At 38.0% G+C, this 72,089-nt stretch overlaps 4 protein-coding genes and 1 long non-coding RNA gene across 5 annotated transcripts; 4 read left to right on the top strand and 1 right to left on the bottom strand.

The window, feature by feature from the left end:
• Nucleotides 1-13,074: 13,074 nt before the first annotated feature.
• LOC138896560 (uncharacterized) lies at nucleotides 13,075-15,941 on the top strand. Its single transcript, XR_011409920.1, has 2 exons — nucleotides 13,075-15,206; nucleotides 15,267-15,941. It is a non-coding gene; the product is annotated as an uncharacterized lncRNA (long non-coding RNA).
• A 379-nt stretch (nucleotides 15,942-16,320) lies between these two features.
• Nucleotides 16,321-16,868, top strand: LOC117277962 (uncharacterized). The gene is made up of 2 exons (XM_033657406.1): nucleotides 16,321-16,348; nucleotides 16,450-16,868. Exons 1-2 carry the CDS (start codon nucleotides 16,321-16,323, stop codon nucleotides 16,866-16,868), a joined length of 447 nt encoding a protein of 148 aa, XP_033513297.1.
• A 3,865-nt stretch (nucleotides 16,869-20,733) lies between these two features.
• LOC138896190 (secreted RxLR effector protein 161-like) lies at nucleotides 20,734-21,318 on the top strand. Its single transcript, XM_070180978.1, has one exon. The coding sequence runs from the start codon at nucleotides 20,734-20,736 to the stop codon at nucleotides 21,316-21,318; it is 585 nt and encodes a 194-aa protein (XP_070037079.1).
• A 6,461-nt stretch (nucleotides 21,319-27,779) lies between these two features.
• LOC138896189 (S-protein homolog 2-like) lies at nucleotides 27,780-28,217 on the top strand. The gene has a single exon (XM_070180977.1). The coding sequence runs from the start codon at nucleotides 27,780-27,782 to the stop codon at nucleotides 28,215-28,217; it is 438 nt and encodes a 145-aa protein (XP_070037078.1).
• Nucleotides 28,218-50,175: 21,958 nt separating this feature from the next.
• On the bottom strand, nucleotides 50,176-50,637 carry LOC138896188 (transcriptional regulator TAC1-like). Its single transcript, XM_070180976.1, has one exon. The coding sequence runs from the start codon at nucleotides 50,635-50,637 to the stop codon at nucleotides 50,176-50,178; it is 462 nt and encodes a 153-aa protein (XP_070037077.1).
• Between the last annotated feature and the right edge of the window lie 21,452 nt (nucleotides 50,638-72,089).

Here is a 72,089-nt window from a genome sequence, read left to right as displayed (position 1 = left end):
ATAGCGTAGTTACACTTGTATGAATTGTTAATTGGAGGATACCGATGAGTTGTTGAAGTTGAGACATACGAAATGTTAGAGATTCTTTGAGTATTATGTGATTTTTCATTTGCCTCGTACATTTACTCTCTTGATGTAGAAATTCTTGTAAATTTGGGTTGTTGAATTGGTATTATTGATTTAAATTGTTTGGAGAGCGGGTTGCACGCCGCAATTGAAAATGAACAGAAATGGGTTGAAATGGCAGAATAAGGACGAATTATGATATTGACAGACGATGATATGATGGGCTCTAGTTGCGCGTCGCAACAGATTGTTTAAAGTTGATATAGTGGGATCGGGCTGCACGCCGCAACTAATTACTTAAAATTACATTGTTTGTGACTGATGGATTGGCCTTGGTAATCTATAAGAGCTTATATTACTAATTATTCTTGACTCTCTGTTAGTTGGATTTGAGTTCGTATTTATGAATTATCTGCTTTACTTCCATTCCTATTTTTTATGTTATTATTATTATTATTATTATTATTATTATTATAGTTATTATTGCATACAAGTTAATTTAATTGACCCGCCTTAGCCTCGTCACTATTCCGTGGAGGTTAGGCTCGACACTTATAGAGTAAATGGGGACGATTGTACTCATACTACACTCTGCACTTCTTGTGCAGATACTAGAGTTGGTCCCAATGGCGTTCAGTAGACTTGCTCGAATCCAGCTATTTAGAGGAAACTTGAGGTATAGCTGCACGGCGTCTGTAGCCCTGAAGTCCCCTTCTACTTCTTTTAGTTGTTTATTTTTATTCAAATAATTATGTTTATTTCAGATGATTATATATAGTATCCTAGACGCTCATGTATTCGTGACACCAGTTCCGGAATTTGTATTTGGATTTCGTCACTTATTAGCTTATTTCATTATTGCAGACTATTTAGTTTCATTCTTATCATTTAATTATAGAAAATTATTTAAAATGGTTAATAGATATAGCTAGTGTTGGCTTACCTTGCAAGTGAAATGTTAGGCGACATCACGGCCCGAGGGTGGGAATTCCCTGTCATGACTAGTTGGTATCAAAGCACTAGGTTGCCTAGGTCTCAAGAATCATGAGCAAGCTTAGTAGAGTCTGGAGGATTGGTACGGAGACGTTTGTACTTATCTTCCAGAGGCTATGGAGTTTAGGAAAATAATTTAATTCTTTCTTTCTCTATCAAGCGATTTCATTCTATCATTGATGATTGAACCATTCTATTCGTGTTATCTCGCATATGGCGAGAACACACACAGCATCAGCAGCCGGAGCCCCCTGTGGCAGCTACTACCAGGGGAAGAGGTTGAGCTAGAGGCCGAGATAGAGGTAGAGCTCAGCCTAGAGCTCGAGCATCAGCATCTGCAGTGGAGCCTTAGATTTATCATGAGGAGGAGGTCCCACCTCAGACCGTACCCGTCGGACCAACTCAGGTCCCCGAGGGGTTCATAGCCACTCTAGTGCTTCAGGACACTCTAGTCCGCTTGGTGGGCCTTATAGAGAGTGTGGCCCAGACCGGTGCATATCTGGTGGCACCGACCATTTATCGAGTTGGAGGAGGAGAACAAACTCCCGCTACTCACACTCCGGAGCAGGTGGCTCCCCTATATCAGACTCCAGCAGCCCAGCCAGTTGGGGTGATTCAGCCGGTTATTGTGGCACAGGACGATGATAGGCCCGCTATGTCTTCTGAGGCCTTGTTGAGGTTGGATAAGTTCACCAAGCTCTTTTATGTACATCTCAGTGGTGCACCTTCTGAGGACCCACAAGATTACTTAGACCGTTGCCACGAGGTATTGCGCAACACGGTTATAGTGGAGATCACACTAGAGAAGTTCATTCCTTTCACTCTGAGAGAGGATTACCATAGGCAGTTTGAGCTTCTTCAGCAGGGCAGCATGACTATCACCCAGTATGAGACTCGATTTGTGGACCTAGCTCGCCATTCCATTGTTTTACTCCCTACTGAGAGGGAGATAATGAGGATATTCATTGATGAACTCACCTTCAGTATCAGGCTAGAGATATCCAAGGAGACTGGGGATGATATTTCTTTCCAAAGGGCCGTAGATATTGCTAAACAAATCAAAATTGTTGGTTGTCAGGAGAGAGGTCCGATATCTGATAAGAGGCCTCGTCATTTAGGTGGTTTCAGTGGTGCCTCATCTGGAGAAAGGGTTCTTTTGGTAGAGGATATCGTCTTAGGCCGATTCTATTAGCTCTCTAGGTAGCCCACAATACTTTGGGCGATCGTGGTTCTTATGGGTCTCGTCCTGAGCAGCCAACATTCAATGCACATTCAGCTCATATCAGTGTGCCACCACTTCAGAGTTACTACAATGGCTATTCAGACCATCAGGGTCAATCTTCGTTCCAGCAGCCTCAATAGCCGAGCGAGTGCTTTGAGTGTGGGGGGCATAGGTCACATCGGGAGGTAGTGCCCTAGATTGTCGAGCGCCAAAACACAGTAGGGTTCTCGTGCCGTGATAACGGCACCGGTTGCTCCACAGCCCGCTCAGACAGCTAGAGGCGGGGATCGGATCGTTAGAGGTGGAGGTCATGCCATTAGAGGTGCAATTAGAGGTAGAGGCCAGCCAACTAGGGGTCGCCCGAGGGACAGAGGTCAGAGTGATAGGGCCCAACCCCGTTTCTATGCATTCCCAGCTAGACCCGAGGTCGAGTCATCTGACGCCGTCATCATAGGTATTGTTCCAGTTTGCCATAGAGATGCTTCTGTTCTATTTGATCCTGACTCTACTTATTCCTACGTGTCATCCTATTTTGCTTCATAGCCGGTTATGCCCATGATTCTTTGACTACTCTTCTGTATGTGTCCATGCTTGTAGGATATTCTATTGTTGTAGATCGTGTCTATCGCTCGTGTGTAGTTTCTATCGGGAGCCTTGAGACTAGTATAGATCTCATTCTTCTTGAGATGGTGAATTTTGATGTTATTTTGGGTATGGATTGGCTATCACCTTATCATGCTATATTGGACTATCACGCCAAGACGGTGACCTTAGCCATGTTGGGATTGCCTCAATTAGAGTGGAGGGGGACTCCTGGCTATTCTTCTTGTAAGATTATCTCTTATATGAAGGCTCGACATATGGTCGAGAAGGAGTGTCTAGCATATTTGGCCTATTTTCATGATTCGAGTGCGGAGGTTCCTTTCATGTATTCAATACCTGTTGTGTGTGAGTTTCCATAGGTGTTTCCCGCAGACTTGCTGGGGATGCCACCCGACAGGTATATTGACTTCTGTATTGATTTGGCTCCAGGCACTCAACCCATTTCTATTCCACCATGCCATATGGCGCCACCTGAGTTGAAGGAATTGAAGGAGCAATTGCAGGATTTGGTTGATAAGTGATTCATTAGACCTAGTGTCTCGCCTTGGGGTACGCCCGTGTTGTTCGTAAAGAAGAAGGATTTGTCCGATGAGGATGTGCATACACTATTGATAGTTAAGGAAGGTCACTATCAAGAATAAGTATCCGTTGTCGAGGATTGATGACTTATTTGATCCGTTTCAGGGTGCCAAAGTGTTTTCAAAGATTGATTTGCGATATGGCTACCATCAGTTGAAGATTAGGGTATCGGATGTCCCTAAGACAACTTTTTGGACTTGGTATGGGCATTATGAGTTCCTAGTGATGTCATTTGGCTTGACAAATGCCCCAGCAACATTTATGGATTTGATGAACCGGGTATTCAAGCCCTATTTGGATTCTTTTGTGATTGTATTCATTGATGATATCTTGATCTACTCCCGCAATCGAGAGGAGCATGAGCAACATCTTAGATTTCTACTTCAGACTCTAAGAGATAGTCAATTGTATGCCAAGTTTTCAAAGAGTGAGTTTTGGTTGCACTCGGTCACCTTTTGGGGCATATTGTATCTACATAGGGCATTAAGGTGGATCCTAAGAAGATTGAGGCAATTGAGAACTGGCCTAGACCTACTTCAACTACAGAGATTCAGAGCTTCCTGGGTTTGGCAGGTTATTATCGCCGGTTTGTGGAGGAGTTTTCATCCATAGCAGCCCCATTGATGGATTGACCCAGAAGGGTGCTCCATTCAGGTGGTCGGATGAGTATAAGTTGAGTTTTTAGAAGCTCAAGAATGCCTTGACTACAACTCCAGTGTTGGTATTACACATAGGTTTAGGATCCTATACGGTGTATTATGATGTATCACGTGTTGGGCTAGGTGCAGTGTTGATGCAGGATGGTTGGGTGATTGCATACGTGTCGCGGCAATTAAAGGCTCACGAGAAGAATTTCCCTGTTCATGACTTAGAGTTGGTAGCCATTGTTCATACATTGAAGATTTGGGGGTATTACCTCTACGGAGTGTCATGTGAGGTGTTCACGGATCATCAGATTCTTCAATATCTGTTCAGGAAAAGATCTCAACTTGAGTCAGAGGAGGTGGTTGGAGCTGTTAAAAGACTATGATATCACCATTTTGTATCATCTCGGGAAAGCCAATGTAATGCCCGATGCCTTATGTAGAAAGTCTGTGAGGATAGGTAGCCTTGCGTATATTCCAGTTGGTGAGAGACCACTTGCATCATATGTTCAGGCCTTGGCCAATCAGCTCATGAGGGTAGATATTTCGGAGCCCAGTCGTGTTCTAGCTTGCACGGTCTCTCGGTATTCTTTGTATGAGTGCATCAGAGAGCGTCAGTATAACGACCCCTATTTTCTTGTCCTTAAGGACACGATACAACACGGTGGTACCAAGCAGGTTACTATGGGAGATGATGAGGTGTTGCAGATGCAGGGTCATATTTGTGTGCCTAGTGTGGATGGGATTAGTGTGTTGATTCTTGAGGGGCACTACAGTTCCCGATATTCCATTTATCTGGGTGCCGTCATGATGTATCGAGACTTGCGGCAGCACTAATTGTGGAGGAGGATGAAGAAAGATATAGTTGTATATGTAGCTCAGTGTTTGAACTATCAGCAGGTAAAGTACGAGCATCAGAGGCCGGAGATTCCTGAGTGGAAGTGGGAGCATATTACAATGGATTTTGTTGTTGGGCTCCCACGGACTCATAAGAAGTTCGACACGGTATGGGTCATTGTGGACAGATTGACCAAGTCGGCACATTTCAATTCAGTGGAAGTTACCTATTCTTCAGAGTGGTTAGTTGAGATCTATATCCGCAAGATTGTCTGTCTTCACGGCGTGGCCGTGTCTATCATTTTTGATTGAGGTACGTAGTTTATCTCACACTTTTAGAGGGATGTACAATGTGAGTTAGGCACACGGGTTGAGTTGAATACAATATTTCACCCATAGACAGGCGGCCACTCCGAGCGCACTATTCAGATATTGGAGGATATGCTTCGCGCTTGCGTTATGGATTTCTGGGGTTCTTGGGATCAGTTCTTGTCACTTGTGGAGTTTGCCTATAACAATAGCTACCAGTCGAGTATTAAGATGGCTCCCTATTAGGCATTGTATGTGAGGCGATGTCGTTCGCCAGTTGGTTGGTTCGAGCCGAGAGAGGCACGGTTGTTGGGTACCGATTTGGTTCAGGATGCCTTGGAAAAGATCAAGATTTTTTAGGATCAACTTTTCACAGCCCAGTCTAGGCAGAAGAGTTATGTCGATCAAAGAGTTCGTGATGTTGTATTCATGGTTGGAGAGAGGGTATTGCTTTGGGGTTTCACCCATGGAGGGTGTGATGAGGTTTGGAAAGAAGGGTAAGTTGAGCCCTAGGTATATCAGACCCATTGAGATTCTTGAGAGAGTGGGTGAGGTGGCCTACAGGCTTGCCCTGCCACCTAGCTTATGAGTAGGTCATCCGGTGTTCCATGTCTCCATACTCCAGAAGTATCATGGTGATCAGACCAGTTGGTTCGCTTGTACTTACCTGGGATCCGTTTTTACAGCTAGAGAAGTTCATTCCTTTCACTCTAAGAGAGGATTACTGCAGGCAGTTTGAGCGTCTTCAGCAGGGTAGCATGACTATCACCCAATATGAGACTCAATTTGTGGACCTACTCGCCATGCCATTATTTTACTCCTTACTAGGAGAGAGGGAGAAGATTCATTGATGGACGCACCTTCAGCATCAGGCTATAGATGGCCAAGGAGACCGGGAACGATATTTATTTCTAGAGAGCCATAGATATTTCTAGACGGATTGAGATGGTTTGTGGTTAGGAGAGGAGGCCGGTGTCTGATAAGAAGCATCATCATTTTGGTGGTTTCAGTGGTGACTTATCTGGAGGCAGGGGTTTCTTTGGTAGAGGCCATCCTCCTAGGCCGATTCAGTTAGCTCTCAAGGTAGCCCACTGTACTTATGGTGGTCGTGGTTATTATGGGTCTTGTCTTGAGAAGCCAACATTTAGTGCACATTCAGCTCCTATCAGTGTGCCACCGCTTCAGAGTTACTACATTGGCTATTCAGATCGTCAGGGTTAATCTTCATTCCAGTAGTCTTAGCAGCCGAGAGAGTGCTTTGAGTTTTGGGGGCATAGGTCACATCAGGAGGTATTGCTCTAGATTGTCGAGCAATAAATCTCAGCATGGTTCTCGTGCCATCTCGCCGGCACCAGTTGCTCCACCGCTCACATAGCCAGCTATAGGCGAGGGTCAGATTGTTAGAGGTGGAGGTCATGCCATTAGAGGTGGAGTCCAGCCAGGTAGGGGTTGCCTGAGGGGAGGAGGTCAGAGTGGTAGGGCCCAGCCCCATTTAGGGCGAGTCATCTGACGTCGTCATCACATGTATTATTCCAGTTTGCCATAGATATGCTTCAGTTCTATTTGATCTTGGCTCTACTTATTCCTATGTGTCATTCTATTTTGCTTCATATCTGGTTGTGCCTCGTGATTCTTTGAGTGATCATGTGTATGTGTCCACGCCTGTGAGAGATTCAATTGTTGTAGATCGTGTCTATCGCTCGTGTGTAGTTTCTATCCGGAGCCTTGAGACTAGTGCAAATCTCCTACTTCTTGATATTGTGGATTTTGATGTCATTTTGGGTATGGATTAGTTGTCACCTTATCATGCTATATTGGATTGTCACGCCAAGATGCTGACCTTAGCCATGCCGGTATTGCCTAGATTAGAGTGGAGGGGACTCATGGATATTCTTCTTGCAAGGTTATTTCTTATGTGAAGGCTTGACATATAGTCGAGAAGGGGTGTCTTGCATATTTGACCTATGTTCGTGATTCGAGTGCGGAGGTTCCTTCCATGGATTCAGTACCTGTTTTGCGTGAGTTTCCAGAGGTGTTTCCCGTAGACCTGTCGGGGCTTCCAGGCTCTGGGCACTCAGCCCATTTATATTCCACCATACCGTATGGCGCCACCTAAGTTGAAGGAACTGAAGAAGCAGTTGCAGGATTTGCATGATAATAGATTCATTAGACCTAGTGTCTCGCCTTGGGGTGCGCCCGTGTTGTTCATAAAGAATAAGGATGGTTCGATGAGAATGTGCATAGACTATTGATAGTTGAACAAAGCCACTATCAAGAATAAGTATCCATTGTCGTGGATTGATGACTTATTTGATCAGCTTCAAAGTGCCAAAGTATTTTCGAAGATTGATTTGCAATTTGGCTACCATCAATTGAAGATTAGGGTAACGTATGTCCCTAAGACACCTTTTCGGACTCGGTATGGGCATTATGAGTTCCTAGTAACGTCATTTGGGTTGACAAATTCCCAGAAGCATTTATGGATTCTATGAACCGGGTATTCAATCCCTATTTGGATTATTTTGTAATTGTATTCATTGATGATAGATTGATCTACTCCCGCAGTCGAGAGGAGCATGAGCAGCATCATAGAGTTGTACTTCAGAGTGCATTAAGGTGGATCCTAAGAAGATTGAGGTAGTTCAGAACTGGCCTAGACCTACTTCAGCTAAAGAGATTCGGAGCTTCCTGGGTTTGGTGGGTTATTATCATCCGTTTGTGGAAGGGTTTTCATCCATAACAGCCCCCTTGATTAGATTGACCCAGAAGGGTGTTCCATTCAGGTGGTCAGATGAGTGTGAGTTGAGCTTTCAGAAGATCAAGACTGCCTCGACTACAACTCCGGTGTTGGTATTACCCATAGGTTCAGGATCCTATATGGTGTATTGTGATGCATCACATGTTGGGCTCGGTGCAGTGTTGATACAGGATGGTAGGGTGATTGCATACGCTTCGCGACAATTAAAGGTTCACGAGAAGAATTGCCATATTCATGACTTAGAGTTGGTAGCCATTGTTCATACATTGAAGATTTGGGGGCATTACCTCTACGGAGTGTCATGTGAGGTGTTCACGGATCATCAGAGTCTTCAATATCTGTTCAAGCAAAAGGATCTCAACTTGAGGCGGAAGGGGTGGTTGGAGCTGTTAAAAGACTATGATATCACCATTTTGTATCATCCCGGGAAGGCCAATGTAGTGGCTAATGCCTTGAGTATAAAGGCTATGAGTATGGGTAGCCTTGCGTATATTCCAGCTGGTGAGAGACCCCTTGCATCATATGTTCAGGCCTTGGCCAATCAGCTCGTGAGGTTAGATGTTTCGGAGCCGAGACGTGTTCTAGCTTGCATAGTCTTTTGGACTTCTTTGTATGAGCGCATCAGAGAGCGTCAGTATGACGACCCCCATTTTCATGGTGCGGTACGGTGGTGCCAAGCAGGTTACTATAGGAGATGATGGGATCTTGCGGATGTAGGGTCGTATTTGTGTGCCCAATGTGTATGGGCTTCATGAGTTGATTCTTGAGGAGGCCCACAGTTCTCGGTATTCCATTCATCTGGATGCTGCCAAGATATATCAGGACCTGCGGCAGCACATTGGTGGAGGAGGATGAAGAAAGATATAGTTGCATATGTAGCTCGGTGTTTGAACTGTCAGCAGGTAAAGTACGAGCATTAGAGGCCTGGTGGTTTGCTTCAGAGGCTGGAGATTCCTGAGTGGAAGTGGTAGCGTATTACCAAGGATTTTCTTGTTGGGATCCCATGGACTCAGAAGAAGTTCGACGCGGTATGGGTCATTGTGGACAGGTTGACCAAGTCGGCACATTTTATTCCAGTGGCAGTTACCTATTCTTCAAAGTGGTTAGCTGAGATCTATATCCGTGAGATCGCCTGTCTTCATGGCGTGCCTGTGTCCATAATTTCTAATCGAGGTACGTAGTTCACCTTGCATTTCTGGAGAGTCGTACAACGTGAGTTAGGCACACGGGTTAAGTTGAGTACAACATTTTATCCCTAGACGGATAGACACTCCGAGCGCACCATTCAGATATTGAAGGATATGCTTTACGCTTGCGTTATGGATTTCAGGGGTTCTTGGGATCAGTTCTTGCCGCTTGAGGAGATTTCCTATAACAACATATACCAGTCAAGTATTCAGATGGCTCCCTGTGAGGCATTGTACAGGAGGCAGTGTCGTTCGCAAGTTGGGTACTTTTCTATGTCCGTTCGAGGACGAACGTTTGTTTTAGAGGTGGAGAATATGATGACCTGATAGGTCATTTTGATATTTAGCCTCTATTTCCGTGTACAGACACCTCGAATAGCTCCATTTAGCATCCACGATTCGCGTGCGCAGTCCAAGTCTTTTTTCGAAAAAACTTTTATGTGAAAAATTTAAGAAAATATGAATTTTTGTCTTTAAATTGACTCGAGTTGACTACAGTCAATATTTTTGTTAACGGACCCGGATCAGTATTTTGACGGTCCCGGTGGGTCCGTCTCATGATTTGGGACTTGGGTGTATACCCGAAATTGAATTCGAAAGTCCCTAACTTGTATTGACTCATTTTGCCGAAACCTAGCATTTTTAAAAGTTGAAGAATTACTAAGTTTGACCGTAAGTTGACTTCTTATCGAACACATTCGGATTTTGATGTTAAAATTTGGAATAGTTCCGTATTGCTATTTGAAACTTGTCTACAAAATGTGATTCAATTCGGAATTGATTTGACATGATTCGGATGCTTAAACGTGATTCTAGTGTTCTTCAGTTTCACTTTGATAGTTCATTCGTTTTGAAGATTGATTCGTAGATTTAGATGTTTTTGGTGATTTGATTGCGCAAGTAAGTTTGTATGATGTTATTACACTTATGTGCATATTTAGTTTGGAGTCTGAGGGGCTCGGGTGAGTTTCAGACGTGTTTTGGATGAGTTTGGTTAAGATTGAAATAGCTGGTGCTGGTGCTATGTTGCAGATCTCGCATTTGCGAGATCCGGCTAGTATTTGCAAGCCTCGCTTTTGCGAATAAATATTCGCATTTGCGAGCTTGGGCTGGATTTGGTGAACCTCGCAATTGCGAGATTTTTGTACGCATTTGCGAAGAAAATGGTCGCAATTATGATTGTTGACCGTTGTTGACTGCTTCGCATTTGCGAAAGATGGAAGCGTGCATGTGCGAGCGAAAATGTCGCATTTGCGACGACTACTCTTCTGAGACAGGGTTCGCATTTGTGACACCTTTCTCACAATTGCGATGTCTGCAATTGTGAACAAGACATCGCAATTGCAACATCCGCAGCTGGGTAAAAGTGGGGGAAATAGGACTTAGCCCATTTCTCACATTTTTCAACCCTAAACACCCTAGAGGCAATTTTTTCAAGAGATTTTCTTCCTAAATTCATAGGTAAGTGACTTTAATTTATTTCTTATCAATTACCCACTGCATTTCATAAGATTTCAACATCAAATTTAGGATTTTCATGGTAGAAATTAGGGATTTGGGTAGAATTAGGAATTTTTGTAAAATTGGGATTTAGACCTCGAATTGATGTCGGATTTCGAAACAAATTACATAACCGGGCTTGGGGGTTAATGGGTAATTAGATTTTGGTATGAATCTCGATTTTGACCAAGTGGGCCCCGAGTTGACTTATGTTGAGTTTTAAAAAATGATCTAATTTGAACCTCTTTCATTTGTGGGTAATTTCTAAAACTTATTTTGAATCGTTTGATCAATAAATTACTAGATTTGATTGGTTTGGAGGCTTGTTCAAAAGGCAAGGTCTTGGTTGAGTGATTGCTTGAGTTGCGGAGCGAGGTAAGTGTTGGGTCTAACCTTGATTTGAGGGAATTAGGAGACCTTGAGTTATATGTTATGTGAATTACGTTTGGAACGACGTATATGCGAGGTGATGAGTGTATATGCACCATTGTGTTACTTGCTTCCATGTTTTCATTACTTCTTAGTATATTTTGCTATTGATATGTGCTCATTTGACTTCCATGCCATAATTGTTACTTGTCATTTAGTTATTCATGTATTGAATTGTCCATCTTTTCCATGATTTCATGCTTAATTGTTAAATTGTCTCTACCTGATTTACTTGCATATTTAGTTGTCTTATGCCTTACTTGTCTTATTGTTTTGTAATATTTGTTGCCTTCCATACATAGTTACGCATGTATGAATTGTTAATTGGAGGATACCAACGAGTTGTTGAAGTTGAGACATACGAAATGTTAGAGATTCTCTGAGTATTATGTGATTTTTCATTTGCCTCGTATATTTACTCTCTTGATGTAAAGATTCTTGTAAAATTAGGTTGTTGAATTTCTATTGTTGATTTAAATTATTTGGGGAGTGGGTTGTATGCCGCAACGGAAATTAAAAAGAAATGAGTTGAAATGGCGGAATAAGGACGGATTATGATATTGACAGATGATGATATGGCGGGATTGGATTTTGCGCCGCAACGGATTATTTAAAATTGATATTGTGGGATCGGGTAGCACGTCGCAACAAATTGGTTAAAATTATATTGTTTGTGACTATTGCATTGGCCTCAGTAATCTAGAAGAGCTTATATGACTGGTTATTCTGGACTCTCTGTTAGTTGGATTTGAGTTTGTTGTGATGAATTAACTGCTTACTTCCATTCATGTCTTTTCTATTATTTTGATTATTATTGTGTACAGGTTAATGTAAGTACCCGCCTTAGTCAAGTCATTAGTTCATCGAGGTTACGCTCGGCACTTACTGAGTACATGGGGTCAGTTGTACTCATACTACACTCTGCACTTCTTGTGCATATACCGGAGTTGGTCCCAGGGACATTCAGTAGACTTTCTCGGATCCAGCTATTCAGAGGAGACTTGAGGGATAACTGCACGACGTCTGTAGCCGTGAAGTCCCCTTCTACTTCCTTTAGCTGTTTATTTTTAATCAGACATTTATGTTATTTCAGACCATTATTTGTAGTATCCTAGAAGCTCATGTATTCATGATACCAGTTTCGAGATTTGTATTTGGATTTCGCCACTTATTAGCTTATTTCTTTATTGTAGACTATTCAGTTTCATTCTTGTCATTTAATTTTGGAAAATTATTTTAAATGGTTAATAGAGATAGCTAATGTTGGCTTGCCTAGTAAGTGAAATATTAGGCGTCATCACAATCCTGAGGGTGAGAATTTCAGGTCGTGATAATTTATATTAAATAAGGATCATAAGAATATGTTCAAATCGTCATATGTGAGATTGGATCTTAAGCATATCAACTATATCCTTAACAGATGAGGCAATAGCTTACCATGTTTTAATAAAATATTTTTTATTGACTAGCTACAACAATTGCACCTACTAAAGCCACTAAGAGGATCATTGAAATCAATTCAAATGGATGAAAATATCGGTTGATAAATAAATTTTAATTTGTGGACTAATAGGATTAGAAAGAACCTTTTTATTAAACTGTATCAACTAGTTATGAAATGATAGCTTCCGCCCGTGTTCTAGTTTCGGAGAGCTCGATGTGCCTCAATTTGTAATCAAGTCTGAATTTGGGTCACTTCCATTATAATTTTTCATTTTTCCTGTAAAGAAAACTAACGCAGCGGAAGCAAATTGTAGGTACAAAGCAACATCAAGGGGAAAAAAATACAGTAGTTGCCCCTCTTATCTGTGACTTTACTAATTACTACAACTCTTAATTATATAAGTAATTGTTTTTAATAATGCATTTTAAGGCTGAATTTAGATGACTAAATAGCGACAATCAGACTTGAAATTAATAGTGCATGTCACGGAACCACACATCAATACCTCTACATATATCTTCTACCGCTTTCTCCTTCAGAAAAAAGCTCCCAAAGAATTTTTTTTAAACAGTGTTTTATATCGTTGTCTCATAAAAAGTGAAATGGTCACTTGTTATGAACTAGCCCCGGCCCAATGTCACACAAGTAGCTATTGGGCTGAGAAGAGCTTTTGGGCCGAAAACAAGTAATAGGGCCAGGTTAATTTGGGATCCAGGTTGAGTATTTGACACAAGGATAGTTCTGTTAAAAGGGGGATTGATCGGTTATTTTGGAATTATGCGTATTGTGATGTTGAATATGTTCTCTCTCATCTCTGCTCTGTATCATTGATTTCCTCATCCCCTTCTATATCGAACTCTTGTTTCTCACCTCTTTCTTCTTATTAGTTCTTCTATGTCATTTCAATTGCTATTTCTTGTAATTCTTTTTAGTAAGGTCTATACTACAAGTGAGTTTACTTGTGTGCGAATTAGTTATTTCAAGTTTGATACATTGGTGCTTTCATCCATCGGACTCCAATGGTAGTATTGGATCGATTCAGCGGCAGCGGCAACCTAAAGAGCTGGCTATTTTGGGCCGAACGGTACTTCACTCACCTTGGCTTTGCCAATAAGGATTGGCTACCTCTTCCTTCCTTTTACCTTGATGGTGAAGCTCTTAATTGGTTCAATTGGTTATTTCGGAAAAATTAATTTTTTGATTGGAATCATTTCAAGGCAAAATTTGCTCAACATTTTCGACAACAACCCACCATAGATCCTGTAGGGAGTTTAGCTTATTCCTCACAGGTCATTCTAACTACGTTAATTTTATTCCTACGGTTTCACAGTTTGTTCTACTGTCTTCCTTTCCTATTCCGAGCCATTTTTCATCTGCGTTTGAATCTGCTGATGAAACCGGAAACTCAAAGGTGGACAATGTCTTCGATGAATTGCCAGAAGTATGAAAATGTGAATTCCTTGTCATTGATTACTGACGATAATACTAAGATTCAAACTCTTGCTGACATAGAAGCACCTCAAGTTAGGCATCTCAATTCAATAAAGGTGGCGGATATGGTACAGGAACCTTCTGCCATTATTGAAGAGCAGGTGTTCAACGAAATTTCACACATTGCAGTGAGGTCTACTATTCACAATCTTAATGGAGGAGGCCATTTTGCAACTACATTAGCCAAGTTGTATGATGATAGCTTATGCGAAAATGCCAACGTCCAGACCAAGGTACATAATGAGGTGTTAGATGATACGACCGGATCTAATACTAGGGAGGACGAAAATTCATGAGATACTACTGTAGCTTGGCTGTTTGATAAATCTCCTCAATGGGACACATCAGATTTTTTATTTTTTACTAGCCAAGGAATTGTGTTGTCGAATGCGATTGTGGCATTGGCTGTAATAGAATTTCCATTTGATGGTACACTATGGTTCGACAGAATTCCCTGTTTGTGTAATTATCTTGAAGAAATTGGTGGGGTTAATTAAAATAAGGTGTCGTTTTACCTTGACTTTGGCTCACACAAATTCAATTGGGTAGATACTGGGCAGGAACACAATCTTCCAGGATTCTTGTTGTCTAAATCCAGAGAGTGTGCTTGGAAGCAGAAAATACATAGAGGGCTCCAGGTATTAGCTAAAAGTTACTTCCACCAGTCATCGCATATTCGGATCGATAAAGCTGTTGGATTCTTGTTTGCTCTGTTTGGTCCAGTTCATAAGGCAAGGTCTGCTTCGCCGTATATTTTCTTTGATCCTAGTCCTTATCTTGATTATGCCAAATTTTCCTTGTTAGCCGTCTTCATAGTAGCAAACACCTATAGTGACTGCATTTGCTCTGGATGCTTGCACTACGTGACTTCATTTCATTTTGTTATATGGATTGTTGTGACTTTTTCTTGTTCCCTTCTTGTCTGTTTAAAGCTCAAGAACTACTTGCAAAGGATAATAATAGAATTTTTGTTCCCTATTATACACTATTTCATTTGGAACCTGATGGTAGCTTGTAGTTTGATTTCCCTATGATGCACCTGAACGAGCTTTTCAATGTATACCACTTTAATATAAGTCAGGAGCATCCGCATGTTGCTTCCTTGCTACAGATCCAAGAGTTGGACAGAGCTTATGGAGGGACGGTTGTAAATGATTGTGTAGATAAATACTTTAGTAATTTTAACGAGACATTTGGTGAGGAGTGCACTACTTATAATGTTCTTGCCTCAAACCTTGAGGACAAGATCCATAAGAGTAAGAGACAACACAAGGTCCTTGTGATAGGCTATATGTATATCCCTGTTATATTTTTATGATCTAACAAACTTACTGTCAAGAACCAGATAAGGAATCTGTTACACATTCTCAAGACCTTAAGATCAAAAGGTTCCAGGTTGGGATATGGCTTAACTCTTCAGAGTCAAAGGAACAATAGAGGGAATAGATAGCTACCGTTTTCAGAGGAAACTGCACAAGTCAACTGCCCCAGCTATAAAGCTGTTGTCTGCATACGCTACAGTGTAGAAACAGTACAGCAGTAAACTTTATGGGGAGTGTCTTTTACCTAGCTTGCTTACATCATCCTAGTGATGTCACAAATGCATTATTAACATCAAGGAAGGTAAAACAAATGACTTCAACACTTAGAGAATTTACTAAAGCACACTCAATGTGATTGATCATCAACAAAACGATTCTGAAGTGCATCAAGAACAAAGAACAACACTACTACGGACCAGTTCCCCATATCAAATTATTGTATGTCCTTGATTGAGTTATAACTTTGTAATAGTTCTTCAATTGTAATTCCTACTTAGCTTGTTTAGAAGCATTGCGTAGGAAACCCTTTGTAAATCATAAATCCTTGTTTTTATGTCTTGGCTAGAGTTAGTCGAGTTGTAAAGTCTTTATAATAAAGTTATTGCAAAGTGGCTTGTAATAGAGTGTTACAAGTTAGTGAGGGATTAAGAGGTTAATTCCTAGGTTACATAGGTTATAATCTGAAAGTTGCTCAGTAGTGAAGTTGAATTCCTACAAGGGTAGGTCGTGATTTTTAATCCCGTTGAGCTGGGAATTTTCCACGTAAAATTCCTCCTGTCATTTACTCACTGCAGTGCGCGTGGTTTCTGTGGGAATTTATATCTGTGGGAACTTATAGAGAACCTGGTTCTATATATAGTTTGGTAGACCCTTAATTTCTATCAATAGTATCAGAGCAGGTTCTTTCTATCAGGCTAACACCTATAAAGGATCCTCATGGCTGCTCCACCAAACTTTAAAGAAGGTCAGTCCACCCACAGGCTACCAAGGTTCAATGGCCAGTACTATGGATGGTGGAAGACAAGGATGCACGATTTTATCATGGCTGAAGATTCCGAACTCTAGGAGATGGACCCTTCGTTCCCACAAAAACCAGTGGTGACGCTGCTGTAACTATTCCCAAAACAAGAAAAGAATTTAATGATGACGACCGGAAAGCCATAGAGAAAAATTTTCATGCAAAGAAAATCCTTGTCTGTGGTATTGATTCTGATGAATACAATAGGATATCGATATGTCAGTTAGCCAAGGAAATCTGGGAAGCTCTCCAGACAGCTCATGAAGGAACAACACAGGTCAAGCAATCCAAGATCGACATGCTCACAACTGAATACAAGCTCTTCGGGATAAAAGATGATGAATCCATCCAAGATATGCATACTCGCTTCACCTCTATCATTAATGAGCTCCACTCTCTTGGTGAAATTATTACAAGTGAACGCTATTATAGAGGCGAAAGACTTGCAGAAGCTGACCATCGATGAACTCGTTGGCAATCTGAGAACATATGGAATGAAAATAAAAGAAAGACAATGAAAGAAAAGAGCCCAAAAGAGAGAAGAACTTGGTCCTCAAGATAAACAGCAATGATTCAAGTGGTGAGGATGGTGATATGGCTTACTTGACAAGAAGATTTCAGAAGATGGTTCGCAGAAATGGAGGCATTCCAAAAAGGGGGAGTTCTAGCAAGCCAAAAAACTATGACCTCTGTCATAAGTATGGCAAGCCAGGACACTTCATCAAGGACTGTCCCCTCCTAAAGCAGGATCAATTCAAGCACAACACAGACAAAGCAGCCAAGAGGAACCCGGTTCCTGATAAACGCTTCAAGAGAAAGAATGCCATTAACAATGTTGTGAAACAACCTCTTGCTACATGGGGAGATTCCTCTAGCGAATCTGAAGAAGAAAATGATCATGGTGATAGTTCAATGATGGCAGTAGAAAGTGAAGCAAATGAGTATGACTCAATCTTTGCCTTGATGGCTCAGTCTGATGATGATGAAGATGACGACGACGATGAGGTAAATTTTCTAGATGTTCAAAGAAATCTGAAATCTTATTCTCCTAAAAAAACTCATGTCTTTGGAAAATATGTTAATTGATGCTTATCACAGTCTTATAAATGATAAAGATGCTTTAACTGTAGAATTAGGAGAAACAGAACAGACCAGAGATGACCTAGTAGTCATTGTAGTTGATTTAAAGGAAACAATTGAGAACCTGAAGAAAGAGAAGGATGCCTTAAATGAAAAAATTGCAAATATGGAACATGAAAGAAATGATCTAATGGTCGTTGTGGTAGACTTAAAAGAGACCATTGAGTGTGTAAGAAAAGAAAAAGAAGTCTTAACTGAGAGGGTTGCTAACATTAAGCATGAGAGAGATGACCTATTAGTGGTGCTAGTGGACTTGAAGGAAACAATTGGGGAACGTAAAATGGAGAGTAGGCCTGAAAATTCTCAAAAGGGAAAGGAAGTTGCAAGTGAGGCACACATTAAGCTTGAAAGTGAGATAAATTCAGTGATGTCTAGTCTGTGTGCTGAGCTTGAGAAAAACAAACAACTTCATGAAGAACTAGGAAGAGTGAAGAGTGACCTTGAAAAATCATTCAAGTGGACCTGGTCCTCAGATGCTATCACTGCCATGTACACCAACAATGGGGAAAAAAGGCAGGAGATTGGGTTCCAAAGGGAAAAAAAATCCTTACAATCCTCATAGCAAGTACGTTAATGTACCTGATAATTGGCTTTGCACCCACTGTGGCAACACTGGGCCCTTTAAAGAAAACTGTAAGGCCAGATTTCAGTCTCAGCAGAAAAACAAAGTTTTCGCTGAAAAGGTAACTACTGGTAGAGAACCTGGTCCTTCATATAAAAAATGCATGATGCCTTCTTGGACCAGAAGATCCCTCATTCACCCATTTCCTCATTACAAGGGACCCAAACTCGTTTGGGTTCCTAAGTCTAACTCCTGATTTTCTTGTGCAAGGAACAGTGAAAGGAAGCAACCGAAAATGGTACATGGATAGAGGCTGCTTAAAGTATATGACTGGAAGTACAAATGATTTTCTTTCACTTAAGGCCCTGCAAGGAGGGAGTGTATCTTTTATGGCAAGAAGGGATACATTCTGGGAGTTGGAAGGATTGGGAAGTCTCTCTCATATTTAATCGAAAATGTGTACTACGTGAACGGGTTGAAGTACGGCTTGCTAAGTGTTTCCCAGATCTGTGATAAGGGAAACAAGGTGGAATTTGTATCAAAAATATGTACAGTCACAAACCTAGTGACTGGTGAGGTGGTGCTAGTAGCAAAAAGATACAAAAATATCTATGTTGCTGATTTTGAGTCTCTGCAGAATGGTGATATCATCTGTCTAAGTGTTGTTGATGATGATGCTGAATTATGGCATAGGAGGCTGGGTCATGCAAGCTTCACGCTGCTGAACAAATTGGTCAGGAAGGACTTGGTTCATGGTCTGCCCAAGTCAAGTTTCAAGGATCAAAAAATGTGTGATACATGTGTAAAAGGCAAGCAAGTCAGATCCTCATTCAAGCCCAAAAATGAAGTCAGTACCTCCAGGCCACTTGATCTTCTTCGCGTGGATCTATGTGGACCCATGAGGGTGGCAAGCAGGGGAGGAAATGAATATATCTTCGTTATAGTTGACGATTACTCCAGATTCACCTGGGCTCAGTTTCTCAGAACCAAGAATGGAACCTTTGAAGTGTTTGTTGCCTTCGTCAAAAAGATTCAAGTGAAGATGGGTACTAATGTAGCTTGCATCAGGTCTGATCATGGGACAAAGTTCGACAATGCCAAATTTGATGAGTTCTGTACTGAAAATGGTATCACTCACAATTTTTTAGCTCCAAGAACACCTCAACAAAATAGTATTGTGGAGAGAAAGAATAGGAACTCTTGAAGACATGGCAAGGACAATGTTGATTGATAGTGGGATTGCAAAGAATATTTGGGCAGATGCTGTCAATACTGCTTGCTACTTGGTGAACAGGTGCATGATCAGGTCCCTTCTGAACAAGACTCCATATGAACTGCTGAATGGAAGGAAGCCCAAGCTGACACATCTAAGGACTTTTGGGTGTAAATGTTTTGTCCTCAACAATGGAAAGGAAACTCTTAGAAAATTCGATGCCAAAAGTGATGAAGGAATCTTTCTGGGATACTTATCTCAAAGCAAAGCTTACAAAGTATACAACAAAAGGACTCAATGTGTTGTGATCTTTGATGTTACTCACCTCTCCTATGAGAAGGACAGACGTGTTGACCAAGATGGAGAACCTTTATCTGTTCCAGGTAAAGTTATTGACATAGCAAATGGAAAGGCAGACATGATGAGTCATGTCAAGGAATCCAGTGAAGATGATGCAAATACATCTCCATCCATTAGAGAGGAACCTGGTCCCACGATCACAACAACTGAAGCTGAAAATAGAGTTGTTGATGCAGTCCAAGGTACTCCACTTGCTGAAGTAAGAAGCGGCTAAGAACCTCAGACAGATATACCTGGCTCCTCTACCAATGAGATTCAGGTACCAAATTGGAAGCACAAAAGTTCACATCCTCTTGACAACATATCACTCCTCTCGACTCAGGAATTCAGACCAGGTCAAAAGCTAGAAACTCACTTGCCTTCTCAGCCTTTCTTTCTCAAATAGAGCCTAAAAACATCAAAGAATCTTTGAAAGATATGGACTGGATCAATGCCATGCAATAAGAGCTGCATCAACTTGAAAGAAACAAAGTATGGCACCTGGTTCCTCGACCTGCAGATCGAACCATTATAGGAACCAAGTGGGTATTCAGGAACAAACTTGATGAGTTTGGAAACACAACAAGAAATAAGGCAAGGCTTGTAGTTCAAGGCTACAATAAGGAAGAATGGATTGACTATGATGAAACTTTTGCTCCAGTTTCTCGAATGGAAGCTATCAGAATCCTTATAGCCTTTGCATCACATATGGAATTCACACTGTTCCAAATAGATGTCAAAAGTGCATTTCTGAAAGGCTTCCTAAAAAAAGAAGTTTATGTCAAGCAACCTTCTGGATTTGAGAGTCACGAGCATCTTGATCATGTGTTCAAACTGGACACGGCACTGTATGGGCTAAAGCAGGCTCCCCGGGCTTGGTATGAAAGGTTGTCAAAGTTCCTTCTAGAAAATGGCTTTACAAGAGGGAAAATTGACAACACTCTTTTTCTGAAGAAATGAAGGAGGAACCTACTCATTGTTCAAGTATACATTGATGATATCATTTTCGGAGCCACAACTGACTCTCTTTGTGAAGAGTTTACAAAACTCATAGGAAGTGAGTTCGAGATGAGTATGATGGGAGAATTAAATTTCTTCCTGGGACTTCAAGTGAGGCAATCTCAAAAGGGGACATTGATAAGTCAGCAGAAGTACATCAAGGAGCTGCTGAAAAGGTTTGACATGGAAGCATCAAAAGTTATTGACACTCCTATTGCCACAGCTACTCGTCTAGACATGGATGAACCTGGTTTCCCTGTAAATCAGACCATGTATAGAGGGATTATAGGGTCACTCTTGTATCTCACTGCAAGCAGACCAGACATTGTGTTTGGCGTGGGTCTTTGTGCAAGATTTCAATCTAATCCAAAGGAATCTCATCTGAAGACTGCCAAGAGAATATTGAGATATCTCAAAGGAATGCAGGACTTGTTTCTCTACTATCCCTCAAGTGACAGCTTTAATATTGTTGGGTATGCTGATGCTAATTATGCAGGATATCTGGTGGACAGGAAAAGCACGTCTAGAATGGAATATTTCCTAGGTTCCTGTATAATCTCATGGGTTACAAGGAAGCAAAACTCTGTGGCACTCTCAACTGCAGAAGCGGAATATGTAGTAGTTGCTTCTTGCTGTGCTCAATTGCTGTGGATCAAACAGTAGTTGGAAGACTTTGGAGTGTTCTCTGACTGTGTGCCCCTCCTGTGTGACAATACAAGTGCACTCAATATGGCCAAAAATCCAGTCCAACATAAGAGAACCAAGCACATTGATGTGCGTCACCACTTCCTCAGAGACAATGTTGAAAAGGGACTCATTTGCATGAAATTCTGCAGCACAAAAAATCAGATTGCAGACATATTTACCAAGGCTTTAAGAAGAGAACATTTTGAAAGAAATCGCCTGGCACTGGGGTTGATAAAACCCAATTGAGAACCTGGTCCCTCGATGATTGGCTATGAAAGAAATGTTCAGGTAAAATTAGTTAAAAAGTATTTCCTGGCAAAGTCTAACTCATCTCTATACCGTTACAGGTAGACACACATGATGATTACAGAGCAAATAGGCAGTGGATGCAGTACACGCTGGTAAAAAGGGCAAAGCTTATAGATGCAAGATTAGTCAGGGAACCTGGTTCTCTTGACACAAGTTAGTAGCTTCTATGTTCTCTCATGCACAATTTTGAACAATTAAAACAAGTGCCACATCATCGGTGCGTCAGTTTCTTTTCATTGCATCTTTTGAACCCAAACGTCTCACCCGTTAATAATCGACCCAAATCCCAAAACTTCCTCCCTTTCTTAATTGGTCCCTCATCCATCTTAAATACATTCGTCATTATCACAACTCTTCACATCAAACTTCAAACTCTCCTTTCTTCTTCCTCTCTTCAAACTACCCATTCCTTTTCTTCAATTCATCACTTCTCACCATGGCTGAAAATTATGAAAATTCAAGTGTTCCAAGTAACACCCCAACTGAGTCCTCACCAGTTAAAACACCAATGTTGGACTACTTCTCCTCACTACTACTAGCCAAAACCCTAGGACAGAGTCACCCCCACTCTTAGTTTCCTCTCCTACCCAATCGAGTTTTGGTTCTCATAGGTGTCGCAAAATCTCAACTCCTAAAAGGTTTTTGGCCATGAGCCCTCCTCCTATCTCACCGAAAAATCTGGGTGAAAAGGGTACAGTTGACGAAGAAGAAAATCAGGAAATCTCCAGTCTTCCTTTGGATGAAGGCTCAAATGTAGACCAAACTGTTGGTTCTGAGAATGCTTCAGTTCCTAATTTCGTGCCCACAAGTACAACTCCTTCTTCTTCTACATTTTCCATGGAGTTACAAGAGAAATAAGAAATAGAAAACATGCTATCTATAGCTAATGAAGGGGTTATTATCGAAGGAAGTGCGGATGGGTCTGAGGCTCAGGGGGAAGAGTCTAAGACTGTGGTAGAGGGTAGAGAACTTGTGCCTGAGATGAGATCTGATTCTGAAGAAGTATTTGGGGAAAGTAAAGAGGATTATAATGATATGCCAATTGCTAGCTTGACTAGGCGTAGACCTATGGTTGCTCAAGAGTCTACTCCTAAGCGACCTACTACAAGGTTGCAAAGGAAGGAGGCTCTTGAGTCTGCGCTTAAGAACAACCAAGCTAAGTCAAGGAGAAGAAAATTAGTGAAAGATGGGAAAGTTGTGAGCGAGAAGACAGTGCCGGTTGTGTATGTGGATGATGAAGTAGCAGAGGAAACTGGTTCCTTGACTAGAAAGCGCTCATAGAAGCATGGTCTCCCCAAGCCTAAAAAGGGATCTTCTGTGTCTGCTGAAAGTCTGAACAAGTTTGATGATGCTGTCCCTAGTAAAAATGTGGTGAAAGAATCTGGTAATAAGTTGGTAGAAGAGTCTGCTGCCAGGGTGATGGAAGAATTGGGTGAAAAGTCTGTGAAGTGTGATGAAAAAGGAAAGAATATTCGCAAGTCTGCTAAGAGAAAGCTGATACTGATGAGGAACCTGGTTCCTCAAAGAAAAGTTGGTGATCCAAGGAGTGCTGGGAAAGAGAAGTTGAGGAATCAAAAGGTGCTATGGGGCCGCACATTTGCCCTTGATATTTGAGAGGAGGCCGGTATGAGACAGCTGGTTGAAATTTGTGAGTTTCAGCAGTGGACACATTTGTTCACAAGTGATGCTCCAAAGGTGTATGAGGAGGAAGTTTAAAGTTTCTATGCCGACCTCTTCAAAGTTGAGGATGATCACATCTGTGTGATGGTGAATGGAGTTGATATGGTAATGGACTCTGCTTTGTTGGGATCTATTCTGGGTGTGCCTGCTGAAGGGCTGTCTAGTGTTCAGGGATCTTGTTCTCAAAAATTTCAGAAATGCCATCCTGAATGACAGAGCAGTTCAGCAAGGGGAACGGGTACAGAAGAAGGCCCTCATTCCAGTGTATCAACTGCTATTTGAGATGGTGAACAAGGTCTTGCTCCCTCGTGCTGAGAGAAGATCTATCACTTCTCGTGCAGACCTGTTCCTCATGGAAGCACTGGACAACTTCACTACCATCAACCTGCCTGGGATCATGATATAGCACATGCAGAAAGTGACAGATTTAAAGATGGTAATCATGGGCTGCCTTGTGGGTTCCTTCTTACCAAGGTCTTTGAGTACTTCAAGGTTCCTCTGGGACAAGCTAAAGTGGGAACTAAGAAGCAAACTTTCTCCAAGTCCACTCTGGAAGAATATGAGTGCATTGATAGGGCTGGAGGAGTTGGAAGCACTTCTATTATCTCAAAGTTGATCAACGCTTAGAATAGTGCTACTACTGAGATATGGCAGTTGAAAGCAAGAAATGCTATTCTTGAGAGTCAGTTGAGTCAGCTTCAGGAGGCACCTGGTTCCAGTATCTCTCAAAGTGAAGAGGTTTCTCGTTTGACCAAGGAGAATTTTGAGCTCATGAAATAGGTGGAGGACCTGAAAGAGAAACTGCTCAATGAGCAAATGTCGGCGAATGCTCGAATGGATCTCGTCCTCCAAACCCTTACCTCTGCTTCTAAGCCCTCTCCTTCCAGTGCTCCCTAAACAGTGTCCCCTCAGTGTCAAGTCTTAAGTATTGGTTTCCTATGATTAGTTATTTTTATGATGTTTGTGGTATTTATTTTTGTTGTTCTGAATTGTGGATGGTTTTCAATAACATTGACTCTGTTCCTTGTTTTCAAATCCAAATTGTTTAATGGAAGCTTTTCCTTTTTTGTTGTATATGCCTTGTCTTTATGCTATGTTTTTAGTCATGTTGTGTGCACACAAGTGGAATGAGTTAACTCAAGCTAGACTTCTTTCTCCTATAAGCCTTTTACTAATCTTTTTATGATGCCAAAAGGGGAAAAAAATTCAGGGGGAACAGGATGGGAAACAGATTCTTTTTATGATGTTACTAATCTTTTTATAAGTTTGTCATCATCAAAAAAGGGGAAATTGATAGGTTATATGTATATCCCTGTTATATTTTCATGATCTAACAAACTTACTGTCAAGAACCAGATAAGGAACCTGTTACACATTCCCAAGACCTTAAGATCAAAAGGTTCCAGCTTGGGATATGGCCCAACTCTTCAGAGTCAAAGAAACAACAGATGGAGCAGATAGCTACCGTTTCCCGAGAAAACTGCACAAGTCAACTGCCCCAGTTGTAAAGCTGCTGCATGCACACGCTACAGTGCAAAAATAGTGCAACAGTCAACTTTATGGGGAGTGTCTTTTACCTACCTTACTTACATCATCTTAGTGATGTCACAAATGCATTATTAACATCAAGGAAGGTAAAACAAATGACTTGAACACTTAGAGAATTTACTCAAGCACACTCAGTGTGATAGATCATCAACAAAACGATTCTCAAGTGCATCAAGAACAAATAACAACACTACTACGGACCAGTTTCCCATATCAAGTTATTGTATGTCCTTAATTGAGTTGTAACTTTGTAATAGTTTTTCAATTGTAATTCCTACTTAGCTTGTTTAGAAGCATTGCGTAGGAAACCCTTTGTAAATCATAAACCCTTGTGTTTATGTCTTGGCTAGAGTTAGTCGAGTTGTAAAGTTTTTGTAATAGAGTTATTACAAAGTGGCTTGTAATAGAGTGTTACAAGTTAGTGAGAGATTAAGAGGTTAATTCCTAGGTTACATAGGTTATAATCTGAAAATTGTTCAGTAGTGAAGTTGAAATCCTACAAGGGTAGGTCGTGGTTTTTAATCCCGTTGAGATGAGAATTTTCCACGTAAAATTCCTCCTGTTATTTACTCACTGCAGTGTGCGTGGTTTCTGTGGGAACTAATATTTGTGGGAACTTATAGAGAACCTGGTTCTCTATATAGTTTGGTGGACCTTTAAACTCTATCGCCTTGAATTCGTGCGCACCGTACAAGGTGTATATGTTATTCTCGGCATGGACTTCTTTAGTACTGTCACTGTAATTCACTCAAGCCTAAATGACTCCACTGGTGTTCAATCACAGAGACCATTCACTAACACATTGTCAAGTTTGGGATTTACATTTATTATGGCTGAGAGTTTTCCAGAGGAATTTCCACATGAGGAGAAGTACTGGTATACTGTGGTTAATCGGCCAAATTTTTACACGCTATGGGGTGACATGGAACAAGTTGAATCTGACTTTGAATCTGCACATTTTAAGGTCAATTGGGAGCATCTTCACTATATTTATTTTTCGATGTTGATTTACTTTGTGGAAAGTTCACCTAGAATTGTCCATTTAGACAAATGGTTTGCCCCTTGTCAGAGACGTAAGGATATTGTGGAAATGCCTAGGCATGTTAATATACCATGGAGGGGAATATCAGTTCTGTTGGATGGCAAGTTTGATGATTCCACTGTGTGTAAATATTTGAAGGGGGGTTATCATAATAAAGGAGTTGCACTACAACTTAACTTTACTCAATCTTTTGTCTGCACTATGTTAGGTTGGAGTGTGATCGAGTATGGTGCAAATTATGAAGCTGTTGTGGAGCTCAATCATGTCAACGATATTATTATAGCAGTCTCTATCCTACTATTTATTCCAGTGTTGTTGTGGCCTATGGAGCTTTCAGAGGAAACACAAGATTCTTATCATCACAGCTACATCCACCGTGAAGTAAACTTTTTCAACACACTGAACAGTTCCGTTTAACATAGTTCATGCTTTTGCGGAGGTTCGTCACTAGAATATTTGCATTGGTTCTCTCATTTAGCTTGCTGCTAATTGACTTTAAAAGATGGCAAGCAAGGTCATATTAATATGTATGGCAGGTCAAGTTAAGATCTCTGTTACTATCTACTAAGAACCACAATGATCAAAGGTTTGATTGGTTCATAACAGGTGCATTAGATCACATATTCTGGTCAAGTCACAAAGCATGCCTCGGTTCTGAGATAATGGGTTGGGAGCTCGCGAGTATCACCGTTCTTGACGCGAACTTTGAGGACAAGGTTCTTATTGAGGACGGGAGTATTGTTATGAACCAGCCCCGACCCAATGTCACACAAGTAGCTATTGGGCTGAGAAGAGTTTTTGGGCCGATAACAAGTAATAGGGCCAGGTTAATTTGGGATCCAGATTGAGTATTTGACACAAGGATAGTTCTGTTAAAAGGGGGATTGATCGGTTATTTTGGGATTATGCGTATTGTGATGTTGAATATGTTCTCTCTCATCTCTGCTCTGTATCACTGATTTCCTCATCCCCTTCTATATCGGACTCTGTTTCTCACCTCTTTCTTCTTATTAGTTCTTCTATGGCATTTCAATTACTATTCCTTGTAATTCTGTTTAGTAAGGGCTAGACTACAAGTGAGTTTACTTGCGCGCGAATTGATTATTTCAAGTTTGATACATCACTCCTCGGACGAAATAAAGTCTTTCTATAGTCTTTTTTCGCAAGTGTCTACAACAGGAAAAAAATCGCACTGTTATGGTTTGTACTTTGTAGTCGACCAGGACATATTACAAGTATAGAACCATCAAATTTACTTTTTAATTTCTTTGGAGTATATATATATATATACACACACACCAATAGGATACTTATTATCTTTTTATTTATTACTAGTACTTCAGCTGTAGTTCAATTCCTACTTATAATATTTTTTTTGGTGGCTAATAACATGCGTTGTTAGTTATTGAAAGCATGAACTATAGTATTATTAGGAGGAAATTAATCGTGATGTTGTGTAGGATCCATTTCTTTTTCAAAACATGCCAAAGCATCCGCAACCGCATTTCCCTCCCTAAATGTGTGTTAAATCTGTCTCTGACAGATGCAATTCATATAAAAAAACAAAGGCTTTTCCTTTTTTGCTTCAAAAAATAAAATAGCAACTAAAAAGTAAAAGGGCATAACAAAAAGAATATTCCTTTATGTTCTCTTAAAACGGCATTAAACTATAATGAGGGTCATATCTTCTTCCAAAAAAGAGTGGAGAAAAATCAGATTATGACTTATCCACATTGACAGAATTCAAGTCAGTCAACACTATCAAATTCTTCTGACCCATATATATGTAGCATGAACCTCTTTAGAGTGTCAAAGAAATCAAAGAACAAAAGTAACCATTTCAAGGGTAGGGTAAAATATGATTAATTTCAATACCAAAACCCTTTTTCTGTCACTAATCTTTCTACTAAACCTCATTCTTGCAAAAAGCTTTGGGATTAGCTCAAGATATGATGTTTACATCACAAGTAACCTACCCAATAATACTCAACCTTTGACTGTTCATTGTCAATCTGGTGATGATGATTTAGGATATAAAGTCCTTCATCCAAATGAGGAGTTTTCTTTTAGCTTTCGTAGAAAGGTCCTTATTGGGAGTACACTTTATTTTTGTCATTTTTGGTGGGAAAACAAAGACAAATCATTTGAAGTTTTCAATAATCATATAGCTGAAAAAGATTGTGGCAATGTAAATGGAGACTTAAATGAATGTTATTGGCGAGTTCAGGCAGATGGCTTCTACTTTGGCGCTCATCGTTATCCTCCACCTCCTTATTGGAAGAAAGAGTCGTGGTAATATATATACTATGTTGTATTGCATCTAGAAATTAAATATTAGTAGTTTGAGAGCGAAATAGATTACTTGTATTTTATCTTTCCTCTTTTTTAAGGAAAAAAGAAGAAATGCAAGGGAATGAAATATATTGGCTATGTTCTATTTCATTATGTTATCACCAATTCATAAACGACCCAAAACTTGATGCGGCCAAACGCACACGCAAGTATACGCGGTCGTCAAGTAACAAAGTGGTTAGATGTCGGACGTCGAACTCACAAGTACTTGTAATTAACTATTAATTAAATTAGACTATCCTAATTATCTAAACGAGGATTAAACTCAAAAGTATTTAAATCTAAACTAACTAAAATAAAGAAAAACAAATAGTGAACTCTCAATAAAGGAAAAACATATTTTATATTATCAATATGATGAAAACGATCTAGGGTTATGAACTATCTAACAATCCTATTGTACTCTTCAAGTGAATTGATTACTTAAATTATCCGATTTATTAGTTGACGGGGTTAATATTGCTCATAAGAATCTATCAAGTTCTTACATGCCTATTCAAGCTAACCTAACGCCTATATGCCTATAGAGTTAGAATCAACAAGAATCCATTTGTAATTCCCGTATAATAACCAAACAAGGCAATTAGCATATGTCTATCCTAACCGCAAATCCATTCCCCGATGCCAGGGTCCAAGAACTTGCTCTACTCAATCATATATGCAATCTAGAATTTTCACTTTCGAGTTCAACTATAGATTCATAGATAGTATTTAATTGGTGATCAAGCAATCAAATAATTAAGCGCAAGATTAAATAATGTGATGACCCGATAGGCCAATTTTGGCTTTAGCCTTCATTTCTCTGATCTGAAACCTTGAATAGCTCCGTTTAGCCTTTTTAAATTTACGTGCACAGTCTGTGTCCTTTTTCCGGAAAGTTTTTATGAGAAAATTGATGAAAATGTGAAATCGTAACTTAAAACTCATTTGAGTTGACTAGGGTCGACGTTTTATGTAAACGGACTCGTATCAGTGTTTTGACGGTCCCGGTGGGTCCGTATCGTAATTTGAGACTTGGGCGTATGTCCGCAATTGAATTCGGAAGTCCCTAACTTGATTTAACATAATTTGTGAAAACTAATAATTTAAAGGTTTAAATAATTCTTAAGTTTAACTGAAGGTTGAATTTGTTGCTACCGGATTCGGATTACGGTTTCGGAACTTGGTATAGGTTCATTTCAGTATTTATGACTTATGTGCAAAGTTTGGTGTAAAACAGGGTTGATTTTACGTGATTCGGATGCCTGGTTGTAAAATTTCATGTTCTTGAGTTTCCTTAAAAATTTCATTTGTTTTGGTGTATGATACATAGTTCTAGGTTTTATTTTGATGTTTTGATCGCGCGAGCAAGTTCGTATGATGTTATTACACTTGTGTGCATATTTGGTTTGGAGTCCCGAGGGAACGGGTGAGTTTCGGACGCGTGGCAGAGTGTTTGAAAGAGTAGGATTTTGCTAGTTTTGAGCACAAGTCTCAGACCTCGCATTTGCGAGGTTAGGATCGCATTTGCGATAGATTCGCATTTGCGAACAAATTCTTTGCATTTGCGATTGGGGGCTGGGGGGGAGTTGGTTCGCAATTTCGATCAAATTGGTCGCATTTGCAGAATGCCCAAGTTCGCATTTGCAAACAAAACCATTGCATTTGCGATGGCAGAAGAGATGCGACTTCTTCGCAATTGTGATAGATTTCTCGTATTTGCGGGATTCGCAATTGCGACATCTGCGCCTGGACAAAAAGTTGTGAAGACGGGATTTAACTTATTTTTCACAAACTCTCAACCCTAAATATCCTAGAGGCGGTTTTTTCAAGAGATTTTCTTTCTAAACACATTGGTAAGTGACTTTAATCTACTTTTTTTCAATTACCCATTATATTTCATAGGATTTCAACATCAAATTTAGGATTTTCATGGTAGAAATTAGGGATTTGGGTAGAATTAGAAATTTTTATAAAATTGAGATTTAGACCTCAAATTGAGGTAGAATTTTGAAACTAATCACATAATCAGTCTTGAGGGTGAATGGTTAATTTGGTTTTGGTCCGAACCTCAGATTTTGACCAAGCGAGCCCGATGTTGACTTTAGTTGACTTTTTGAAAAAAAATGTAAAGATCTTGACTTTATGTATTGTAATTGATTTTTCTAGCATTGCTTGATATTATTGAGTCGATTTTGGTTAGATTCGATTAGTTTGGAGGCGGATTTTTGAGGAAAGGCCCCAGTTGAGCTTTAATTTGCTTGCGGAGCGAGGTAAGTGTTGGGTCTAACCTTGATTTGAGGGAATTAGGAACCCTTGAATTATGTGCTATGTGAATTACATGTGTAGCGGCGTATATGCGAGGTGACGAGTGTATATACGCCGTCAAATAGTTGTTTTCATGCTTTCCTGTATTTTATTAATTATATCATTCTGTATCTTAACTGTTACATGTCCTAATTGCTTCCTATGTCGTAACTTGTTACTTGTCATCTACTTACTCTTGTGTTGAAATGCTCGTTTCTTCCATGATTCCATGATTAATTGCTACTTGCCTTACTTGTCTTACTTGTACACTATAATTATCATATGTTTGGCTTATCTTGTTGTTTTGTATTAATTGTAACATTCCCTGATTTGGTACGAGGTTTCCTTTATGGCTTTGCTTTCATAATCTTTAATCGTAGAGATTCTTGTGATTTGAGTTGTTGAATTGATTACATTTATTAAGTTTTGTTTATGGATCAGGTTGCACGCCACAACGAGTGAAATAAGAGAGAATTGATATTGATATGGTGGGATCGGGTTGCATGCGACAACGGATTTTATATGTGATTTTGATATGGTGAAATAAAGGTGGATTATGATATTAATTCTGATTATATGTTGGGATCGGGTTGCGCTCCACAACGGATTTTACATGTTATTCTTGATACTGATATGGTGAAATAAGAGAGAATTGTGTTTGTACGGTGGGATCGAGTTGCGCGCCACAACGGATTGTGTATTTTGTATTCATTGTTGCATTGTGTTAGCTTTCGGTGTTTTCATATGAGATTATGAGGATTGGTGTTTTTGGTTTTACTAATTTCGAGGATTGATTTTATTTTCATAAGTTAACTGCCTTACTTTTCCTGTTATTACTATTATACAGCGTACATGTTATTGTAAGTGACCCGCGTTAGCCTCGTCACTACTTCGTCGAGGTTAGTCTCGGCACTTACAGAGTACATGGGGTCGGTTGTACTCATACTACACTCTGCACTTCTTGTGCAGATTTTGGAGTCGGTCCTAGCCACGGTCAGTAGATTGCTCGGATTGATTGTCGGTATTGAGACTTGAGGTACAGCTGCACGACATTCGCAGGCCTGAAGTCCCCTTCTACCTTATTCTAACTGTTTATTTCATTTCAACAAGTTATACTTTCATTCGGACTATTTGTATTATTCTAGTCGCTCGTGTACCTGTGACACCAGTTTTGGGATTGTATTTAGATATCGCGGTTGTATGATTTTCTCACTATATTTCAGTTTATTCAGTTCTTGGTTATTATTTATTTTGAATTGTTAAAAATGGCTAAAAACTATTCTATCGTTGGCTTGCCTAGCAAGTGAAATATTAGGCGCCATCATGGTCCGTAGGTAGAAATTTCGGGTCGTGACAAATAAATAAACTAATATGACAAATCAAGAAATCAAAATCAATATTCAACTAATAATATTCATGAAAGAACCACAACCCTAGAACGTGAAATTTAGCTCCACATAGATATGGTAGCCACACAATAAATCATACAAAGAAATATAAAAATTATTAAGGTAAACCGAAGAAAAGATGAAATCTCGCCTCCCCGACGACTTTGTGTTCTCCTTTAGTCAAAAGTTATATATAAATTATGTTTAATGACTATTTATAGGCGTAGAAAAAAGTCTAAATAAAATAATTAAGTCCAAACCAAAAAGAAGACACCGCGCATCGCAACGCGAGACGCGCGTGAAGAACCCGCGTTGGACCTCGCGTCGCGAGACTAAACGCGAGAAGAAATCCTCGCCTCGCCAGCTTGCTTCAACATTTGATTTGCTGCCAAACTTTTGATCCTACTTTTCTATTCTTTTTTGTTTGTCTTCTTTTCTCTTCTTTTGCAAAAAATTTCCTTTTTGTCTTCTTTTTCACGTTTATTTGTCTTCAATGATTGCACAATAATTAAATAATTATAAATTAGGAGCGGCTCAACGAAATTGATGGCTAAAGCCAAATCTTGATTATAGGCTTTAAATTTTTTATTAAACCAAAATTTTGTATATAATTTTATTTTAAGTTTATTTATCTAGCTTTTTAAAATGTAAAGTTAAGTAATAATTTTATTTATAATCAATTTCTTCTAATTGATTTTTTTTTAATTAATAATATGTTTAGATAATTCATTTAATTTATCTTGAGACATTGTTGATCTTAAAGTAAGGTTTTATCAATTTTATTTTTTTAAAAAAATATTTTCATATATGCAACTAGTATAAAAATTATTAATATTATTCTATAAGTAATATATGCATTTGAAAAAGAATCAAATCCTCTTATATGATTAAGTATATCGAATTATCGATTAGAGTATTATCTTCTAATTATACTATTTTGTTAACAATTTTAATTTTAAATTAATAAGTCTAAATCGTCAATATCAATTGACTATTATATTTTAAGGAACTCTCGAGGTTAACACAATATTTTTAACCATTAAATAGAAAATTAAAAATATTTTTATATGCTTCGAATTATTCGAATACATTAAAATTTTCTTTTCATTTTATGATAAAATATACTTTTTAACTTTAAAATGCTTAATTATTTGAAAAACATTAATTCATAAATCTACTACTAGAAAAAAATGAGCCCCCCAAAATTATAGGGCCTAAAGCCTTTGCTTTACTTGCCTTACTCTAAGGCTGGCACTGTCATGAACCCTTTCTTGTAATGTATAAAATATACATAAAATCTCTACTTTGCTCCCAATTTTATCTTCAAAGTACCTGCACATAAAATAAACTCAATTAAGCATAAATATAGTATAATTTAACATTAAAGCACCAAAATGTACGGTAAGTAATGCACTAAAAATATATAATTATAACCAAAAATTAAGAAGTGAGACTTATTTTCAAAATATTCTATCTCTTCTTCTCTAATTAAATTAGTGTGACATTGTTGAGTATTGAGATTTTGATGATTAACAAAGTTTGTTCAGATGAAATGCTCTAAGAACCAGGTCCTCAACATAGCTGCTTAACTGCTCTAAGAACCAGCTCCTCAAAGTTGATGCTTGCACGTCTTTGTAAGACAGTAACTTTATCTCAAAGTTACCCAAGTCCGAGTTTATTGGAAGAGGACTGCTAAACATGATAAGGGTTGTTGTCCAAGAAGATACATTTGTATAAGTGAGAGACAAGAGTCCCAAGACTTGTGGAGTCCTTGGAGCAGTAGGAGTTCAATAAAACGATAAGTTGATTACGCATAGGACTCCTAAAAGATCTCGGAGTCCAAGGAATTTAAATACTATCGTTTTAGATTGCTGAGATCATCCTTTTGCACATCAACTGAAGAACTACATTTCTGTACTCAAGTCGAGTACCAATGTTGTGATCTTCTTGAGTTAGTCTAGTGAATGTATTTTCGAAAATCGAGTTGCCATCAAAGCATCATATACAATCAGTGAGTTTGAGTGAGTATTTGATTTTTCTAGGTCATCGTTTTTACACCTTTTGAGCCAAGTAATTTTTCACGTAAACATTATTGTGTTTACTTTACTTCTTACTTTTTTACGCTTAAGGAGCAAGGTAATGAACCAAGTTCTTTAGTAATCCTTAAAGGCACTCAAACTAACAATTGGTATCAGGGCAGGTTCTCTCACACACGGTTAACACTTAGAGAGATCTTGGAAGGAAAATGAGTGCTTCACCTGGAATTAACGAAGGACAGTCAACTACCAGACCACCCCTGTTTAATGAAAAATACTACAGTTGATGAAAAACAAGAATGAAAGATTTTCTGACGGTTGAGGATTATGAACTATGGACCATAGTGAACCAAAATGAAAAAAATGAGTCCATAGTAGGAGTCCACTAACTCCTACTAAACAAAATGGGAAAAATGAAACTGTTGCCAAAACCCCCTCAGAATTTGTAGCAGCAGATTTCAAAATGATGAAGAAGAATGAAAATGCTAAGAAAATCCTTATATGTGGACTTGATCTTGACGAGTACAACAAGATATCAACTTGCTGTAATGCAAAGGAGATCTGGGATGCACTTTAAACTGCTTATGCAGGAATGACCAAGTGAAGAGATCAAGGATCGAATTGCTTATGAGGAACTATGAGCTCTTCTCCATGAGGAGACTGAGCCCATCCAGGAGATGATGACTAGGTTTACTATAATAACAAATGAACTGAAATAACTTGAAAATGTGTTTACTTCAGAAGAGTTGGTTAGCAAAGTTCTAAGGATTCTTCCAGTTTCATGGGAGTCAAAAGTCACAGCTATTCAGGAAGCAAAGGAGCTGGATAAGATCTCACTTAATGAGTTGGTTGGAAACTTAAAGACTCATGACATGAGAAAGATAGAACTGCACAAGAAAGAACCAAGGAGTGATAAGGCCTTGGTTCTTGAGGCATCTGAAGAAGATGAATTTGACAGTGATGATCCTGACCTAGCAATGTTTGCTAAGTTCAAGAAGTTCATGAGGAATTCCAAAAATACATCTAAGAGATAGAACAATGGTAAGCATAAGCAGATAGATAAAGCCACTTATGATGGGTGCTACAAGTATAACAAGCCAGACCAATGGTCAAAGACTGCCCAATGTGGGAAATTGAGTAGAAAAAAGAAAGAGCTGAAAAAGAGAAACAGGAAACATTGAGAGATAAGGGTCCAAACAAAGGGAAAATCCTAGGGAAAGGATTCACTGAAGTAATGAAACATGCTTTTCTAGTAGCATATGAGAACAGTGGAAGTGATAAAGAGGAATAGAAAGAGGATGATGCCATAAGTCTCTATGCTGTAATTGATGCACATCAGAAAATGGAGACTGAACCTCCAGTACAACTTGGAATACATATTGGAAGACCTCCTCTATTTGATGCATATCACTATGATGAATGAAAGATGCGTATGGAATAGGCCATTGACTTTGATATATGGCTAATTGTCAGTTATGGACTAATCATTCCCACCAAAGTGGATAGTGAAGAAAACAAATGTAACAAGAGAGAAGATGATTATGATGATTAGGATCGTCAAGTAATCAAGAAAAATGCTGAAGCAAAAGACCTGCTCTACAGAAGTTTGCCAAAAAATATTCTCTACAAGGTGTCCTCTTGCATTTTTTCTCATGATATATGGAGGACCTTGGAAGTTAATTTTGGATATGAAAAACTTGAAGTGGCACTGATGGCAATTGAAGAAAGCCAAACAAAAGAAAAAGTGATAGGGATGATGGCCATGAGTGACTCAGAGACTGAAGATGAAATAAATCAAGCGAGTATCTCTAACTTAAATGAAAATATTCATGTTATGTCTAAAAAATAGTTGATGGCTATAATTGTGACTATGATAAGTGAGATAGACAAGATGAGTGTTGGAAATGATCAGTTAATAAGCAACATTTTATGTGTTAAACTTGACCTCAAGTAACTTGAATCTGACAAAGATGATCTTGAAGGACGGGTCAAAGACCTTAAGAACCAAGTGCTTGAGCTCACTTCTAAAAATGAGAAGTCATCTGATATACATAGTAAAGGAAAAATGAGTGATATGCAAGATAAGCTTGAAAAGGAAATAAAAGAGATTAAAGATAATCTTTGTGATGATGGATGTAGGAATAAAATATTGCAAGAAAATCTAGAAAAATCTAAATATGAACTATCTAGACTAAGCAAGTGGCATAGATCCTCAGATGCATTAAATTGGCTGAATGAAAACTACAGCATTAAATAATCAGGAATTGGCTATAGAAAACATGTTCCTAAATTTGTTCCAAAGTATGTAGGAATTTCTGATAACAAAATATGCACTCATTGTAGGAAGGTAGGACACTTTAGAGATACTTGCCATGCCCTAATTCATACTCAGTTTAAGAACACTTTCGATCTTGCTAAAATTGTGGAGAAGGAAGAAGAACCAAAAGTCAAGCCTTTTGTCCAAACTAAGTGGATTAAGGCCAACAAGAAAAGAGAGATCTAATTCATCATTTTTCAAATAAAAAAGGACCCAAGCTTGTCTGGGTTCCCAAGACTAACTTGTGATTTCTGGTGCAGGGAACAATCAAGACTAGTATCTAGACAGTGGATGCTCAAGACATATGACTGGAGAAAAAAAAAACTTTCTCTCACTGACAGCCTTCCAAGGAGTGAGTGTGTAATTTGAAAATGGAAAAAGCGCCAGATAACAGGTATTGGTAAGGTCGGTAAGTTACTCTCCCATGCTATAGAAGATATGTATTATGTAGTAGGTCTTAAACATAATCTTCTTAGCATTTCTCAAATATGTGATAAAGGAAATAAGGTAAAATTCAATTTCAAAATCTGTACTGTCCCTAAGCTTGATACTGATGAAATTATGTTAAAAGGTAAGAGACAAAACAATGTCTACAAGATATCTATTATGTCTCTTCCTTAGTGTGAGCACACATGCTTAAGTGTAGTGAAAGATGACCCACTGTTATGACATAGAAGACTGGGACATGCTAGTCTATCTCAACTCGACAAGTTGGTAGCAAAGGACCTGGTCTTTGGACTACCAAAAGTTGAGTTCACCTTAGACAAGATATGTGATGCTTGTGTCAGGGGAAAACATGTGAGGTCATCTTTCAAATCTAAAAAGGTTGTCAGTTCCACCAAACCCTTGGAACTCCTTCATATGGACCTATGTGGACCAATGAGAGTGAGGAGCAGGGGAGGCAAGAGGTATGTATTTGTCATTGTAGATGACTTTTCTAGGTACACATGGACCCTGTTTCTGGCATCTAAATATGAAACTTTTGATGTTTTCTGTGTGTTTGTCAGAATGATCCAACAGACATAGAACTGAGTTTGAAAATTCTAAATTTCTTGAGTTCTGTAGCACACATGATATTGATCATAACTTCTCTGCACCTATAACTCCACAAAAAAATAGTATTGTGAAAAGAAAGAATAGATCCCTAGAAGACATGGGGAGGACCATGCTGATTGCTAATGGACTGCCTAAGAGTTTCTGGGCTGAGGCAGTGAATACTTCTTGTTATTTGCTAAACGGATGCATGGTCAGACCCATTCTTGAAAAAACTCCCTACTATTTACTTCCAGGGAGAAAGTATAACATCACTCACCTAAGAGCTTTTGGGTGCAAATGTTTTATGCACAATAATGGCAAAGAAGCTTTAGGTAAGTTTGATGACATAAGTGATGAGGAAATTTTCTTGGGATACTCACCACAGAGTAAAGCTTACAAAAATTTTAATAAAAGAACTATGTGCGTAGAAGAAAATATTCATATTATTTTTGATGAATCTAATAACATGGCAGAGAAAGGTCTGCAGGATGAAGACTATGACATAAGACTCACTGATGAAGGAGCTTCTAAAGAACCTGAACATCAATATGAAGATGGATCAGGAGATCCTAAGAAAGTTGAAAGTGATCATGAGGAACAAGAATAAGAGAGAACCACTCTGACTTCTAACCAGACTGAAGAAGTTGTACCTACCGACACTGTTCCTTTGGGTCACTCCTTGGGTGAACCATCTATGGGGATTCAGATTAAACCATGGAACTATCAAAGTTCACACCCCCTTGAGAACATCATATCTAATCTTAATGTTGGAGTACAAACCAGGTCATCTCTGAGAAATCTATCTGTATTTATAACATTCCTCTCATAGGTTGACCCTAAGAATATAAAAGAAAGCTCCAAAGGATCCAGATTAAATTATAGCCATGTAAGATGAGCTAAATCAGTTTGAAAGAAGTAAGGTCTGGCACTTGGTGCAAAGAATCAAGAACAGAACTGTCATAGGTACCAGATGGATGTTCAGAAACAAGATGGATAAGCAAGGAAATATCACAAGGAACAAGGCCAGACTTGTGGTTCAGGAATACAATCAAGAAGAAGGCATTGACTATGATGAGATATTTGCACCTGTATCCAGAATGGAAGCTATAAGGATGCTAATAGCTTTTGCTGCACACATGGAGTTCACCCTGTATCAGATGGATGTAAAGAGTGAATTTTTGAACAGTTACTTGAAGGAGGAAGTGTTTGTTAAACAACCTCCTGGGTTTGAGAGTGAAGAATTTCCTGACTATGTATTCAAGTTAGACAAATCCCTGTATGGACTCAAACAGGATCCAAGAGCTTGGTATGAAAGACTCTCAAAATTTCTCTTAACAAATAACTTTGTAAGAGGAAATGTGGACAACACACTGTTTCTAAGGAGTAAAGGAAAAAATGTTCTGATAGTATAAGTATATGTGGATGATATTATCTTTAGGGCTGCTAATGAAGCAATGTGCAAGGAATTTGCTGAGATTATGGGGAATGAGTTTGGAATGAGTATGATGGATGAATTGAACTTCTTCTTGGTGTTGCAAATCAAGCAAACACCTAATGGAACCATGATACATCAACAAAAATACACCAAGGAACTGCTAAAGAAATTTAACATGGACTCTTCTAAGTCTATAGACACTCCCATTGCCATTGCAACAAATTCAGACCTTGATGAAGAAGGAAAAAGTGTTGAACAGAAGCTATATAGAGGAAGATTAGGTCACTGTTGTATCTCACAGCAAGCATGCCTGATATTGTATTCAGTGTGGGGTTGTGTGCAAGATTTCAGAAAAATCCCAAAGAGTCTCATCTGAAGGCTGTAAAAAGGATACTCAAATATCTTAAAGGGACTCATAATCTGTGTTTGTGGTATCCTAGAGGGTATAACTTTGATCTAGTTGGTTATATTGATGCTGACTATGCAGGTTTTCATATTGGCAGAAAAAGCACTTCAGGAACAACACACTTTCTTGGTTCTTGCCTGGTGACTTGGGGAACAAAGAAGAAGAACTCAGTGGCATTATCTATAGTTGAAGAAGAATATGTGGCATCAACATCTTACTGTGCTCAGTTGCTTAAGACAATAATTAAGGGACTATGGTATTTTTGTTGATTGTGTTCCTATATTCTATGATAACACTAGTACCATAAACATTGCTAAAAATCCCTATCAACACAAGAGAACCCAGCACATTGACATTAGACATCACTTTCTCAGAGACAATAATGAAAAGGGAAATATCTCAATTAACTTATGTAACACTGAAGACCAAATTGCTGATATTTTTATTAAAGCTCTGAGTAGGGATCACTTCGAAAGGTATAGATTGGAACTTGGTCTAATTAATACTTCCAACTAGGTTGAACCCCAATGATTGACTAGAAAATTTATAATTAAATGTAGATGGTCGAGTACAATGTGTTTGATTCAATCTCGTGCTTGTTTTGAGAAATGTCTAGCTGATAACTATGTCTTATGATACTAACCTATAATACTGAAGCTTTATAGCTTAAATGAGTTAGAAGTTACTAAGGAGTTGGTTCTTTGACTCAAGTACGTGCCATCTTGTCTTAATTCATTGGGGATTCTAATCCTTTTAGCATCACTCCTAATTGTCATCTAGTCAAATATTAAGGGGGAATCCTATAGCAATTAGAGTTTAATTACTCCTAAAATTCTAATAGTCAAAAGTAATCGTTATTAGAATCCTGTTAGAACTCAAATTCAGTTACTCTCTTTCTTCCAGTCAAATCAGGAGTTACCTATTTAAAAGCCCCCTTGTGATCCGTTTTTCAGACCTCACTGTTCTTCTCAAACCCTAAGCAAGAATCAAAAAATATTTCTCTCGTTCCTTCATCAATTTCATTCTCTCATCACCATGCCTAAATCCAGCCAAACTCCCTCTAAAGCAAAATCATTATCCAAGATTGAAGCCAAACCCAAGAACATGAAACCCAAATCAAAGAAAAGTGCAAAATCATCAAGTGAACCTACACCCACACATGTTCCTTCTCCAACTATACCGTCTACTGTACCTGCACCATCGTCCTATATTCCTGTTGTACCCACTATTCCCACTTCTACTGGACCTTCACTTGCAAAACCACCTTCTCATGAACCTGTGTCTGCTTCAAAAAATACCTCTAAGTCCACTAAGATCAAGGCTACGTCAAAAACACTTGTTAAGAGTGACAAGGTGGTGATTGATGTTGCTGTTAAGGTGGACACAATGGTTAAGGAAGTTGTGGCTTAGGGGAAATCAGTGTCAACTACTACAAATCAAGTAAAATTACCTCCATCAAAGTTAGATGTTCTGGTTTTTACTAGTGATGTTGCGCCCTTAGACATTGTTCCATTCAAAAGTGATAAACCACGAGTAGAGGAACATATTGTAGAAACAGACATTGCAACTCACGAGAAAAGGATAGATACCACTAATGTTATGCTTATGGTTGAAGGGGAAGGTGAGAAAGAACCAGTGAATAAGGAGGCTTCTGATGGACTCTCTTCCAGCTGGACTGAGGACTAGGATGATGATGTATGTGAGGAAGAAGGAGGAAAGGTGGCTAGTCATGAGGAGCATCAGGCTTAGGACATGACTCATGATACTGATGAGAAAAAGAGTGAGAATGAGGGGGAATCTGGTGAGGAAAGGGAGAGTGGGCGAAAGATAAGTTAGATGAACAAGTGGGGGATTCTAGAGCGGAAGAAAAAGATAGTGAGGAAGAAGGTGATTCTGAGAGTGAAGGTGAGAAAGAACAAAAGGGAAGTGAAAGTGAGAGTATTGAACAAGAGAGTGAGGAAGATAATACAAGTGGGGAATCTGAAGGCTCTATGACTATTAGGAACACTGTCATAGCCCCTTCAGAAGAAGCAAGTGAAGAGAAAAGGGTTGAAGAAACTAGGCCTTTGTTAAATCCTTTTACTGGAGATGAGGAGGTCAACAATAATGAGGATAATTTACCCATGTCTGCAATAGGAAAGAAGAGCAAGAAGGCCCTTGTGAAACCAACAAAGACAATCGTTCCTGCAAGAAAAGAAGTGGCTCCTCCTACTAAGACTCCTCTCATAAGGAGTAAAAGAAAGGTTGTTGATGAACAGATTATTAAAGAGTCCAAAGGTGCCAAGAAGCCAAGAAAGCAAGTTCCACTTGGTGAACCTGTAGTTGAGTTGGATGAAGAAGATGAGTCTGGTTCTACTTTGCAAGAAAAGACATCAGTACAAAAGAGGAAAATTGTTAAACCCACCGTGGTAGCTATCACATCTAAGAAAGCCAGTAAAGGAAAGAAAAAGAAGGGTATGCCTGTTGTGGTTGATAAGCTTACTGAATTCAGGAACAGAAAAATGCTGAATGAAAAAATTCTTGCAAACACTGATGAGAAAGGTATGGCTCAATTAGTTGAAAAACTTGAGCTACGGGGATGGAGATACATATTTGTAAAGTCATTCCCTCATGTGTGTGCCTGTTGTGGTGAATTTCTATGCAAACTTCCAATTTGATGGCAAAGTGGTCAAGAGTTCTGTAAGGGGGTTTGAGATGGAGTTTGATGCTGAAGAGCTTGGGTGCTACTGAATATTCCCTCCTTAGGTTTTGACAATTACTTGAAGAAAAAGTGGATACCCATAGACAATGATGTAGACACAGGAATTGTGGTCACAAGGAAGCTCTCTTAGAAGTTTGAGTTAGATGCTCCCCAGAAAGTGTACAAGACTGATATGACTCCCTTTCACAAGCTGCTATTTCACTTTGTGAACTCTTGCATATTGCAGATATCTGAGAGGAGGCACGAGGCTACCCTGCTAGACATGGCTGTGATGGAACTGCTTGATACTGGTAGAGCTATCAATCTCCCTAGCTTGATGATTCAGCATATGGCAAGGGTTGCAGACACTTCCAAGCCTAAGCATGTTATGTCTTATGGCTTCATGTTAACTGAGTTGTTTGGCAAGCTCAATATTGCCTTGCCTGAGCTTATGTTTGGAAACCACAATGATGTCTTGGATGATGTTACCCTCAAGCAGTGTGGATATGAGGAGATCAAGGCTAGGGGACCAACAGGGTCTGTTATTCTACCTGGTAGCAGCAGGGCAGCAGAACTAAAAGGCTAGAGTTAGCTCTTGAGGAGAATTCCAAGCTTAGAGAAGACAATGATGAGTTGAGAAAAGAAACCAGGCAGCTTAGGGAGAAGTTCGGAAGGGACAGAGAGGCTCATGCCCAACAGATTACCACCCTTGTGAAAGCCTTGACCCCATCGTCCTCACATCCTTGAGCATGGTCCTTTACCCCATGTCTTCAGCTTATTGTGTTATCCCAGTGGTACTTTAATTCTTGTTTCTTTTGTTCTAGTTCTGCGTAGGTTGCAGGATGTTTAGTTTATTTTGCTCTAATATTTTGAGTCAAGTCCCTGGGCTTATTTTGGCACTGCTAAATGGCTTCTCTTATAATATTTTAATGCTTCGCACATGGTTATATGATCATCTTAGTTTATTTGCTTTGATACTTCTTGAGCTTGTGTTGTAGCATAAATGGCCATGAATCTTTCATTAACTGTGCTTAGTCTGTCTAATTTTTATTTTATTTTTAGATGATGCCAAAAGGGAGAAGATAGAGTTGGGGGTGTTGGTATTGATGTGCCTGTTTGTGTGCTTGTTGCACAAATATTGTACCTTTTTTGGTCATAGTGTGGCGATATGAGGTACTTACCTAGTTTTAATGTGCACAAAGTTTGTCATCATCAAAAAGAGGAAATTTGTTGAGTATTGAGATTTTGATGATTAACAAATTAGTTTGTTCAGATGAAATGCCCTAAAAACCAGGTCCTCAACGTAGCTGCTTAACTGCTCTAAGAACCAGCTCCTCAAGGTTGATGAATGCACGTTTTTGCAAGACAATAACTTTATCTCAAAGTTACCCAAGTCCGAGTTTGTTGGAAGATGACTGCTAAACATGATAAGGGTTGTTGTCCAAGAAGATACGTTTGCATAAGTGAGAGACAAGAGTCCCAAGACTTGTGAAGTCCTTTGAGCAGTAGGAGTCCTATAAAACGAGAAGCTGACTATGCATAGGACTCCTAAAAGATCTCAGAGTCCAGGGAACTTAAATACTATCTTTTTGGACTGCTGAGATCATCCTTTTGCACATCAACTGAAGAACTACATTTTTTATACTTAAGGCGAGTACCAGTGTTGTGTTCTTCTTGAGTCAGTTTAGTAAATATATTTTAAGAAATCGAGTTGTAATCAAAGTATTATATACAATCAGTGAGTTGGAGTGAGTATTTGATTTTGCAAGTTAGAGTAACTTGTAAGTCAAATAGTTAAAATAGGAGAACTGGAAAGTATCGAGTTACAGATTTGTAATCGATACATTTGGCTCACTGTTCTAGTGAAGTTGAAGCTAAAATCCTACGTGGTAGGGCGTGATTTTTGCACCTTTTGAGCTGGGTGATTTTTCACCTTTTGAGCCGTATTATTTTTCTTTACGCTTAAGGAGTAAGGTGACGAACCAAGTTCTTTAGTAATCTTTAAAGGCAGTCAAACTAACAGACATTATTATACTTTTTATTAATTATTACTATTATTGCTGCTAATCTTATTAATATCATTATTTTTTTACTTCACGGGTTCCCTATGCATATTTTCATATGAGTTTAAATGGCAAATAGTTATCAGACTCGAAACTTACAAAAGTATACATCAACACTCTTCGTATATCTTCCTAATTCCTACTTGATATTCAGAGGAACGCTCTACTCCAATATAAAGAGGTCAAATTTTACAATATCGTCCGAGATCTTTGTCTAGCATAAGGTGAAATGACAAGTTATAATCGCCATTCCTTGAACAAAATAGAGTCTTCCTATTGTTTTTTCCTTTCTAGTGTTACAAGAGAAAATATTGCAATGCATATTGTGAATTGTTTGGTTGTAGTGGCCATGTTAGTGAAATGTATTAAGCTGAAGGAAGGATTCTGAAGCGACTAAACATTAAATATTTTATAGTTTTTGAATATGTCTTAAATGACAGTCCTCCAAGCGGCTATTTGTGCGCTTGCCCGTGTATTTACTAGTACAACCTAGCTAGTAATTACTCAGTGGTCTCCAAACATGCCCTTAAAAAGTTTAGATCCGAATTTAGTCGTGATTTAAAGTAGAGGAATTTTCAGAAACTACTGTAGTTTAGTGGCTATTAACTTCCTATAGCTAGCATATACATATTTACTTCCTATAGCTAATATTTCGTTGCTACCAGACTGTATTCGTTGTACTCGCGCTATTGTATTCATGAATACAGTCGCGGAATTTGCCTAATAAGTAGGGAGTCCAGCTGTTTAATAATTGCTACCGGACTGTATTCGTTGTATTCACGCTAATGTATTCTTGAATACAGTCGCGGAATTCACCTAATAAGCAGGGCGTCCAGCTATGTAATAACGAAAATAGGATCAATTAGCGTGTATCACTCCTAATTTAGCTCAACAAAATACACGGGCAAGCGCACAGATAGCTCGATTACTGTGTTGTAATCCATATATTCGCACGACTGTATTTATAAATATAATGAGGCAATCAAAACAACAAAAAAAATTAAGAAATAGGATGTATACCGTTCTATTCAATTCGACGGTATACATTGTATTCAATTCACCAATATTCATTATTCATTATTATACATTGTATTCAATTCACCGTATTCAATTCGACTGTATTCAAATAACATAAAATCACAAAAACAGTGATATTCGTTAGTATTCAAAAAATATAGACCTTCGGAATATATAAAATACAGAAGAAAAAATAAAATATTTATATAAAAATGCAATGTATTTGAGTGTATTTGTATAAAATATAATATATTTGTATCATTGTATGTGACTCAAAATCAAAGAAGAGAAGAAAGTTAACAATGATATTCAGATGTATTCAAAAAATACAGACCTTCGGAATACATAAAAAACATGCGAAAAAATAATGCATTTATACAAAAATACAATGTATTTGAGTGTATTTGTACAAAATACAATGTATTTGTATCATCGTATGTGACTCAAATAGAAAAGAAGAGAAGAAAGTTTGCCAGAGATGGCGTGTTCGGCCAAGCAAAATATTGTATACATTGTATTAAAATTAAAAATGGAGACGAACAAAAGCCCAGCCCTTAAATCTTCTCCGGCGACTCTGCTTCAGATTTTCAAAAGCTTAATCCGTAAGCATGGACAGATCTGTTCACCTACTCCCTCTTCGCTTCAAATTTATCCTCTTCGCTTTAGAAAGTTCACCATCGCCACCAAAAATGGCTGCTACGACGGCTGCCTTGATAGAAAGAGGAGAGAGATTTGAGGGAGAAGAGAGAGGATTGAGAATCTTACTAATAGAAAGAGAGAAAGAAGAGAGAGAGAAAGAACATAACTAGCGTATTTCATGCCTCAATGATAGGGTATAAAATAAATATCTATTTTGTTATAAAACAAAAAAAGGTAGCTATAAGTAATAATATTTTAAAATTATTTTGATTTATAATAAATATGGTGTAATAGTTTGCTATGGGAGGTAAAATATGAGATTTTAATGAAAAATTTCACTAATGATTTTTGTGGCAGTGGAGAAATTTTGTGATTTCAGAAGTGATGGGACATTGGAAAATTAAAAAAATCAATCCAGTCGGTGCTGAGTACATAAATCGCCCGATATTCCTAAAAAGCGGGATTTGGCTATGTACTGCTATTTTTTTTAGCTACACCTTTTTTAAAAAAAAAAAACATTCCCAGGATTTTTTTTTTTTTTTTTTGAAAATTCCCAGGAAAATTCACAGCCACTATCCTTCGGGTACGCACTAGGTAACCTGCTCACTGTGCAATCGTTCGCAAATTACACATGAGATGTAAACTGCACTAGGCAAGTTCGGTGCGACGAGCTCTGACTGGAGGCTGCTGATGAGGGGAATCGATCACATATCTCCCATGTGGGAAACAACTCACCCAACCAACTCAGCTAATCTTTGCAGTTTTTTTTTTTTTTTTTTTTTAAGAGCTACAATTGCTAAGCCTAATCTTTGATAAAAAAAATATGTCATAGCTATGAGTGTTGTATATGCGTACCAATTTTCCATATTAATACCGATCATATTGAAAATTCACTAAGTCGCAATGCGAACCCTTAAGGCCATATATGTAGTCATAAATTAATATTCATATATTCAGTACCTTCCCTAATAACTGTAGTTTCTTCAATTCCTGCCTAACAGTTCAAATTCTTTACCTGGACAGGGTCTTGTATTGGTGCCTAGGTTCATTCAGTATATACTTTTTGCATATTAGACTAGCTGATGTAATCTATTTTGGCCGAACAGCCAAATGTATGTAACTTGCCCTATTAAAATGTCCAACAATTTAGACAACAATAGGGCCTTTTTTGTTGTCGTTTTCTTTTTTATTGCTTTCGGCATGTAGTTTCTTACCTAATGAAACTATCGAAGAGAAAGGAGGTTTATCCTAGTTAATTATTTTCCAGTAAAAAGCAATAAATTTAAAAGACAAGGGGAATAATAATAAACAGAATATTCCATTGCATTTTTGATAAAACGGTATGAAACTGTAATGACGGTCCAATCATTTTTGTAACTAAAGCACGGAGAAAATAAATGATGATCTTATCTAATTTGAAAAAATCTAAGAAAGTAAACGATATTAGTTTCTTCTGATGCATATATAAGTAGCATGAACCTCTCTAGAATTTCAAACAAATCATAGAACAAAATTAAAAGAACCATTTCCAGGGTCAAATATGACTAATTTCAAGACCAAAACCCTTTCTTTTTCACTCATTTTTCTGCTAAACCTCGTTCTTGTTAGATGTTCATGGTTTAACCCTAGAGTTGATATCTACATTATCAATGCCCTCCCCAAGAATTCCAAATCTTTGAGAATTCATTGTCAATCTCGTGACGACGATCTAGGATACAAAGACCTTAATCCAAACGGCGAGTTCTATTTTACATTTAGAAGGAAGTTTATTGGGGAAACAACATTCTATTGCCATTTTTGGTGGAATTCTAAACAGAAAATGTTTGATGTTTATAATTATGATATAGGTGATGAATGTGGAGAGGTAAGTCGTAACAGAAATGAATGTTATTGGAGAGTACAAGAGAATGGCTTCTACCTTGGCGCTCATCGCGATCCTGTTGCTGCTTATTGGAAAATATATGATTGGTAAAACAAGTTATAAAAATAGAAAGCTTGATATAAATCGATAACTTGTACTTTATCATTCCTCTCAAAAAAGCAAAAAACAAAAGGTGGGTTTTTTTTTTTTTTTGGGGGGGGGGGGGGGGGGAGACTCGGACTATTATCAATGGAATGTGATATTAATTAAAAGAAAGTGAACTATTTCACTTTCGTTGATTCAACATAGTTATTACTCCTTTATGTTATATCATAAATGATTGTGCAAGTATGTACTCCCCAGTACACTTTAAGTGATTTTTTAGCTACACATATTAAGGAATTCACCTTTTAGTATTAATTAACAGTGAAATTAAACATATTATCCTTAATTTGCTCATTAAAAATATAACAAACTAGTCCTGGACTCTTTACTCCAAGGGCAACTTTGGAAAAAAAAAAAGTTAATTCCTTCTTGATATCTTAAAAAATTAAATATTGTGGACCATAAAAAAAGAAGTCAAAAATCGCTTAAAGTGGATCGGAGGGAGTATCATTCAATGGACTTACACTTGGTCAATGCTTCTTAATTGGTGGTCAAAAAGTCCCTCAACTTTATCTCAGCATCGCCAAAGTCGTCACTAAACTGTTTTGTGTAACTAAAAAATCACTCAATTTTCGCCCAATTATCATAAAATATTATTCCTTCTATTTCAATTTAGATAACATATTTTTCTTATTATTTCGTTCAAAAAAGAATGACACATTTTTATAATTGAAAATAATTCAACTTTAAACTTTTTATTTTACTCATCTTACCTTTAATGAGAAGTTTTTATAACTACACAAATGTCATGGCTCCCCAAAGCTTTAACCCCTTAAGCTTTTAAGACCACGAGTTTCAAAAGTCTCTAAATTGAAACGGAGGGAATATCTCTTTTGTTTCCTCCTAATGACTTTTAATTTCGTGATACACATATTAATGATGTTCAAAAATAATTTTGTGCAATTGGATATATGAACTTTGTTCTTCAAAGTAATGTCCTTTTTTCTTTTATCAAAATGTTGCTGATTTTAGAATTATATATTTTACAATAGTTATCTCACCAGTATCTAGTGAAGAGGGGTGAGGTGGAAATTTTGTGTTTACCTCTTCTTTTGGAGAGACTAACAGCTGGAATATTTTGTAGTAGTAGATTCTAAATCCTAAAATAATCGATTACGACTAAGTGCTAACAAGACAACAAACGATCGAAAACCTTATAATGTCATAGTACATAATCAGTTAATCACTATAATAATAAAATTAAAATTAATCGAGTTAGTGAATTAATCCTCCAATGTGCATTGCATTCAGATAGATAGAACTGTTTATGTACGTAGTTGTAAATTTAAACTTAATGATATTAGCAGAATCAATATAGAGCATAATTTTACAAACAATTGAATTTGCTAATTTGATCATTTTAACTTCCTTGTTATATATATATTCGAATTGCTCCTTCAGTGAGTTATGAACTCATGATTGTTACTGTTATGTATTCAAAATCAGAAAATCAGAAGACGTTAGTTTAAGAAAACAACAAAAAAAAAAATAGAAAATTTTGAGCCCACAAGTTTCTTGTGTGTCCTTAAGAAATTTAATCCCCTCACAGTTGCCAAAGGTTTCAGATTAATTCCTCCCAAGATAGAACGGAATAACTATTTCTATGATAGCGGTATTTCAAATCACAGAACTTCGGCGAACTCAAATGGCGGAGCAAATCACACAAAATGCTTATGTTTTGCTTTGAAAATCAATGCAGAAGATAGATGGGAGAGTTTTTCAGATTCAGTCGTTAAAAAATGAGGCTGAGCCTCTCTATTTATAGCCAACAAAGTTGAGTCCCAACAGGTACAAAGGTGCCTGATCGTTTGATGAGGTATCTATTCGACAAAAAATATTTGAATTTCTGTTAAACGAAATGTGTGGTCGCGAATTTGAAGCTGAAGCCGAGCGGCGACGACGACTACGGCGCGAGACTTGCTCTCTTCTCAACTCTTTAAGAGCTAGAAGAAGTACTTCTATATACAAGAACAAGAATTTTCCTTTTCCTATCGAATGAGGGACAAAATTCCTTTGTAAAAAGGAACTAATTCAAAATTTCATTTCTCTCCATTTCTTTTCCCACCATTTTTCATTCACACATATTTTATTTTAATTAATAAAACCCAACAATGATTACCTAATTAAGATAAGCGATTGTAAATCCCAATTCACACCTCTCCTTTATCCTTTCAAGTAAACTCCAAATCCCCTTTTTATGAAAAATATAATTCAACAGTTGCAAAGAACATCAAACAGTAGTATTAAGAGAGAAGCTTAAGCATCATATATAAAGTATATACTTCTCTGTATGCAAATATGATTTTGGAAAAGAAAAACAATAGACAGCATGTTTCCTTTTTAAAAAATTATTATAGTTGTTAAACCTAAACTTCAAGACAACTATTTGCTCATGATCGTTACAAACTTCCTAACTAGAGAAAAGAGAAAAAGATAAATCGTTTTAAATATCAAATAATATCCCTATTCCCTTAGTGATTTGCATTTACAAAAAAAAAAAATGAAATTACCTGTTAATAGGATTGATTGATCGGAGTAGTACGTATATGTTGATCAATATATTAAAAAAACCAACTAGTATGATTTCATTGAGGACTCGGGAGGTTCCGGTCCTAACCGAAGCTCAAGGTCCAATTCTGAATCATCACTCAGCTGCATGCCTTTATTTCCTTCTTGTGTTTCCACACAATTGATTACTTCTTTTGATGGAAAGTCCACAAACAAAGGTAATTGTAAAATGTCACCTCTAATAATCAACTCATCATTATCTTTTGCTTTGGAAATAGGATGATAATGATGATGTTCCTCACATGGCCTTTTTGAGGGACTACTCGTGTCATCGCTAGATATTTCACTCGGAACTTCTCTAAGCTTGGCTCTATCTTTTCTATGAATGTTCATGTGTCCACCTAGTGCTTGTGCATTGGAAAAACCTCGATTACAAAAGCTACACCTATAAAATTTAGCTTGGCTTAGGCCTAATTCGTCGGATTTCCATGTTATTTCGAAATTGGAAGAATTAAGATCACTCCCCATAGTATCAAATTGCCAGAGTTCAAGGAGAAAGAAGAGAAGAGGGATTTTTGGAGAAATAGAGAGGGATATTCAAAGGTCAAATTGTCGTTGGGGTGTTTTAATTGACAAGAACTAGAGCAAGCATGCTTGACTTCGTATTTAACATGATAAAATATTGTGACCATACTTCCATGTTGTAATACGCAATCAAGTTTATCTCTAATCAAGATCACTATAGTGTCCTTTTCAAAAAAAATAATTAGTGTACTTATCTTTGAAAGGTTGGATTTTAGATTTTGGAAAATTACTCTCAATTCCAAATTGTTAGAAAGAAATTTTCCTAATCTCGCAAAGCGGTGTCTTAACATTGAAAAAAAAAAAGTTTCAATTTGTCTCTTTTGAAGACATAATTAAGTGATTAAAGTAAGTTTCTCGAAGTTATTTCAGTTTTTAATAAATTAAGGTCATACAATTCAATATAATAGATACGTTCAAATCTTACCGCCACCTATTTGTTTAATATGTTATTCTCTATCTTGTTACACTTTTCTCTTTTCAACTCTTTAATTTTCAAAGAAACTACCATCTTCACTTGTCATATCACCCATGAACTTCATGCTTAAAATTAAAAACCATAGCATATAGTTATGGTTAGTACCCTCCACTTCCAACCAAGAGGTTGTTAGTTCAAGTCACCCCAAGAGCAAGGTGGAGAGTTCTTGGAGGGAAGGATGCCGATGGTCATTTGGAAACAGCCTCTCTACCCCAGGGTAGGGGTAAGGTCTGCGTACACACTACCCTCCCCAGACCCCACTAATGAAATTATATTGGGTTGTTATTGTTGTTGTTGTATAGTTACGGTTATTAACTAAGGTTTTGTAACTTGCAAACAAAAGCCGTTTGATAATTAACTTAATTATGTAGAGAGTTTTGTACAAAAGGAAGTTGTTACATTACTAGACAACGTCTAATCAGACAACAACAAGCATGGGTATTTGGGATTTGATTAAACTAAGTATATTTGAATTTGTAGATAATATAAATTCCTGCACGCTTGGAGACAAAGTCAACACAGTACTTTATGTATAAATTGCGAACTCTTTCATTACTTGTTCTTCTAGTTTTTTCCTTTCTTTAAACAACAGTGGAAGTTGCTCTGCAGACACGAACTTATAAACAAATGAACATTCTTCACCTGAACAAAATTTAAATGCTAGGGGGGTCGATTCTTTATCGTAACGCACCTTTTTGGCTGTTTGTGCCGCTGCCTCGTTTTTAAATTAGTAAGAGCATTTTCTTATATCTCTTATTTTATTTTATTAATATAAGGGTCCTCCTTGTCTCAATTTAGGTTTCTTATATAGTTTGATAAAAAAAATCTAAGGTGATTTTTTTTTATAAAGAAATAGAACGTTATTTAGAGTGAAAAGATGGATAATAAACTAATATAAGGATATTAAGAAAGGTAATGAAGAAGTTTCTATGACAGGAATTTGACGAATTTTGAGACAGTAAAAATATAAAGCATGGCAGTTGTATTATCTTGAAATGATTACCTCCAAAGATTATAACACAAGGACAAAGATGTCCTTCAAAAAGAACAGGAGAAGTATAATAATGTTATTACTCCCATGTTCGACAAAACAATTACTAAGCATGCTTAACTAACAAAAAAATTTGCCTTATCATATTTTGTTCTAATGGTAGGTATTTGCAATCTGTCCAAGATAAAAGGGCCTTTCGCACCACTAGGAAGTTGTTGAAAATTGAGAAAATTCTTGTTTACAGAGCTGGACAAGGCAAGCTTAGCCAGATGATCGTCCACTTGGTTAGCCTCCCTAAAGCAGTGGATATGAGGAACATTGGCTTGGTTCATGATATGTGAAGAGTCCTTAATAACTTTCTTCAGTTTGTAGTTATTGGTTTTCCCATCCTTGAGCATATTCGTTACCAACATAGAGTCGAGTTCAATGGTGAAGTTAGAGTAACCATTTGTGGTACACCAGTTGATCCCAAAGAAGGCCGCTTGTGCTTCAGCACAATTGTGACTACTGCACTTTGTAGTGGCAGAGAAGGCCATAATGAAGCCGCCTTGATCATTCCTCAAGACTCCACCTAGGCCAGCAGTGTCACTTCCTTCTAAACAACTTCCGTCTTTATTGAGTTTAAAGGAGTTGCAATGAGGCTTCTCCCAACACACAATGATGGCCTTCGGAACAGGTTGTAATTTCATCATCTTCTCACATAAATTGACCCAAGGCAATGTTAGTTTGCAATTAGGGAAGAATATGTGGATAGTAGCCTGAATGTTCCAGCATACTTGATGTCTCATTTTGAAGAAATTGAATCTTTTTTTATCTCCATACTTACAAGAACACCTGTTTTTTCAACTTTCTCAGCATATAATTATGTGAGTAATCTAGAGAACTTGTTTGTGAATAGCATTGTTGTGTTTTTGTTGCCACCATTGATTCAACTATCCTCTTATAGCTGCATCAGTTTTCACAAATATGTTAAAAAAGATTCTTGCTTAGGGTTAGTGCAACAGTTACATTTCGAAATAATTTGCTTACCAAAATTAAATATAGCATCATCAAAAGGCAGCCTGGATAGCCAAAGTCTACAAGTTAAGAAAGAGAATTTAAAAGGAATACTAGAATGCCATACCATGCTAAGGAAATGATCCTTATTTTTTCTGTTCCTGAAGAAGCATAATGCGGTTTTGTTGGAAAACCTACCATTATCGGTGAGATCCCATACAACTTGATCCATGATATCTTGTTTGCCTATATGAATATTCATAATGTGTTGAACCATATCATCTGGTAACCATTCCTTGAGCTTGTTGGTGTTCCAGATTCCGTCTTAGATGAATTCTCTGACAGTAGTTTTGTGGCTTCTATGACCAAGCATGTGTGAGGATAATGGACCCTTACCCGTCCAGTTGTCCCCCCACATACTAGAATTTCCAGAGTTAATCTGCCAAATAATGTGAGGTTCTGCTTTGCCTCTGACTTGTATCATCTTTTTCCAAACATGTGAGTCGCCATAGGCCCCTTCCTTACTTGCCGGATGAGATCTTGGGCAATATTTATGCCTCATGAAGGTATCCCAGGGAGATGGAATAGTTCTAAATCTCCACCACCTCTTAGTTGCAAGAGTGTTAGCAATATCCTCTATCCTTCTCACATCAATGCCCCCTTCATCGAAGGAAAAACAAAGGTTCTTCCATGACCTCCAATGGTATTTCTTTTTGTCTCTAGAGAACCACAGAAGAAATTGGAGAAATATTTTTCAAGCAATTTAAAGGTGCCTTTGGGAGGAGATAAGGCAGAAAAAGTATATATAGAAAGAGATTGAAGCATGTGCTTAATTAAAATCACCTTACCACCATACGAGAGCAGCTTACCATGCTAGCCATTAAGTTTCTTAACTACTTTATTCACCATATTATCAAAATACGTGAACTTCTTCCTTCAAATATAAATAGGACATTCTAGATAAGTGAAAGGAAAGTCTTTATCCATAAAGCCAATACAATTTCTTATCCTATTAATTCTAACAACACAAGAATTAGGGGCAGTGAGGAAAAAACTTTTATTCGTATTCACAAGTTGGCCAGAGCTGGCTCATAATTATTAATAACCTTCATGATGAGGCTAACAGATTTATCATTGCCACTAGTGAAAATGACAATATAGTCAGCATACCCCAAGTGATTAATAAGAGGACCATTGTTAGACATAGAAAAAGGAATAAAGTTGTCATCCAAAAGAATATTGTTAAGAGAGCAACTCAATACTTTAACTACAATAATAAAGAGAGAGGGTGAAAGGGGATCTCCTTGTTTAAGTCCCTGACTAGAGGTAAAAAAGCCTTTTGTGTTTCCATTAACAATGATGGAATACAAAAGGCCAAATAAGAGATTCAGAATCTTGTCAATCCACAGTTCACAGAAATCAAATTTCCTAAGAACTGAGGTAATAAAAGTCCTGACATTCTATCATATGTTTTTGCCATGCCAGTTTAATAACAACATTGCCACCCTTATTATTATGAGAGATAGATTGAATAATTTCTTGCGCTAATAGAATATATTTCGAAATCAATCTATCTTTAACAAAACCATTTTGATTGGCAGAAATCAATTTACTTAAAAAAGGATTGAGCATGATAGAGAGAATTTTAGAAATGGTCTTGTTTGTGAAATTAGAGAGACTAATATGTCTAAATTCATTAAAGGTGGCAGGGGCATCATTCTGGAATAAGAACTAAACTAGTGTATGTGTAGAACTTAGTAAGAGGCTTACCTCTGAAGAATTCCATAACAAATGCAATGATGTATTCCTTAATAATTTCCTAGCAAATTTGAAAGAAAGTTCCATTATAACCGTCTGGTCCTACAACACTAGATGCACATAAATTCAAAATAGCGTGTTTGACTCCCTCTTCAATTGGAGTGTCTGTAAGGGTGACATTCTCTTTATTTGTAATCTTGTTGGTGGTGCATTCCAGAATGCTACGGTTTAGATTAGCTGCCGATAGATTGAAAAGGCCATTAAAATGTCTAATGGAGGCTTTAGAAATCTTATCCTCCCCTATAATCCACTTTCCTTTATGATTCTTGATTCTATCGAGTTGCAATCTTCTTCTTTTCTCTCTGAGCTTACTGTGAAAGTAGTTGGTATTTCTATCTCCCTTCTCAAACCAATTGATATTGGCTTTTGGGTGATTAGGGAGTCCTGCATAGACAGTCACCTAATGTATACATCATGAGCTTTATTGGTATCTGCCCTCTCAGCCTCAATGTTATTAGCAATCTCCAGTTCTTTTAGCCTTTGCACTTTATCTTCCTATTTAATAACTTGTTCATGAATGTTCCCAATAGTTTTTCTTGACCACTGACTGAGTCTTTTGCTGAGAAGCTTTAGTTATACCTGAAGCTTCCACATATGGTTACCATTGAGTTGAGTATCCCATACTTCCTTAACAAGCTCGAAAAACCCATTCTGTTTAGTCCAGAAGTTGAGAAATTTTAAAGTACTTTATGTGATTGTTGACAATATCAAAATATTTTATGAGTAAAGGCCTGTGATCAGAACCAGATCTCACTAAGTGTTTGACAGTAGTGTTTTGGAATCTTTGAGCCCATTTGTCATTTATGAAGAATCTATCCAGTCTTTTTCAAATTCTTTTCCTAGGCCTCCAATTGTTACACCAAGTGTACTTAGGACCTGAGAAACCAATGTCTGTTACACCATAGTTGTCCATGCATATTTGAAAATCTATATTCTTGTGCATTCTGTGAGGCCTACCTCCAGGCTTCTCCGCTGGCTCCAAGATAACATTGAAGTCGTCTCTAATACACCAAGGACCATGAATTGCTAGGTTGATATCCTCAGGGCTGATCCATAAGTCTTTTCTTTCTCTGGAAGTACATTTGGCATAGACTGATGTGATAACAACAGGGGGATTATCCAGACCATCTTCAACCTTTATAGAAATATGTTGCTCTTCGTTTGCAAAAACAGTAGTTTGATTGAAGTTCTTCCAAAATACCAAATCTTACCATTGTCGTTGTGATTCATTCTTTAAAACAAAAAAAAAAGCGATATTCTTCAATTTTATCTTTGCTAACCATGGGTTCCATAATAGCAACAAAAAAGATATTATTGATGTTTATGAGTTATTTGAGCCTATGAATGATCTTGTTAGACCTCACTCCTCTAGTATTCCAAAAGATTGTGCTAATCATGGAAAACTTGATGAGAGGTACCATTCTTTTGTTTCCTCCTCAGAGAAGGTGTGTTTTTGTGCTTCTTTTCTGATCTTACTCTACTTCTTCCTCTTCCTTCTGCCAAATAAGCTTCTTCATCTAAGTTCCCTTCCCTTCGAGTATTATTTTGTTTCTGTTGAAGTCCTTGAGCAACTTGGGATCCTCATTTAGATGATTTGTTGTTAGTCATCCTGAGTTGATTTCTGCAAAATTAAGCTGGTTAGCATTTAAATCTACAACAATATTAATACCTGGGTGTTAACGGATGTATGTTGGGAGGCTTGAAGAATACGAGCTTATTTCAGAATCTTTGCCTTTCTCAAATTTAATTCGATCGTGGGCCTCATTCCCTTCCTTCATCTTATCTGTATCTGATTTTTTCCTTTCTTTTGAGCCTTCTAGTGGATTTTTGTTAGAATCCTCAGCTTCCTTTTCCTCCCTATTAGTAGCCTTTTGTATAATCAGGTATGGTACTTTCCTTGACCTTCGAAACAGATTCATTGCTTGTAGTGTGAAAATCCTGCTGGTCATTGGTAGTGTCGGTTGTTCTACTCTTTTCGTCTTGGACTAATATCAGATTTTGAACCTTAAGGGCTTTTCTCATGATAGTCTTTTTGTTGCTCAATTGATTATGAACTGGTTTGAATAGAACTTTGCTCTTCTTTTTTTGGTATTTTCTTCTGCTTTTCCTTTTTCTTCTTACTCATTATCTTAATTCTATCTGCTATAGACGGTGCCTCCTTCTCCTCCTTTTGTTGAAAGTTTAGTTCTCGTTCGTCTTCCTCTTTGTTTTGCGTTTCAACATTCTGAGAGATTGTAGTAGTTTTTTCTTTCCTTTTTTTTTTTCCAGATTCCTTAGCTTTAGTACCAATCCTTTTTTTTGTTGCCTCTGGAGTTAGCTCTACATTAATTCTCTGATTCTCGTTGTTCTCTTTTTTATCTCCACTACTTTCTTCTCCAGAATTCTCCATGTTCTTATCATTGTTGCTTTTTTCTGCTTCTAAATCTCTCAATTTTCCAGAACTCTGCAATTCATCATGTTATGACCTAGCTCTTTGCAATGTTTGTAATACTTTGGGATGCTCTCGTATTCTATCTTTTGTATGAATCCCCTCAGAGATGAGTTCTCATCCTCCGATCCCATCCATACACTCTCTATTTGTGGTTTGGGAAGATCAATTTGTACATTTACCTTGGCAACACTAGGCCTAGTACGACCGCCAGTAGTAGCGTCAAAGGATAAAGGTGTGCCAATTTCACTACAAATTTGCTTAGTGTAGTGCCATGTATGCATATTAAAAGGGAGACCCAGGAGAAGGATCCATACCGGCACTATCAGAATATCTTCATCCGGTTTGAAATCCGGTGTCTATTTTTGTAACCACATCTGGAGGCCATCGACTTCAACCACCCTTCTATACCAAACTGAGTTGAAATCATCCTCATTTGTAAAGTCTAAGAAAATATTGTAATTGCCGTATACTCCAATTTTCGCAGAACCTTCACAGGAAATATTTCCCTAAAAGTAGCCCTAATTTGTTTAATTGGGGGTCTTGGCTTCAAAAATCTGTCAATGATTGTCAGACGGCATTCGTCCGCCATAATTCCATAGTAATCCTTTGCCTTGAAGATCACAATATGCATCCCATCGTGTGTGGTATGCCTCGCTATCGCAGATTCTCGTGGGTGACGAGCGTTGACCATCAGAGTAGTAGTAGTAGTCATCACAGTAGTGGCGAAGGTAGAAATTTTCTCTGTCACCTGAATCGGCTTAGTGAGAGCATAAAATTTATGATCTATACACGCCCCTAGAGTCCCATCTGATGGCGCCATAAGGCGGCGCGTGTCGGAGACGCGTAAATAAAGTTACCATTTAAGAGTAACAATTATAATAGTACGGAGAGAGTTTGGTTCAAGAGAGAGAAAATACCAAGTGGGAGGAGTACTCGTGTTTGTATAGGAGAAGAAAATAAAAGTAGGGGTCACAGTTGTTTTGAGATTAAGCTTGTGATTTTCTTCGATAATGATGGTCAACTAAAAAGCTAGAATTTAATTGCTATACATTATACTATCACGTTATGAGTTGTGACAATTACAAGCACCTATTAAATACTTTAAAATAAATCATGTAACCTATTATAATAAATGTAGTTGATATAGAAATAATGGGGTGTATTCTGAAATATTTGAAGTAGCCAACCTTCCTCCTGTGGCTTGCTATACTGTGGCACGATAATCTAGAAATAAAAGTGACGTGAGAAACAACTATTAACATTACATATGATCCTATGTGATAATCATAAAAGTCACTCAACATGTGATTGATGTATTATTTCCGCTGATATTACTTAATTTAGAGCTGATTTAACCTGGTCTGATGGTCAGTTTCAATATAAACTCACACGATATACCTTTTAACTTTAAAGACCGGACAAAATGTCTTTCTTTCCTTTGCATTTAGACAAAAAAAAAGTGAGGTTAAAATGTTTATCATTGAATTTTAAATACCAAATAGTTAAGTTAAAAAATGAATAAACCAATCTTAGATAGAAGTGAAATGTATTAATTGGAGTGGAGGTACGATATTATGTACACCTTGATATATTTATATTTTGATGTGAATGAACCGCTTGGAGTCTACCTAGTCCTTGCCACTACTAAAAAAAAAATAAAAATTTTGACAGATAACTTTTGCAAATGAATTAACAGATTACTAAGAAATATTATTAGCTATAAGCGACTTAGCGACAAAATTCGTAACAAATTTTAGTTTTTTTCTTTTGTAGTGAAGCAATTTCTCATGAAAGGTAAAAATAGAAAAAAGACCTATAATGGAACCGTAGGGTAAAATTATACTATAGATAGCTCTAGCATATCACATGATCAGCATCCCTTTAAATGAATCAAATATATACAACAAAGAAAAAAACAGCGAAAAACTATTAAACATAAACAAAAGAAAGAAAAAATGGAGAAGACGAAAATTGTTGATTTCAAAGTGGTTATTCCTTCTTTAATTTCTTTTTCATTTTGTTTCTCTTTATGGAACAGTTTTCTTTTCTTTTCACGAAATAAAGCTGCCGCCTGCCTTGATAGTACTATTGATTGCCGTCATCAGAAAGGATTGACTACTTGAAGAAGATGATTGTTTTGTAATTCTCAATAAAAGAAATACCCGCTCCGTATCTTAGTTTGATTGGGCACAAAATTTAAAAAAATAAGAAAGACTATTAAATCTTGAGTCTTAAATTAAAAATGTATGTACTATACCAAAATATTTCTGAATCTTGTGATCTTAAATATGTTATGTGAAAAGTTAAAGTTAAAAAATTTACTAGATATAAAAAGAGGTGTTCTTCGGAATAAATAAAAAAAGAAAGTAAATTACATAAATTGAAACAAAGAGACTAGTATCATTCGTTTCGAATCACGCCGAAAATAAATTGAAGCGAAAACTATATTGTAAATATATGGTTTAATTCTAAAATTATTTTATTATAGTTTGCCAGCTAGTATTTATTACCCGCTTTGCTATCTCTATTTTAAATTCGCGCCGCGCAAGACCTAACACTTTCTAAGGATTTTGTCATCCACATATCATTAATTAAAGATAATGAATACCTTTTCTCCACTCTTGTCTCTTGGCCTCTCCTATTCTCTTCTTAGTTCTTCCTCTCTCCCCCGCCCTCTCCCCTCCCCCCAAAGAATATGTCTTTAGGTGATAAAGTCGTGAAAATACAATTAGCCTCATCTACCAGAAATCATATAGATTTCAGAAACGTGTGGGTGACAGTGTGAGACAAAGCCAACCACACTTATTTTTATAATCAAAACATTATCATTTAATTAGTTTAATTATGATTGCGACATTTATTTGATCTCTTCTGTGAATGTTCATTTGTCTTTATATATGTGTTGGAACTTTTGCCTAACAATTTGCCTATGATGTGGCAGCGTTGTGATCTGACTAAGCATGTCGCATGATACTTTTTATGTCATGTTTGATATGGACAGTTCCTCTTAATCTATTAGCGTTTTTATAGTAATTGTTGTTTTGTACTTCAATGCCATACAAGAGGGGTGATTTGTGTGATGTCTAATTTTCAACTCTTATTATAGAAGGACCTGATTCTTCTAAGTGTTTCTTATACTACTGTTGCGGAAAGTAAAGAACACACGTATTTTTATGTGAAAAACACTAGGCTCAAAAGATGAAAAAACCACGACCTACTACTCAGTAGGATTTTCTCCAACACTTCACTAAATCACTGAGCCAAAACAGCATTTACAAAACTCTTTGTAAACCTAAGAATTAACTCTAATTCCGTTGTGGCAACTAAACTCTAACTGCTGCGATAACTTCAACTTAACTCTAACTTGAATACTTACAGTACCTAATACAATTGCTTCTAGATAAAGCTGAAAGGTACAACTTGAAAACACCTACTACAATTGAACTAGAATAAAAGACAGACTCTTGGAACTGGTTCTTCTATCTGGTTCATGTAGCTTCAGGTTCGCACACTTGAATCACACAAGAATTGTTTGCAAAATGACTTGTTATTTTTCTCTCAACTCACGTTTCACTTCAACGTTTGTGCGTACCTGTAGAATGAGAACATCATGCAATTTATAGAATTAGTAAAACAAGAAATAACTAGAGTTCTAATGCTACTCTTCCTTGGTGAAAGACTCTTAGTTATCTTCAACTTCTAACTCCTCCCTTATCTTGGATGAAGTTCTCTTCGAGTAAGGAGTCCTTCTCCTTATCATTTATGCAACCTTTTCGATCAGGAGATAATAAATATAATAACTTAAGCTTATCTCCTTCATGTGTATCCCTTATGCTCGAATCTGCCCGTGTCTGTGCACATTGTGTATGGACCTGGTTCATGCTGGAGTTCTTTTGTCAATCATCAAAACAAACTTCACTTGGGCCAACAAATTCTCCCTTTTTGATGATGACAAACTCTGTGCTTTTCATAAACATAGGCCATGTGTTAACTTAGCTCAACATTAACACAATGTTAGAACACTTTCCATTTTAAAATCACAAATCATCAAGGACCAGGTTCATTAGGTTATAAATATCACAGTCCAAAGTAAAAGCACAACCTATCTTCCCCCTTTTGGTATCATCAAAAAGTTGCATAGAAATTATGTTAGATACCCAGATTTTAATAGAAATCACTCATGGCCACTAGGCTACTTCAAATGCACTCGTGGAATTAAGTATCATTTATCAATCTAATGATATTAGCCATCTAAGAAGCATCAACAAACAGTTAGAGCACAAAAATAGTTAATTATCAATGATACTTAGTCATCCACAAAGCATAAAGAGAAATAAAAATACTGGATCATGAGCAAAAAAAAAAAAGAAAACAAATCCCATCTTGGTCACTGGTTGGTCTAACTAGGCTAGGAAGGTCTTAAGGTTGGGAAGGACCAGGTTCTTGGCTTGAAGTAGTTTCAGCATATCCTGAAGAATGCCATCATTCTTTTCCTTCTCATTTGCAAGCTCAGTTCTGAGAGCATCTCTCTCAGCTTCTACTTCTGCCAACCTCTTCTTCAGCCTTTCAATTTCAACATCCTTATCCCCACTCTCTTGCACCAAGGCTCGCACTTTGCTATTCACAGGTACCTTTTTGGATGAACCATGTTCTTTGGGAGTGGTGTGGACTTCATAGTCACAAAGCAGCCAAAGTGTTTGCCCCAAAGTTATCCTTGCTTGTACCAACCTCCCATTTTTTGATGGGTACCTTAAAGTGTGCGAGTACATCCGTGAGAATGAGCCCATAGGGTATGGAATGAGTTTTGGTGCCAGTCAGAACCCTATCGAGAAGCTGGATGATGAATCCAGGCAAATTGATTTGCCTACCACTGTCCAGACATTCCATAAGGACCATGTCTATGAATGTGGAAATGTGCCTCCTTTCTTGCCTAGGCAGCACAACTTTGTTAACAAATTCGAACAACACTTTGTAGGGTGGCTTCATCTCACTTTTGTATATAGCCTTGGGCTCAAGCTCTTCTTCATTGTCACCAAATTTTCTTGTAATGGAAAGGGCAGTAGGGAGATTCTCTAAACTTGGCCATTTGAGCTTCTTGTAGTCATTGTACCCTACAACAGGTACACCTAAGATCTCTCCCGGTTCCCTATCATCAAAACTCACAGCCACCCCCTTCACTACACTGGTAGCTCTACCATTCTTGATTTTACAATTTGCCATGAACTCCACAATCTCAGTTCTGGCAAGCTTTCCCTCCATCTGAAGGACAATGTCCTTCCAACCTTGCAATTGTAATTTTTTTCAGCAGCATTACCATGCCTTCCTCCTCCAAGTTCCTGAGGCGTCTACCTTTCATGATGGATCTTTTTCCAAACTTAACCATCTTGTCCTTCTCTGCATCAGATTCTTCTTCTTCTTCTTCTTCTTCCATTATTTTCACTTTTCTGGACTTCAAGGCACACCTAGTTCTTTTGACCAAGGTAGATGACCCTGCAGACTTTGTCTTTGAAACAGACTTCTTTGTAGACGTCTTGATCTTCTTTACCTTTGGAGTCACAACCTCTATTTCTTATGCCTTATCTTCTTCTTTCCCTTAGTAGCAACTTTTCTCTTACTTTCTTCTAAAGCCTTTTCCAGTTCAGCCTCACTCTGCTTCTTCTGACTCTTTATAGATCTTCCTATTGTAAGAGGAGATTCTACATGGGTAGACGAGGCAAACTTTCTTTTCTTGTTTGCTCTAGTAGTACTAAGGACTCTAACTCCTGAACTCCTTTTCTTTTTAGGATTGTAACTATCAGACACCTTTTTCAGTAAGTCTTCAAGGGGTTCCTACTCAGATGGAACTAGTTCTTGAACCTTCTTCCCTAATCTAATCAACCCCTCAGCAGATTCTCCAGACCCACTTCCCCCTTTTTCTTTCACACTTTCTTCTTTTCCAGTCGATTCCTCACTCCCTCCTTCCATAACTCCAATTTCTTCACCAACAGGGGTGGGTGAAAATTCAACCACTCCTTGTCCCATTCCCCTTACATTACCTTGAACGACCTCACTCTCCTTTTATTTTTACCACCTATTTTCTCAGACTCAGCAGTCTCTACCCCAACCACTTTTCCTATCAGAACAAATCTAGTTTCCAGATTTACAATAGCTTCAAAGGTTACTTCAGATGTAACTTTAGGACAAGATTTTACCTGCTCTGTTTCATATAAAATAGTTTCTTCCCCCTCAGTTGCAGATTTGAAAGAGTCTTTAGATTTTTGAGGTTAAACTCCCTGACTTTCCTTCAACTGCTTATTGATTTTCTTGATTTGTTCTTTTCCAGCAACAACCTTGCAAGCTAGCATCTTGAACCTTTCTTTCTTAAATATGGGTGCGATGGATGGTGTGGGTGTTGTTTCCTTAGGTGGTGATGGAGGATTCTAAGAAGTATTTGCCATCGTTGTGTTTAGGTATGAGTGAAGATGAGTATTTGTGTGTTTGGAAGATGAGAGAAAATAGAGAGACTTTTGATGGCTTGGAAATTAAGAATTATGGAAACAATTAAGGCCTAATCAATTTAAAGAGGTGGAGTTTATTTGGGTAACAACTAAATTTACTAAAGTTTAGAAGTTCATAGGTCTAATCAACCTGGGAGTCAGTTTGAGGAGACGTTTGTGACTTTCCCTAGAATCTAGGCACTTATTGTATTTTGGGACTCTTTTGAATGAAACTGGTTTATTTTGTAACGAATAAGCTCAAGGATGTTAGGATTAAATGGGACTGTCCTTTTGATCATAATCCAAATATAATTATTTTAAAATATGCAGAGTGGAGAATACGTACCAAGTAATTTTGATGAACCAGGTTCTTCACTGAGAAATCTCTTGTGCAAGCTTGAATTTTCCAAGAAAATAGAGATAATATCATTAGAGATTAATGATTCATTTTAGCACATGGCACAAGAGTATACTAATGAAAGTATGAGACTGAGCAAAATCATGTACAACAATTAACAATTTCTCTAACCAATTTTTGAGTTAGAACTGGTTCCTTTTAGGTGATCTTAATTATCCCTAATTCTAACCTGTTCCTTTCAAAATGATCTCTACTTAGAGATTTTGTGAAGATGTCAGCTATTTGCTTGTTAGTAGCATAATATTCCATAGTGATCAAACCCTTCTCATAGTTATCCCTTAAAAAATGATGCCTAACATCTATGTGCCTAGTTCTCTTGTGATGAACCAGGTTCTTGGTCATACTAACTGCACTAATGTTGTCACAAAAGATGGGGATACAACCTAAATCAATTGCAAATTCTATTAATTGCTATTTGATCCACAACAATTGAGCACAACATGAGGCAGCAACAACATACTCAGCTTCAGCAGCAGATAAGGCCACATGGTTTTGCTTTTTGGTGGCCCAAGAAACAAGACATGAGCCAAGAAAGTTTGTCATACCTGAGGTTCTCTTTCTATCTACAAGAAAACATGTATAATCAACATCAGCATATCCCACTAAGTTGAAATTACTACCTTTTGGATACCATAGACAAAGGTCAGTGGTGCCTTTTAGGTATCTCAAGATCCTCTTAACAACAGTCAAGTGAGACTATTTTGGACTTGCCTGAAATATAGCACAAAGGCCTTCACTAAAAACAATGTCAGGTCTGCTAGTGGTGAGATACAATAAAGAGCCAATCATTCCCCTATACAACTTCTGATCAACAGATGAACCAGGTTCATTACATCCAATTTTGTGGTTGTTGCTATAAGAGTGTCAATTTCTTTGGAATCTTCTATTTTAAACCTTTTAATGAACTCTTTCACATACTTCTGTTGATGGATCATAGTTCCATTTTAATTTTGTTTAATTTGTAAGCCTAAAAAGAAATTAAGCTCACCCATCATACTCATTTCAAATTCACTCCCCATTAGTTTAGCAAATTCTTTACTTAACTTATCAGTAGTTGCTCCAAATATTATATGATCAACATATACATGAACTACCAAGAGATCTTTACCTTTTTTTTTAGGAATAAAGTATTGTCAATTTTACCTCTCTTGTAGCCATGCTCAAGCAAAAATTTTGATAATCTTTCATACTATGCTCTCGGAGCCTGCTTGAGCCCATAAAGTGCCTTGTCAAGTTTGTAGACATTATCAGGATATTCCTTGATTTCAAATACCGAATGTTGCTTGACAGACACTTCTTCCTTTAGATAGCCATTGAGGAAGATACTCTTGACATCCATCTGATAGAGAGTGAATTCCATATAAGAAGCAAAGGCTATAAGGAGTCTAATTGCCTCAAATCTTGCAACTGGAGCAAAAGTCTCATCATAGTCTATGTCCTCCTCTTAATATATGATTGAACCACCAATCTTTCCTTGTTCCTTGTAACTGTTCCATCTTCATCAAGTTTGTTTCTGAAGACCCATTTTATGCTAATTACTGATCTGTCCTTGGGTCTTGGTACCTGATGCCAAACTTGACTTCTCTCAAACTGGTTGAGTTCATATTTCATTGCATTCACCAAGTCTGCATCCTGCAAAGATTCAGCAATATTTTCAGGTTCAATAAGAGATAAAATAGCATCAAAAGCACAAAGATTCTTCAACGAAGATCTGGTTCTGATTCCAGAGGTTGGATCAATAATTATGTTCTCAATGGGATAAGAACTTTGATATTTGTAAGGTTCCACAACCAACTGGTTTCCCCTAGATGTTCCTTCAATTTTTTGTTGTTGAGGAACAGGTTCATGGATAAGTTCCCTCGATATTTGAGGATCACTTCCTCTTTGTTCAGTTCCCCCTGTCAAGTTGCCTTGGGTGGAAGGACCTATTCCATCACCTGTTCCTTCCTCTGGTGCAGCTTCAGTCTGGGTTGTGGTTTCATTTGAGTTTCTTACCAGCCCAACTGCTTCAGCATCATGTTCATGCCTATCAGAAAGAATGTTAGTTTCATCAAAAACCACATATATATTTTCTTCTACACACACACTTCTTTTGTTATAGATTTTATAAGCTTTACTATGTGAAGAATATCCCAAGAATACTCCCTCATCACTTCTGTGATCAAACTTACTTAGGGAGTCTTTACCATTATTATGCACAAAGTACTTGCATCCAAATGCCTTAAGATGGGATATATTTGTCTTTCTCCCTTTAAGTAACACATAGGGAGTCTTCTCAACAAGAGGTCTAGTCATGCACCTATTTATGATGTAACATGCAGTGTTCACAGCTTCTGCCCAGAAACTATGGGGTAGTTTACTAGAAAGAAGCATAGTCCTAGCCATTTCTTCCAATGCCCTATTCTTTCTTTCAACTTCTCCATTTTGTTGTGGAGTCCTAGGAGCAGAAAAATTATGATTTATGCCATGTTCATCACAAAAGTTAGCGAATTTATCATTCTCAAATTCAGTACCATGATCAGACCTAGTTGATGCAAGTTGATTACCTAGTTGTTTTTGAGTTTTTCTAACAAAATAAGTGAACATGTCAAATGCTTCATCTTTAGATGTTAAAAAAAAGGTCCAAGTAAACCTAGAGTAATCATCAACAAGCACCATCACATATTTCTTACCACCTCTGCACAATGTTCTCATTGGTCTACAAAGATCCATATAGACCAGTTCTATCGTCCTGGTGGTGCTTACCACTTTCTTGCTTTTGAAAGAGGACCTTACCTGCTTCCTCCTTGCACAAGCCTCACAAACTTTATCTTCCTTGAACTTAATGTTAGGCAGCCCTACCACCAAGTCCTTGGAGACTAGTTTGTTGAGTTGAATTAGTATGGCATGTCCAAGTCTCTTGTGCCAAAGGAGTGGATCATTATCCAACACACTTAAGCAAGTGAGTTCATTATTGTGGAAAGATCTACAACATATATGTTGTTCACTTTTTTTCCTTGCAAAACTATCTAGTCAGTGATAAGATCAATCACAAAGTATTTTGTAGAGGTGAATGCTACCATGTTACCTCTATCACATAGTTGTGATACACTTATTAGACTGTACTTCACTCCATCTATCAAGTAGACATTCTCAATAGAGTGAGAATCAATCTTACCTATCTTTCCAACCCTAATGATCTCACCTTTCTTCCTATTTTCAAAGGAGACATTAACTCTTTTAAGGTCCTTGATCGGGTCCAAACCTACACCACTATTGAGTAGCGAGGATGGTCGATGCAGTTTTATCCAACAAGGTCGGGATCGATTTCCACAGAGAATTAATTGATTTGAAATTAGGTTTATAACTAAGTCTAGATGCGTGTGTTGTTCCTAATTGCACTTCCAAATATGATAGTGTTGATTCTACTTCTAATTCTATTCTATTGTATGCAATGATTAAAGCTAAGTACAATATTTTTGATGTTGGTTTTCAAGTGTTTAAAAGGACTAGGGTAGTGACTTTCGCCTAGGTGGACATCTAACGGGTAGTAAGAATCTAGGGCAAGCTTGATTAATTTGGGATCGTAGGATAGCCATCACACCCAAGTACTCACTCTATATCTCTCGATAGTTTGAGTGATTTTGCCCAATTTGGCTTTCTCAAGTCCAACTGGGTATTCATGAAAATCATGTGATATTAGCTCAAGTCGGGTATTACTATCTCTAGGTTTAACCCTTTAATTAGGGCTATCAATTTCTTGAGTTCACCCCAATTCCTTGTTAGCCTAGTTTTCCCAGACTTAGTCCCTCTTTCTCAAGAAGAGACCAAATCATAAAGGCATGAATCAGTGTTTGCAACCATTAATTCTATAATTCTAGCAAGAACTAGGCTAAATATCACTAACCCATAAACATTCAAGTCCTAAAATTCAAGACCCATTAAATACCCACACTAGGGTTGAGTCACAACCCTAGCTACGGGTCTAGCTACTCATAATAATAGCAGAAATCAAAGATAAAGAGAAGATATAATCCATAATACTAAATTAAAAGATGAAAATCTAATGTTACAAAGTAAATCTTGTACAAAATTGCCCCAAAAAGGAAAACCTAGTCGTCTCACGTACTCAGCAAAAACATAACAGAACCTAAGATTGACAAAAAGATCTATTTATACTAAGCTGAAATTTCTGGACAAAAATGCCCCTGTGGAAGTTTCGCGGCAGTGTAATTTTGATCGCGGTCCGCGTTTCTTCACATCTGGACCTGGGTTGAACCTTGTTTCGCGAACCGCATAAATTCCACCACGTTCGTGTGAGAGACTTCCGTGGCCGAGTAACTTTGACGCGGAATGCCCTTCTCATTTTTGCTTGAATTATGCACTCTCTGAACCTTAGAAACCGCGGTCCGCAGAATTCCCATTGCGGCTGTGCTGGTACTTTCGCGGCCGCATCTTCTTGTCGCGGTCCGCGTTCATGTTTGTGCCCAAAAAAATATCTCTCTAATTCTTCATATCGTGGAACACGAAATAATGGCCGCATCTGTGTTGATACTTTCGCGGCCGCATATTTTTGTCGCGGTCCGCGTTCCACACCTCTTAGCCTAGTCTTGGTTTTTGTTCAAGTTTTAACTTCTTTATGAGTTGATTATGGCTCCTTTGACTCATTTTAAACAATCCCTGCAAGCAAGCATATTAAGTTAGTTTCTGGGAATACCTTCACGCATATTTGGCCCAAAACACAAGTAAAATAGAACAATTAATAGGCTAAAATCCCTACTTATCAGTTCCCCCAAACTTAAGCTTTTGTTTGTCCTCAAGCAAATAAGGTAATTCCCACCTCTACAAGAAAAAGAAAAGGATATTTCAGCTGGCCTAAGGTGACTTCATCAAGCATCAATTGGGACTAGCAATTACCCTCAACACAAATGAATTATCAACAACGTCGTGTTATGCCCTTTTGAGTTCCACAGTTCTAATGTGACACTAGAGCATCAAGAGTTGACTCAATTCATCAAGGAAGATCTCTCTCTCACGTAGGTCATTGTGGATCCCAAACTCCTCCTCCTCTTCTCTTCATGAGCAAATCTCAATTTTTAGAATGTAACCCTCAAAATAAGTATTGTGAAGAAGTGCGCTCATCACTCTCAAAAGAATGCCATAAGTCCGGCTCTAAGTACCATAAGCTTGCCCCTTATGTAAATCACCACTAATTTAAGCTCACTCAACTTCAAATCATATAGGGCTTTAGCGGGGATGTAATGAAGGCTTTTGGATCAAGGTAGGACATAACGAACTATGATGGTTTCATCTTTCCTTAAGCACTCTATTTTCTCATTTCGGCTCATACTTTCTTGACTCTTTGAGTCAAACCGTCACTCTTTCTCACTCATGACAATCATTTTTCTCTTTTTCTCATCATTCCTTGCCTTTCATCATTATATTCTTTGAATCCCTTCAACCTTCTATTTCTTCTTGACGTATTTCTTTTTGGCTTTTCTTCCTTTTCTTTGCCTTTCTTTTTCAACAATTCTTTTTCTTCTTTGAACCTTTTATCACTTTCAAATTACTCGTATCTCCCCCAAACTTATACTTTTGCCAATTGTTCATCATGAATGTTAAGGAAAGATTGGGTGCCAAGAGAGGGTCATTATAAAACAGAGAAAGGCTTGTAATGTGGCTATTGAATGAAAAAGGCTTAGGCTCAAAGGAGTTGACTAGGGATATCATATTGGTAGGCTACAGAAGCTTTGAAAGTTCAACTTGGACCAAGGAGATCCTACAATCATTTCTCAAGTCAAGCTACACTTAGAATTTTGCCTAGACAAACATTCAGGGCAAGTTCTAGACTTATTGGCACGGGACTTGGACTTGCAATTCAATACCTCACCTCTCAAGCCGCTGGATTGTTAAAGAGAACAGAGTCGAGGGCCCACAACAACCCTAGCTAAGATTGAAAATCACAAATGACACAAGAAAACCACTCGATGATTGTTTTAGCCAACGCAAGAGTCTAAAGGTCACAACTAGAGCTAATCTCTGCCAATCAATTTGTCTCTAACTATGAGGTCGAAGGTAAATGTGTTAGTACTAAGTGAAGCCTGCTTGAGACACTTTTATTCATTACTACTACTATATACACCAAAGCAAAAAAGAAAACGGACTCGATCCCTTAAGAAGGTTGTCACGCCATCCATCGTTGGGAAGAGCTACCCGGTTCACACAACATCCACCTTTGGAAAGAACTGTGGTATTAAGAAAACCAAAGGCTTATTGATATGTAAAAAAAAGCTAAAAACTCAAAAATAAGCTACTAAAGGAAATAAGAAGCTAAGCTATTAAGGAAAGATACAAAAGAAGTTATGAAGTAAACTACAGAAAGTAAAATAAATATGTACAATAATGGAGTGATACAAATATATACAAAATGGAAATGAATATCTACATCGAATGGTAAAGTTATATACATACCAAAAGTGAAAAATAACGAAAGTGAAACTAACGATAAATAAAGGTAAAGAAAAAAGTATCATAATTATTACATACCAATGTTATCAAATCATAACCAAATCAAAATGGACCACCCCCCAAATAAAAGATAGCATTGTCCTCAATGCTAATATCAAAATAAGATCAGGGAAGGGTTAGAGAGTAAAGAAAACTCCATATGTGGTCTTTGTCTGCATGGGGTCAGGCACATGAGTGGGGTCCTCGGACTTCATAGGATCATCAGCTCCCTCCGGGTCCTCTAACTGGATCTCCAAATCCTCTGACTGGGGGACCACAAATCTTCTAACTGGAGCTCTGTCTGCCTCATGCTCTGCTGCCTGTGCTGGTGGGGCAGTCTCCTCCATAAGCAAGTCAAGTGGGATGTCTCCATCAGAAGTGAACTTCTCTATCTCCCTCTTCAGCTTCTCCACTGACTCCTTGGAGGCCTGAGTCTTTCTCATCTTCTTTACCTGCTTTCCCATATCCTTGATCACCTTGCCATAAGTATCCAAAGTCTCCAGGATCTTCGTTTGGTTATCCAAGAGCTTCTTCTGGTTGGCCAGAAGCTCCGTCAATGAATCCTCCACTGATGGAGGTACCTGAAGCTGTGCTGGGGCTGACTGTGCTGCTAATGCACTGGATAAGATAGACAACTTTGATGTAGATGCATGCATCCAGTTGTTGATACTAGATAAGGTCTGAGAAACCTGCAGTGCAGTCTGGGGTTAACTAGAAGATGAGGGCACAGATAGTGGCACAGTGATGGATGGCCCAGATGAAGGAGGAGGCATGGCAGCTGAAGGTCCCTCTGTTGCGGAAGGCTCTGACCCGATGGCCACTACCCTTGACTCTTCAGACTGGCCAGTGGAGGTAGTGGATTTACCCTTTGCTTTAGGGTTGTATGGTCCTTGAAGGCTATACTAGGAGAAAGGTTTCTTTGGCTTCACCTTCGTGTCATAGTGCCTCCCCTCTACCCCTTGGTCCTCGAGATACATAGTGATGAAGTTGGGGTAGGGGTAGGACCTTTCTTCTTTTCCAGTTCCTTTGGAGATATGGTGGGACATGAGGTTCCCCACATTGATTGGATACCCCGCCATGATGAAAGCTATTAGGATCACCTGGGAGAGTGGGATGTCATTATCATGATGGCTAGGATCAAGCCAGCTTCATACAAATGTGCACCACTCTTTGGCTTTAAAGCTGAGGGTGTTTTTGGCGATTGGGACTCCAGCTGCGAGCCAGGCAGGTGTTGTCCCTGGGATGGCTATTACTTTCGCTAGCCAAGTCCGGGCTGCTTCATCTAGGGTCATCTTCTCCAAATA

This window comes from Nicotiana tomentosiformis, chromosome 7 (assembly GCF_000390325.3).
Source record: "Nicotiana tomentosiformis chromosome 7, ASM39032v3, whole genome shotgun sequence".
In the NCBI taxonomy this organism is placed as follows: Eukaryota; Viridiplantae; Streptophyta; class Magnoliopsida; order Solanales; family Solanaceae; genus Nicotiana; species Nicotiana tomentosiformis.
Note: the sequence above shows the minus strand (reverse complement) of the source record. Positions and strands in the feature narration are given on the sequence as shown.

Coding starts and splice junctions, on each gene's coding strand:
- LOC117277962 (XM_033657406.1), top strand. CDS start 16,321: ATGGCTGCTCCACCAAACTTTAAAGAAG. Junction 16,349..16,449: donor TCCACCAAACTTTAAAGAAG/GTCAGTCCACCC, acceptor TCCGAACTCTAG/GAGATGGACCCTTCGTTCCC.
- LOC138896190 (XM_070180978.1), top strand. CDS start 20,734: ATGGGAGAATTAAATTTCTTCCTGGGACTTCAAGTGAGGCAATCTCAA.
- LOC138896189 (XM_070180977.1), top strand. CDS start 27,780: ATGATTAATTTCAATACCAAAACCCTTTTTCTGTCACTAATCTTTCTA.
- LOC138896188 (XM_070180976.1), bottom strand. CDS start 50,637: ATGGGGAGTGATCTTAATTCTTCCAATTTCGAAATAACATGGAAATCC.